At 36.9% G+C, this 65,984-nt stretch overlaps 1 protein-coding gene, 1 long non-coding RNA gene and 1 other non-coding gene across 7 annotated transcripts; all 3 read right to left on the bottom strand.

The window, feature by feature from the left end:
• Nucleotides 1–8,481: 8,481 nt before the first annotated feature.
• LOC147492899 (U1 spliceosomal RNA) lies at nucleotides 8,482–8,636 on the bottom strand. The gene has a single exon (XR_015200554.1). It is a non-coding gene; the product is annotated as a U1 spliceosomal RNA (small nuclear RNA).
• Nucleotides 8,637–8,799: 163 nt separating this feature from the next.
• On the bottom strand, nucleotides 8,800–12,638 carry LOC147492898 (transcription initiation factor TFIID subunit 14b-like). 3 transcript variants are annotated; one of them, XM_086568548.1, is made up of 7 exons: nucleotides 12,348–12,638; nucleotides 12,172–12,260; nucleotides 11,850–12,071; nucleotides 11,582–11,769; nucleotides 11,379–11,500; nucleotides 9,176–9,254; nucleotides 8,800–9,065 (listed from the first exon to the last, which is right to left on the bottom strand). In XM_086568548.1, the coding sequence occupies exons 1-7, from the start codon at nucleotides 12,453–12,455 to the stop codon at nucleotides 9,052–9,054; spliced, it is 822 nt and encodes a 273-aa protein (XP_086424674.1). In that variant the 5' UTR covers nucleotides 12,456–12,638; the 3' UTR covers nucleotides 8,800–9,051. The 3 variants fall into 3 exon arrangements, with proteins under 3 accessions (XP_086424674.1, XP_086424676.1, XP_086424675.1); XM_086568550.1 differs by having other exon boundaries at nucleotides 8,800–9,079; nucleotides 12,348–12,594; XM_086568549.1 differs by having other exon boundaries at nucleotides 8,952–9,254; nucleotides 12,348–12,594.
• A 20,684-nt stretch (nucleotides 12,639–33,322) lies between these two features.
• On the bottom strand, nucleotides 33,323–52,105 carry LOC147492897 (uncharacterized). Of its 3 annotated transcripts, XR_015198083.1 has the most exons (6): nucleotides 51,946–52,105; nucleotides 42,595–51,861; nucleotides 42,361–42,500; nucleotides 41,161–41,598; nucleotides 40,183–40,861; nucleotides 33,323–33,962 (listed from the first exon to the last, which is right to left on the bottom strand). It is a non-coding gene; the product is annotated as an uncharacterized LOC147492897 (long non-coding RNA). The 3 variants fall into 3 exon arrangements; XR_015198084.1 differs by lacking the exons at nucleotides 33,323–33,962; nucleotides 41,161–41,598 and having other exon boundaries at nucleotides 40,199–40,861; XR_015198085.1 differs by lacking the exons at nucleotides 33,323–33,962; nucleotides 40,183–40,861; nucleotides 41,161–41,598 and adding an exon at nucleotides 41,605–41,888.
• Nucleotides 52,106–65,984: the final 13,879 nt, after the last annotated feature.

The raw sequence follows: 65,984 nt of genomic DNA, 5'->3' as shown, positions 1-65,984 counted from the left end.
CCGGAATGGGTGGTCGTTCAGTCAATTTTCTCTCATTTTTCTTCCTCCTTTGTCTTCATCTTCTTTGTTTAGACTAAACTTGATAAATTTGGTAATTTCAAATTCGATGTCTAAATTTGGGGGGTTTATACAAACCCCAACAATTATTTTGTAAGGACAATATTGGTATTATGTAAAATACCAACAAATTTTTTAAAGAGTGGGGGGTTAAGTAAAATAACCCCAAAAAACAAAAAGAAATAAATAAATACTAAAAGGAGCAAGTTCACAAGGAATAACTGGTGTTACATATTGTACAACAAAGCAGTTTATAAATTATAGATCTTAAGGAAAATTTATAAATTATAATGTTGTATACCTTCAAAGAGCTAGTAGATAAATCTATCTTTCATACTTATTACTGTAGTAAATAAGTATTTACTATTTAATTATAAAGTACCAGCTCAACAGGAACAGTAGGACTTTATCAACCACAAATAGCACCAAATAATGACAAGAATTTATATTAGAAATGAAATCAAGCGATTCAGACACACATGAAACAAAGTTAGTACCACGTCAACGAGATGCATGTAGGCAATCCATTGTCAATAAAAGAAAATGAAAGACAGGCAATAATTTAAACGATCAATCATCAGTTCATGTCTGGTCAATAACATATCTTGTAGTTGAACTACGCTAAAAACCAGAAGAAACAGAGACAAGGGTTTCATTTTCACCTAGAACCAAAATCATAACTAATGGAAACTAAATCTAGTATGTCGTATTTCCATAAGGTTCTTGTTACTCATGCTATGCAGATTTGGATCATTGTCATTAAACTTTTGAACATGTTACCACTTGCACCATATCCCACCACTGTAGAGATAACTTCCTAAAATGACTGGGCATCCTAGTATACCACTCCATATACTAGTACCATACACCACAGTAGGGAAACAGAAGTACAATCACAGACAATATTATCTAAATGGATGATTTTCCTCAGTATCCTGAACAAAGCAATTCATCACATTAAAATCTGCTAAGCAGTATTTATCACAATAATCACATCAAAATTTCTACCTTACCTTTTTTTTTTTGCTCGGTAAAAGTTAAATTGTATTATATCAAAGGAACAGTAGGTCAAGATGACCTACCATTACAAAGGACATATAAAAACAACCCAAAAAGTAAACCAACCATTGCAGAAGGAAACATCTATTCCACTAAGAAGAGTAAAACTGCTTCAACTCAAACCTCCCTAAACCCTAACTCATCATTGATTTTAACACGTCTACTCCAAATAAACAAAAACTCCAGAGTTCTGATCTCTAACAAACACAACATTGATTTTAACACCTCTACTCCAAATACCGAGAACTTATAGGAATACAAAACAATGTGTCTCAAAGGAACTGCAACTCCAACATGGTGCAAGCACATACCAAAGAAAACCAAAGGGCATAGCTCGTAGGTGCTTCACAACACCTCCCCTCCCGACAGACTATATACTTGACCGCTTAACTTCTTACTATCTCAGTCTCTACCACCATACTAATATATATAACACTTACAATAATACCATTTGCAACTATAATAAACTAATGATGTTATTCAAAAACAATAGAAAGGGTGCAAGTCAAAAACAAGAAGGCATAAGAAGGCAGGCACTTCACAACAACGCAAAAAATGACAATTAAGACACGAGACTTGTAAACTGGGAAGTATCTTCATTAGAAGGGACACTTTTCCACTCAGGCTAGTCTTCTCCAAACCCTCGACAAGTTTCAAAAGAAATATTCTTTCTAACATAATTAAATCTCAAAGGATGGGATTACCTACTTTCACACACCATACCTATATACCGGTAAAATCATCCAGTATCTCACATCCCAAGACAGTAGAAAGCAACACATGGAACTTCAGCTAGTTAATGAAGCCCTCCAATTGCTACGCACATCCGAAACACTTCAAAGTAGAGAACTAAAACAATGGACCAGAAGGGCCTTCCATGAAGTTTCATGTCTTGCTTTTGATATCGTCAGAGTACTAATCACTCATAATGAACAAGATGCAGGATGATAGCCTCTGTTAAGCTTCGAAAAATATACTACTGAAACCCACTAACAAAGAAAAAAATGAATGAAAAGGCAAATTAAACAAAGATGATAGCAAAGTGATTTAGCTCCAGAGCCCAACTTCCGTTTTTAGTAGAGCTCAACCCTCCGACGAGACATATTCATCAGCCCTTTCAGTATCTATTTAAGAATGAAGTCAACCCTTACCTACATTATTTCTCTTAACTCTCCTCTCAAGACTCATTCTAGTAGAGGAATCTTCCACACTTTTTTCCTTCATAAAAGTTGGTCAATATTAAGCAAAAGAGTGTAAATTTGAAGCTTGCTTACACGAGTTTGTCCACAATTTTTGAATAAAAAAAGGCACTGGAATGTAGGTTCTGCTCATCATAATCTCCTCATACAGACTCTTATAAAACTCTACAATCTCTTTACCCATATCTTGAAACTCTTCCATAACCCTATCTCCCACCAATAGCTTGGACATAATTCTCATTTCGTCTGGCATTCGCCATACACTGGAAGTATTTTGTGTTCTCTTCCCATCCACCACCTCTCAACTGTGTTTTCGCCCTTTTGTCTCCAATATGCTGCTTCACATCTCAATACTCTCCTGAGATCACCATAAAACTCTCCTCTCCTTAACAGTTCATTCGGTTTAAACCTCTACTTTCTTCCTCCCTCTAAAAAGTTGCTAATTCCTCATTGCATGCTTGGATTTTAAGCTCAAATTTCCCAAACATTGTCTTATTTTGGTCTTTTAGTTTCCTTTTGAGATGCTTCAGTTTATGAAAAGTTCAAATCCAGCTTTGGAGTTAAAATGGACTTCAGTCTTCATTCCAACATTTTTTCCATTTTTTGAACCAATTCCAAGCATTCAAACCACATTACCACAAATCCGAACGGCCTCAAACCCGCTGACAATTTCTTACCTTCAAGAATGCCAATAGACAACATAATATGCTTATTTGGAATATGAAACATACCTTAGTCCCATGCGGAAGAAACCCGAATGTAATAAAGAATGATCACCACGTTTGTTGTTACTAGCCTCTTGAGTGTATTATGCCCGTAGGATTGGTTACTATAATCAATCCTTGCTTCCACACCTCAAACCCTACTCCTTAGGTGAATGGAGAAGAAAAGAGTAATTGATATGAGACAGTTGTGTTTCCTTTTTCTTGTATGTTTGTGTTACCTACGTAAGGTATTTAACGAAACAAGAAATAGCTAACTCTCCTATTCTTGTGCAACAAGAAATCTTGATAGATACTATTCTATCTTATAGGATAACTCATAGTGTATTATCATATGATCTAGGGAGTAGCTAACTAGAGATGGATCCTTGATTCATGTGGGCGGAATTAAGTGACCCGACCCACTTACATGATGAACTCATTGGAGAATGTGAGACTTTCTCCACAGCTAAGGACATGTGGGATCAACTGAAATTTGCTTTTGGTGGAACATCTACTACTAGACTTAGGAGTCTGCTTCTAAAGTTTGAGATGTTCAGGAAAGATCCCAAGGCAAGCATGCATGAGCACCTAAGGGTGATGGCAAGCATGATTCATGAGTTAATGGCCGCTGGAAATGTCCTTACTGATGAGCAGGTCCAAGTTGTGACCAAATCTCTCCCTGATTCTTGAATGCATATGAAGTAAATCATGACTTATAATGAGAGTATTAAGAATTTTTCTGATATTTCATGACATTGTGAGCTTGAGGCAAAGCGCTAGGAGGCAAACCATAATGCTTATGCTCTTATTGCATCTGGCGAGCATAAGACAAAAGCGCAAGGTTAATAACAGACCTAAGAAAAGGGAAAGAGTGTGGGGGGGCGGCTTAAGCAGGCACAACCAAGCGCCTCAGAAGCAAGCGTGGTGGAAAAAAAGAAATTTATATAACCAAGGTGAAATGCTACAACTGTAAATAGATGGGACACTTAGCTCGTGATTGCATTGTGCCGAAGCAGGTATCCATTTCCATTACATAAGTGTATGTATACATGTTTTAGTTGCTCATTCTCTCCTTGAATAGATTGTAGACACAGGAGCAGCAGCCAGGCATATAGCTTGAGAGCAACCATGATTTGTAGATTTTCTGCTCAATGGATACCTGCTTCGGCTCGTGCAATCATGAGCGAAGTGCCCCATCTGCTTACAGTTGTAGCATTTCACCTTGGTTATATAAATTTTTTTCTTTCCACCACATTTGCCTTTGCAACGCTTGGTTATGCCTGCCTAAGGAGCCAACTAATTAGTCCCTCCTTGCTTCTTGGGTTTGCTATTACCCTTGCGCTCACCAGATGCGATTAGGGCAAAAGCATTCCGGTTCGCCTCTTGGCGCTCCGCCTCAAGCTCACAATGTCGTGAAATATCAGAAAAAATCTTGATACTCTCATTACGAGTCATGATTTGCATCATATGCATCCAAGAATCAGGGAGAGATCTGATCACAACTTGGACCTGCTGCTTATCAGTAAGGACATTTTCAGCTGCCATTAACTAGCGAATCATGCTTGACATCACCCTTAGGTGCTCAGGCATGCTTGCCTTGGGATCTTTCCTGAGCATCTCAAACTTTAGAACCAGACTCCTAAGTCCGTAGTAAATGTTCCACCGAAAGCAAATTTCAGTTGATCCCACATGTCCTTAGCTATGGAGAAAGTCTCTTATTCTCCAATGAGTTTATCATGTAAATAGGTCGGGTCACTTAATTCTACCCACATGGACCAAGGATCTATCTCTAATTAGTTACTCCTTATATCATAGGAAAATACACTATAAGTTATCCTATAAGATAGAATAATATCTATCAAGATTTCTTGTTGCACAAGAATAGGAGAGCTAGCTATTTATTGTTTCGTTAAATACCTTGCGTAGGTAACACAAACATACAAGAAAAAGGATACACAACTATCTCATATCAATTACTCTCTTCTTCTCCATTCACCTAAGGAGTAGGGTTTGAGGCGTGGATACAAGGATTGATTATAGTAACCAATCCTACGAGCATAATACACTCAAGAGGCTAGTAACAACAAACGCGGTGATCATTCTTTATTATATTCGGGTTTCTTCCACATAGGACTAAGGTATGTTCTATAATCCAAATAAGCATATTACATTGTCAATTTACAAAGAAGAATTATTTGATGATCTGAGAAGAAACAACCCAATGCTCTCTCCATCCTCAAACCCCTACCACAATGATGAAGCCAAGAACCGATCAATTCTGCTCATTCTAACCCTTTCTTGTCCGTTAAAGCAGGTGAGCATCGATCCTCTTGGCCGAAAATCTTCTAATCCCCAATAATTGATACATTGATTAATATTATGCATCTCTTTTGTTATTCGACGTCCTCTTCTTTCTCTCTACTGAATCTAATCTGATTAAAATCTCCTCCCAAGTACCAAGGTGCCTGCCAATACCCCCTATATCAGCTAATTCAGTAAGAAATTGACCGTTATATTCATCTGTTGCTGCCCCATATATATTGCTGAAAACCCACTCAAAACCAACACCATTAGTGACAAATCTTGCGAAGAGAGAATATGCTCTCTAATCTCTCTACACTCCATCACTTGAGTGTCCCAAATTAGAATTAAACCACCAGACCTTCCCTCCGAAGATAAATACTCTCATCTATGCTCCCATATACCCCAAATATTACTAATAAAGGCTTAAAGTACTTCTTGCCTTTTTGTTTCTAACAGCACCACCACAATTGGCCTCAATTTCCTCACAGCTCTCCTTAAACTTCTAATTTTATCTTGCAGCAGGATCCCCTCATATTTCATGTTAAAATACTAAAATTCATTAGATAAAAACAGCACTGAACTCCACACACTCCTACTTGTAGTATCAGAAAAAAGGAATGTTCTCCATCCTCATCCATTGATATCTATATGAAGAGTAACAGTCTCAGGTCTGTTACGTTCTTGATTTCAACCAAAATTTATCCCCATACCTATCACTTTATCATTAACCCATCTGTCTTCTTCAAGGTTCTATTTATCATAAAACCATCGTCACAAACAAAGAATCCTTCCTGCTGATTACATTCTGATTGCCTTCCCTATGAACCACATGAGTATGCTCCATCGCCTGTAAAAACTGATTTTTACGAACTCCTTCCTACTGGTCAAGTGAGTCTCCGATCACACAATTGAAAGAATTAGATTCCGATCCAACACTTAGTCCTAAAATGGGGTTTGCAACCCTGTCTGCATTATCCCCACTTACCAGATGTTGAAGAAAATCCATGCGCAAGAATCATTAATTGGGCTAGTTCTGGGTGCCAAATCAGACCCACAAGGACATCAGAAGTTCTCCCCTCACACACCACAATCGATCTTAAATTAGAATTTTGAATTAGTTCACCTCTTTCAGTTACTTCCTGAATTGATCCCATTGTCCCAACCCCAATTTCATTATAAGTGCCCCTCCTCACCAAGTCAGCAAATAAGTTAACTCTCCTAGCCTCCTGTCTTAACTCTCCAGATGCACCGGCACTCCTAAAAATTTGACCCATATCCTCCTTTTCTTCAACCAATCAGGCTTAATGGTTAAGAATCAAATTCCCACTTCTGAAATCATAATCTCAGGCCATCGATAGACATATCATGGATCTTGAGCATCCTCTCTCCCTCCTCACTCCTGTGCATCTCCAAGATTGCTTTTTTTTTTATCCGTAAAAGTTAAATTTCATTCCCTATAATAATAAGAGTGTTACAAACAAGAAAGCTAACCCTTAGTGAGAAATTAAGAGTAGCTAACCACATGCCCACAAGACTCCCAAAAACAAAATTACAACACTAGTGCATCCCAATTACAAATAAAATCAAGAAAACTCAACTCCCTAAAGATGGACACATTCCTTGACCAATTATACAATTTCCTTAATATCCACCAAAATCTTGTGCATATCCTTTTCCTTGTTCTCAAATACTCTCCTATTGCGTTCCAACCAAATCCCCCACACTATTGCCTTGAGAATATGTTCCGCTAGCCACTTGGCTTTCAAAGAAAGATCCACCGCGAATATGTCGTCATCAAGAGCCTCTCTAATATCACCCGGACGCCTCCATGGTTTATTAAACGAAGAAAAGAACAATTCCGAAAGTCGCTTAGCCACCGGACAAAGAATAAATAAGTGGTCCACATCCTCTTCAACCCCCTTACAAAGAGAGCATACATTTTCAATACCCATACCTCTTTTATTTAGTTCGTCAATGGTTTGAATGCGCCTAAGATATGCCATCCAAGTAAAGAAAGCCACTCGAAACAGGATAGAATTCACTCATATCTCCAAGATTGTTTTCGCAGAGTTTATTTGAATAAACAGAGGGGTTTTCACAGACCATGTATTTCACCCAACATGACAGTCACCTCCTCCCAACGGCACATCCCATTTTTATTGTCAATCACTAAGGCTCGTGTTTTCATTGTCTCCACCTGACTATCTAGTCCATTCCTTACCAACACCCTGGTTGTGCCCCCGACACGATCGGCAATAACCCTCCTCTGTTGATGCTCCATATCATTTTTCTACTGCTATGTCATACCTCCGTCAAACACCCGCTGAAAGTTTTCCACCCACCACCTTTCTCTATTTCAGAGCAACAAATCATCAATTTGCCTCTCTTAACCCTCCACCCCAAGAAAGTCAGAAAAACAAATCTACCGACATGATTCCCCTTAACTTCAAGAAGAACCACCAGATCCCCAAACTCTCTTCTTCCAAGCGCCAAATCAGCAGCCTTATTTCCACACCATTGGGCCGCTTCAAGAGGCGTACTAGAAGACAAAGAGAAACCGCTTCCTTTCTCAGTAACCATCACTTTCCATTGAATGACTCTCTGTGTGTGTGTGTGTGTGCAATAGCTGCAATACCAATTACAATCTACAGACGGATGTTTAAACTTACATAATAAATTAAAACCATCATGGTGTAAAGAACGAAAGCAAAAGAAGCATGCCTATGTGTTGGAGATGAGACTTCATCAAAAAAGGAAGTAGCATCCAAAGCATCATTGGATGCAGTACAGATGTCATAAAGTTTGGCAAAAAAAAAATATAACTCTTAGTCTAAAATTGGTATTTTGGACACTTGCTGAGATGTTTTATGCGAGTAGTGACAAAATCTAAAGTTTAAACTCAAAAATTTTGGTTGCTAGAGTTCGTGTGGCATCAAAGGTAATGAAGCGCTTTACATTGTCCAAAACTATTTGCATGACTAGGAGGGCCGTAGGCAGAACAGCATATCTTATAATTAGTTTGCATGGGTTAAAAGATGAAGACTCCCGTGTGATGGTATAATGTGTATACTTGGTGTCAATATGGACCAACAATTCTATTTCTGAGGGAGCAAAAAGTAAATCACATGATCTTTTTATTTTAATTTATTCTTTTCAAGCAGGGGCCACGCAAACTCGTTCCCCCCTTCCAAAATTAATGATGAACACTCTCCCAAGGGAGACGTTAGGCGGGAACTCCTCCAAAGTGCCATGAGGCTCCCAACCAAGGCCACAGACCTTCTTGATAGCCCATAGACCCCACCCAGGTAAGTAACGCACACGCACACACGCACACTTAATATGTATAACGCATAACCATGTACATGACATAATTTTACTGATAATAAGTCAACAAATCCTTCTCTAATTTTAGCGCACCCTACAACAAAATGCAACACATTTCATATTGGAATTTTTGGAAATTGTACCCCAAAAAAAAAACTCGTGGAAACACACTTATAAACAAGCAAACTAGTCAAACGAAATAAAGACTCGTTGTGGATCAGAGATCAACTAATAGATCCTCTTCCATTTGTAATTTGATACAAAACCAAACTGACATTCAGCTCTTCCACAATGGAGATAGACATAAATCATATGAACATTTTGGAAATTAACATCAACATCACAATCTTTACAATATTGTCTGTGTTCGTACCTAATCAGGTCTGCACCCAGGATTCTGTGGTTCAAAATGATTCACCTGCACTCAAATGCCTGGATCATTCCATTGTAGCCCTTTGTTGTTTCGGGCTATATACAAATTTAAAGAAAGAAACCTTCTAACATAGGAAGTAAATTGTATTCACTGACCAGATATTGGCTTTGATTGTTGTGGTTGTGCATCCAGTAAGCTCAATTGTCTCCTCAGCTTCACAATATGAGTTTGAATCTATAGAATCAAAAACATATATTATTACTTTCATTCTTCAAAAAAAATAGATCATATTGGACAAAGTATTTAGATCCGAAGAACCATTCCCTAGATTAAATTTGTCATTTGGTCAAGTAGAAAAGGACCAAGACATGTGACTCATGGACACGAGTTCGAACATTGGCGCAATCAAATTTTTGTGGATACTATTTCTCAAATATTAAAGCATCCAACTCAATACCAATGAGCAATGAGTGGAGCGACCCCAGATACTATATACTATTACGCAAGGCTTTAATTATCCCATATTCCCATGTGGGACTATACTAACATCTCAAGACTATCGTATAAACTTCTCCGAGTGTAGATTAAAATTGTTGTTTCAAGTAATACAAGCTAAGAAGCACGGATACCGATACGCGACACGGATACGTGTACACGGCATTTTTCAAAAATATAAGACACGAATACGTCATGGACACGTTTGAATAATATATAAATAAATATTATATAATTGAGCATTTTTCACCAAATTCAAATTAAAATGGCAATTCTACTTCATAAAATTACCAATTCAACCACATTAAGCAGCAACTTACATGTATAACTTGGATTCACTTCATCTTTCTTCTTTTGCATCTCTTCTTAACTTGGATTTTATTTCACTTGTTTTTTTTTGTTGAAGTTCCAAAAAAAATTCTGTATGTGTGAGATTACTATCCCCCGTGTATCCCCCGTGTGTTGGAAATTAAAAAATTAATTATAAAATCAGATACTCCAAATCGCATATTTGACACGTATCGGTCGCGTATTGGGGCGTATCCGTGTCGGACACGTATCGGACACGGATACTTCACCCTTAGGGATATATCGGTGCTTCATAGAATACAAGTTCATGACCATTCAAATACAAAATACTGTCATGAAACCATAATATAATACATACACAATTACATGTACCCAGTTGAACTAAGAAATGAAACATCAACATTAAATAAAAACAAATGGTGCATCAGCAGGAAGACAATATTCAAGGATTCACATCCTAGCATAGATGATAAATACAAAGTCGTTACCAATCTAACTTGACCATTCACCTCCTTCCTTAAAGTCAGTATAAACTGTAGAAAGACGGTTACCTTTCTCTTTAGCAGAAGTTAGATTGGTTCTTCTTTTACTCCAAACCTTTTCTGTAACTTTATTTGCTTCGAAAATCATCATCCCCCACATTTTGTTAAGCTTGTGGCTAATTGCATTTTATTGAAGTGAGTTAACTGTGTCTAGGGAAAAACCCTTTTGTTCAAACATTTTAATTGTGAATTTTCAACCATTTCTCAACACTTTCAGTATAAATGGGAAGAAATAAAAAGGAACGGGTTCACTGGATGAGCAAGAAGAAGCTGAAGAGGGTCTATGCCTGATATGATATTTAACACCCTTGAGCTGTGTTCCAGTTTCGTACTCAAAACTAATAATCAACCTTTTAACTTGCTTTTGGTAACCGGACCGCCTATTGCAATAACTCTTGCCCTCCCTGTTAGAAATTTTGATCTGGGAGAGAGAGAGAGAGAGGTGTGAAGGAAGGCAAACTAAAGTAGAGAGGCTTTACTAAACTCACCCTATGTTTACTTTCTCAACTAACAGCTAGCTCAACCCTTTCTATATAACTACTTGATGAAAAAATTTACCATACACCGGAAAAACTGTGACATATTGCATTAGTATGTCACTGAGTAAACACAATGGTAGACAAATATAACTACAAGAATTAAGTTGGAGCGTATCTTACAATACAACAAAACAATAATCGGTCCATTAAAAGTGTAAATATTATGTGATACGGTACCCAGTCTAACGGTAACTGTATTATGATATTATCAACCCAATTCGTATAAAATAGCATTTCTATTTGGGTCTGGTGAATGGTGACTACATGTGTCTTCTCACTGTTTTGAATACCTAGGTTCTTAAGCTATATACAATCCTAATAAATCCATACCAGAATCTTAACCGCCCCAAGGGCTCAGCTGCTCACACACATATGTCATGTCTGTTTGCATGTTATTCGGGTGCATACACTATACAGCATAACAGGAAGTGGCATGATATCTATGCAAGGATTAGATTAGAATCCAAACTGACCTGCTGACGAGCTGCAGCAAGTTTTAATAGCTCGTCCGCCTCTGAGAAATTCATGAACCACTGACCTAGTGGATGATCCTTGGTGTCACCTCTCCTCCTATCATTGACATTGTCAATTAATCCTACATAAAACCCAAAATATTAACTCCTGGGATCATTAAAAGGAGCCAAAAGCCAGAAAATACAAGATATAAGTAACCAACCTTGAGGAAGTAAGCTAAAAGTAGCAGGCAATCTAGGAACATTAACTGCCGGGTGATTCTGAACACGAGCAAAGAAACCTTCTGATGGCTCCGAGAATACAATCTCATCATACGACTCAACCACAACAGGTTTCTTCGTTGTTTGAGGGCCAGATTCTTCTTCAGGGTACAACTTCAAATGGTGATATCTATAATAATAAACCAAATATCAACAACCCAAACCTCAAAACTGAAACAACAAAATAACCCAAAAACCAAAATAACTCACAAGTCCAACTGCTTATCACAGACGTCGTTATGAAAAAACAAGCTAATAGCAATCTCAAATTCTCCCCAACCAGACTCTGATAACTCAAACGGAGGCGACTCAACAACTCTAGTCGGATTATTAAAACTCGGATGCAACTGAAATACAGCACGCTTAATTACCACACCAAGATCCTCATTCGTCGCACTTCGTACATAAACAGTCCACTTATGTGAATGATACCTAAAATTTAACACAACACAACAAAAAACAAAATCATCCAATGCACCATTAAAAAAAAAAAAACTACATTCCTACACACCATTAACAAAATTAGACTTACTCGCTCGCCTTTTTACCAAGCCAAAACGATATAGTCCCGTAAACAATAGGCACGCTAATTTCCACATCTTTCATTTTCCTGTTCACAATCTACACCAAAACAAATAAAACTAGATTATAACAAATGTGGTTGTTTTAAATTAGTGTTTAAGAATCAAGAAAGTGTAAAGTTTTGACCTTTTTTTCATACTCTTCATTTGGTCTAGTTGATTTGGTGCGTTGTAATTTCGAAACACTTCCATCTGATAGATCACTACCATGTTTTCTTCCTGCTGTTAAAGGCATTGTTGTTGTTAGGGTTTTTATGATTGAATTTGAAATCAATTTTGAGAGAAAAATGAACTAGGGTTTTTACTTTTTAGGGTTTGGAATAATATTTGGATTTCGCGCGTAATATTTTTGTAACGACTCGAATTTTGTGTTTTTGGAAGTTCGGGGCTGAGAGATTGGTGTAAAGTTTCGTGGAATGTTGTGAAATTGCTTGAGATGTTTCGATATATGTATGGAAATTTTAGTCTAAAAAACATATTGTTTACGGGAAAATGAACAGGATATAGTCCCGATAGTGTTTATTGTATGGAAATTTTAGTCTCCAAAAACACTTTCTTTCTTGATTTTTCTTTTGAAGGAAACACTTTTTGGTCTTTAAAGGCAAATGAACTCAGGATGTTTTAGACTTTAGTGATTTCATCACCAAAATTCATAATAAATAATAAAATGTTTTTAAGAAAAAAATAATTTTTGAAAAAAATGTAAGTGTAATTTCATATATTTTTTTCTTGGTCTACTCCTACTCCTTAAACCAAATCATCGAAGAAAACTATTAAAATTACTACTAAATTATTAACCCATTTCAATAATAAGAAGAACAACTAGGTGGTGTTTGAATGAGATTTATTTATTATTCTCAAACGTACTAGTTTTTGAAATTTTGTATTTGGCCATAGGTGGAGGTGGCGAGAAGAGGGATCTTAGTAGAACTGTATGTATAAACTTAAAAGGAAGTGAGGAGATTAGTTGTGGAAATGGGATAGTAGTGAAGCTGGTGGTGGGGAGATGCCTAATGTTTAGGGTGCTTCAACACTTCTATTCGAACTGTCTATATCCATAAACAATATCCTAACTAAATCACAATACCAATTCTCATTGTATTGTGTCCCTGTCCCCTACCCAATGTCACTTCCTTCCAGCCGTAATGTAATTAGAAGTCATAGAGTTCAACGTATTTATTGAATACTTATTTATAGAAAGATACATAAGCCCCCTCAGAGATTTCAAATTAGTTTAATCCAGTATCTCAATAAGCTACATAATGTCTCTATATTTATTTATTTTTGCTGACCTTCTCTAAAGCAAAGTTCAAAAATATATCTATTTATTTATATGAAAAACATTGTTTTTTTTTTAATTTTGTTTTGGGCTTTTAAAAATAATAATGACCCGCCAATATTAATTAGTTCGACTACGTACATTTTGAAAATACTATTACAACAATTTTCATCTATTGGAAAATGAGACTTCACTGATGAAAAATGTTGATTTTAATATCATACAAAAACAGTTTTAATATTTAACCATAGGTATAGACTCATCAGTCTTAAATTTAAGTTTAGAAAACCGTGGATGGCAAACCTACTGACATACAAATCAATAAAAAAAAATGATACAAAGTGCAAGAAAAGTTTTAAGTAAATGTAAAATTGTTGGAGAGCTCAACACTCTCAAATACGTACTAATCTTCTTCATTTGAAAAAGTTATTTTTACATTTTCATCTATTGAAGAAATTAAAGTTTGCTGACTGAAAAATATTGTTTTAAAGGCATGCAGAACAATGAATATAGAAGAGTTTAAATGGTTAAAATCAGTATATATAAATGATTCATCAGATTTTACTATACGTACGTCGAGCACGTTTATGCAAATAGTGCACGTTATGAATATTGTGTAATGTTATAAAAAATAATATAGTAATTCTACAATAAAAATAGAAATAGAAAAAACAAATAAAAAAGATCGCGGGCTTTGCTTTATCGGTTTAATTTGTATGTAGCTTACTTTAAGGGAACTTCTCCCATAACATAACTGATGGAAAAACGATAATACTAACATTTTTTTTAATGTCACGCTTAATGTAAATGTTATTGTTTTCATAGTTTAAACGTAAAATAATTTAATTCTAACAGAATACGCCTATATAATTGTTCATAATTAGTGGAAGTATACTGGGTAGAAACATAGTATTTGTATTTTAATATTAAAATTAAAAAAAATGTTTTATACTATAAATGTTTTTATACAAAATTTGTATATTTTTTGTTGTTTTATGAACAAAGTATATATTCGGTGTTATAGATGAGATTTTAAATTTAATTGTCAATAGTGAGGCATTTGTTACCGACGATAAGCATAAATAACATTCTCAATATTATTTGAACTACCTGATGTACCTGATGCGATTGCACGAAGCCAATGGCTTAGTGTTTTCAATGTTATAGTCTTATTATCAAGTATTTTTATTTATTATTTATTTATTTGTATAAGTATTAGTTGAGTTTAAATATGAGATTGTAGATGTTTACGAATATTACACGGTATTGCAGATACTTCGTATTGATTATTTGCACGAGACTATGGAGAAGTCAAAGTCATTCAGGGACTTACCCTACACTTATGGAGATGAGCACATGACTTCGGTGGTATTTAAATTTATTTGTCTTACTCATGTAAATTAATTTCAAATTTTTCTTGGTTTATCGTGAAATTAATAGATTCCATTTTCATTCTCTATGTCGGAATCTAGGAGACGACTGCAGCAAACTGTTGAATATTTGTTTCAACTAAATGCAGAATCGTATGACAACAACAAAATCACCCACAAAGGTGTGACATTTAACCAAGACAAATATTCTAATAATAACCCAAGTACAACCCAAATAACTATATCAACTAGCAAAATATTTTGAAAATATTATTACAACAATTTTTATCTATTGGAAAATGGGACTTCATTGATGAAAATGGTTGATTTTAATAGCATACAAAAATAGTTAGAATATTTAACCATAGGTATAGACTCATCAGTCTTAAATTTTAGTTTAGAAAACGTAGATGGCAAAGCTAGCTACTGACATACAAATCAATAAAAAAATAATGATACAAAGCGCAAGAAAAGTTTTAAGTAAATATAAAATTGTTGGAGAGCTCAACACTTTCAAATACGAACTAATCTTTTGCATTTGAAAAAATTATTTTTACATTTTTATCTATTGAAGAAATTAAAGTTTGCTGACTGAAAAATATTGTTTTAAAGGCATGCAGAACAATGAATATAGAAGAGTTTAAATGGTTAAAATCAGTATATATAAATGGTTCATCATATTTTACTATACATACGTCAAACACTTTTATGCAAATAGTGCACGTTGTGAATATTGTGTAATGCTATAAAAAGCAATATAATAATTCTACAATAAAAATAAAAATAAAAACAAATAAAAAATACTGCGGGCTTTGCTTTATCAGTTTTGTAGTTTACTTTTAGGGAACTACTCCCACAACATAACTGATGGAAAAAACGATAATACTAACATTTTTTTAATGTCACGCTCGATGTAAATGTTATTGTTTTCATAGTTTAAATGTAAAATAATTTTATTCTAACGGAATACACCTATATAATTGTTCATAATTAGTGGAAGTATATTGGGTAGAAACATAGTATTTGTATTATAATATTAAAAAAATGTTTCATACTATAAATGTTTTTATACAAATTTGTATCTTTTTTGTTGTTTTATGAACAAAGTATATATTCAGTGTTATAGATGTGATTTTAAATCTAATTGTCAATAGTGAGGCATTTGTTATCGACAATAAGCATAAAGAATTGAACATTCTCAATATTATTTGAACTACTTGATGCGATTGCACGAAGTCGATGGCTTAGTGTTTTCAATGTTACAGTCTTCTTATCAAGTATTTTTATTTATTATTTATTTATTTGTATAAGTATTAGTTGAGTTTAAATATGAGATTGTAGATGTTTACGAATATTACACAGTATTGCAGATACTTCGTACTGATTATTTGCACGAGACTAAGGAGAAGTGAATGAGGACTAAGGAGAAGTCAAAGTCATTCAGGGACTTACCCTACACTTATGGAGATGAGCACATGACTTCAATGGCATTTAAATTTATTTGTCTTACTCATGTAAATTAATTTCAAATTTTCCTTAGTTTATCGTGAAATTAATAGATTCCATTTTCATTCTCTATGTAGGAATCTAGGAGACGATTGCAGCAAACTGTTGAATATTTGTTTTGACTAAATGCGGAAGCATGTGACAACAACGAAATCAACTACAAAGGTGTGACCTTTAATCAAGACAAGTGTTATAACAATAACCCAAATATAACCCAAATAACTATATCAACTAGCAAAACAGAAAACAAGTAAATAACACACCATACACAATGACACACATTACTAAAAAAAGGGGTTTTATCTTGGTTCTAAAATTAGCCTTATCTCAGTTCAAGTGATAAGCGAGATAATATATATCCCATAAACGAGATAATATGCCCCATAACTTAGTTACTACCTCTAAGTATAAGTATTTTATCTCGCATCATACTTAACCGAGATAATACATATAGATTTTACAGCGGGTAGTGTGGAACTGATATAATATGAAATTTCATTTATCTCGCACTCAACTGATATAATTGAAATTATACCAAATATCTTGGCATTCAATTGATATAATTCTTATTATACAAAATATCTCGAAATAGATATGAAAAAAAAACAGAAAACACGAAAAAGAGGGTCACAATCAAGTAAGGATCTCGGCTTTCTCCATAGTACTCTCCCATGACTAGCCACGAACTCACGATGGGCAACTGCGCCTGCTCCAAACTATCTCGCCCTTTCCACTCTCTCTTCATCTATATATATTTCCCTTAATCTCCTTCATCTATATTGCCCTCTCCACTGTCTCTCCACCTCGCACCAACTTAGTAACAATTCCCACTACCCATTTCAACTCCACAGTAGTTCAACACCTTCTCTAGTTTTCAGGTATGAAAATTTAATTTATACTTGGCTTATATTGGGTTTTCTTGTTAAATGTGGTGAATACATGTGTCAGAACTACCATCGGTTTTCCTCAATTTGGGGTGGCAGTGGTTTTTACATAATAGGTAAAAATAAAAAACCATCGGTCTTTTAGATATAAAATCGATGCAAGATATATGTTTGTTGAAATGCTTCATAGAATTCATATTTGGTAAAATAAAATTTTCCATCAACAAATTTCAAAAATTAAACTGAAGTTATCTAATTTGTGTTGAATTCAATTTCTTTGTTGTGCTTTGCTAAAGAACTATATTCTTATTGTCATTACGAATTTAGAGCTTGAACTTAGATGTGTCAACTTTTTTTGCCTAGGCATTTTGTCTTCTTTTCAATTGCATATATTAGTAAATGGGCACGCGTGGCGCCTGTTTGTAGGAAACATAATATATAATTCAATCCCGCGCAAGTCATAGTTAGTTCAGTTACTCCTGAAAGCAAGTGTGATCAGTTGTCGAGTAGGCTGTTTTGGCATAGACTGTTGCATGCTATATATTTTTGTGCATTTGTCTTAGGAGGAATTCCGGAATATTTGATGACAAAATGTCTTTTGGATTGAGTTATTTCATCACTTTCAATATTATGTATTGTCTGTGGGAATGGGTCCACTTAGATATTACATATAAGAATGAGGGTGTGTTTTGATCAGTTAATGTTTGGTCGGGAAAGTTAATTAGGATCTGATGTAAGTTGTGGGAGGGAACTGACTTAAATCCTTACTAAGTCAGGTTTTCACTTTGTCCTTTTCATTACCATTAATAAATTTGTTTGACCAAAAAAAGAAAGTATTGTATTGTAGTTATTGCTATACCTCTTGCCTTCATTCTCTCAGACATAGTTCTATTCAGTGGAGTAGTTAGATGTTTTCTTCTTTTGTGTGCAATTTCAAAAATAGGTTTGCAACAATTTTCGTAATTAGGTGTGTGCATGCTTACGTGATTTGATGTGTGCATGCTATTTGCTTGACCTGCTTGACCTTGCTGAGTTTGTCTACCCACCCCGACACCTTGTGTTTGTTTGTATGTGTGATCTATGACCACTTTGATTTACACCGTTGGTGTACCTGTGTACAAGCTCAAAGTTGTAGGGTAATTGATTATATAGCACAGGTCAGATTGTAGTAAATATTAAGTGCTACTTACAGCTGCCTTAGGAAGTCAATAGATCCTCTTCTCCTAATTTAAATAGAGAGATTATTGCATATTCGTAAAACAAACTTTCTCTAATTCTTGGAGATACTATACGTAAGATTGCATAAAAACCTTTATCTTTGCCAAAATTCTATTTAAAATTTACATAAGTTGGATGTCATTTGTCTAGGTTTGGTGAGGATCCTTGCAAAATGAATGAACATAATCCAGGCTATGTAACTCAGAGATGAGAGTGCATCCCCTAAATCCAGGCTATGTAATATGAAGTAGTCCTCGTTCCTTTTGAAACTGGGTTTCACTGCTCTTCTCTTCTATTTTCTATGAGCTTGCATTGAGAGAAACCTATCATCAATTAAGGTTATAAGATACGACAATTTGAGATGCCTTTGCGTGTTTTTGAACCAAAAGACATTGATAACTAAACTTGTAAGAAAGTAGAAAAAGACGTCATAGATGTCATAGATGGAAGTCATAGATGTCTTAACTTTTAACAATTAAATCTTTGAGACATCAGTTTTTTTTTTTTTTTTAAATGTCAATATGGATATGGACTGAAGTAGCAGAAAAGTTAGATGGCATTTTGAATACATGTTTTAATCCAATCTCCTTGTAATTAGGCTGGGTGCCTTCTATTAAAATGGTTCACTTATTCATGTTACATAATACAGCTGATAAATCTTTTTCCCTATTATAACATTTATTTTTTCATGAGCAAACCCTCCTGTTGAATAACTGAAAAATGAATAATACAAATTAGATTTGTCATTTGTCTAATATATATAACCAACCGTACTCTCAGCCTCAACGGCTCTTTGATCTCCCAAGCATCAACGACTATTTTCTCCACCACTAGTCGGACTACAACCGGAGTCTAATCTCCATCACCAGGAGGAGTAATATCTCCACTCAAAGTTTGATCTCATTGAGCTAATCCGCAACCAATCCTCTCCAAAAAAATTTCCAACCAAAAAAAAAAAAAAAAATCTTATCTTTCCTCCTTTCCTTTCTCCAAACTCCAAGTCTCTAACTCCTATTCATCACTCACATTACTCAACTGGTACTCACCAAAGTTTTTAGTCGAGAGCAGTTTATGCTTATCTATACGCGAACATTTGTTCGCAAAACTCATTCAACGACTCTTTAAACACAGCTACTTGGAACATCACCAGAGTTCACCTCTTCTTTTTCGCATATAAGGAGAATCATATCCACCTATGCCCTCTTTTATATCTTGATTGCACACGTTATCTTGAGCAACAGATCTCCAACGGCTCCTTTAAAACAACCTCAACAACCTGTCGTCGGGCTGCTGCCAGAGTTGCCACTCCACCTTAGCTAACTAGTCTTCTTTGAGTTCTCTTGGATTTCACAAGAACTCAATCTCACATCTTTGGATCTGTTGGGCTTTTCTATCTCCGATTGAATTTTGACGGGTTTTGTCGATTCCGACTCACATTTCGAATTGGTTTATGCTCAACTATCTTTATTTGCAATCTATTTACGTGGTGATCTAGAGCCTACCTCGCTCATTTTTCGAGTCAATCCAGTCTTATATTGAATTGGTTTACAGTTAAAAATCGTAGCTTTCTGAGTATCTTGGTGCTCCAGATAAGAGCTAAACCCCATTATATTATCTTTCATTTTTGTTTTGTTAGTAAACTTAGTATTGCCGCTTCTACATTGTTGTTGCTATATTGCATTCTCTTTTTGCAAATTCATATACTACAACATCTTTTTCGCATTCTCTTTGTTTTGTTGTTTTTAGTTTTGCATGCTGATTGTGTTTGATCTATGTGTGATACTAGCATCCTTTGATAATCTTCCAGGCGTGATTGTTGTGACTGTTTGAGCAAGTTTTGGTTTTGGCTTATAGTTTTTGGTTGCCTTTTTAAGCACCACTTGTCGTAGTGCCGGTCGCCCTGGGCTCTCAGCTCCATCATCTTTATTGTCTTTAATCTATGTTTTCTTGGTAGTATTTTTAGGTTTTTTAGTTGGGTTTTACCCTCTCCTCCTAGGTTCTCGGTGGGTGTCCTCTTACAACCGCCTCTCTCCATGATAACATGGAATTGCCGTGGAATAGGAACTTCCATGGTGGTTCAGAATCTAAGGGACCTAATCCGGCAACATCAACCATATATTATATGTCTTTTAGAAACTAAGGCTAAGGAGAAAAGGATAGAAAAAGTAGGTAATGCGATTAATTATAAGGGTAGATTCTGTTTTTCCAGCTGTTGGGGCTAGTGGTGGCTTAGCAATCTTTTGGAAAGATGGAGTGCCACACTGCCACTGGATATCTGGGGAGCAACACAAAATCATGTAACAGGTAAGATCACAAACTACATTGATTTACATTCTTGGTGTTTTACTTTAGTGTATGGTGAACCCGTTTCAAGTAATAGACTTAGAGTCTGGAATGAGCTTAGGGATTTGGCACCAAGGATCCCTGGGCCTTGGGTTCTTCTGGGAGATTTCAATGCCATAACATCTTTGCACGAAAATGTTGGTGGTAGATATTTTTTTACTAAATGCATGCTTGATTTCAATGCTTTTATTAATGATTTGGGCTTGATTGATTTGGGTTTCTCTAGGCCTAAATTTACCTGGTCTAATAATCGTAGATTTAAAGATCACGTAATGGAAAGATTGGATATAGTTCTGGTTAACCCTAATTGGCTTGAATTGTTTCCACATGTTTCTGTGAAATTTGTTGTTTGTGCTTCTTCTGATCATCTGGCTTTGAACATCAACCTGAAAGGTAACATTTCTAAAGTATATAGACCCTTTAGATTTTTAAATATGTTGGTTTAAAGATTCTTCTTGTATTCCTACCATTGAGGAAGCCTGGAATGCTGCTAATCATAATAAACCTGATTGTAATGTTTTAACTAAACTTACAAAAATGAGAATAAAACTAAAAAAATAGAATAAAGATGTGTTTGGGATTGTTTTTTTTAATATTAGAAATATTCAAAATCGGCTTGAGGAGCTTATGAAAAATACTCTCTCTGAGGTCATATGTGAAGAGATTAGATCTCTTAAAAGCTAACTTAATGAGTGGCTTGATAAGGAAGAAGACCTTTGGGGCCAAAAATCTGGGGCTCTATGGCTGAAAGAATAGGGTGGGAATACAAAGTTTTTTCATACTTCTACAATCTATAGAAAAAGGAAAAATTGTATTGATAAGTTGAAAGATGATAATGGCAACTGGCTGGAAGATAGGGACACGATTGGTAAGAACATAAATTCTTTCTTTCAAGACTTATTTAAATCTGATATGCTTCTAAATAATACTGATATAGATTCTCTTTTTATGCCATGTATTACTGATTTTGAAAATGATATGCTTGTTAAAATTCCTTATGGTGAGGATATATGGTTGGTGGTAAAAAACATGGGTTTCCAGGGGGTTTTCTTCCAAACTGCCTGGGATGTGGTTGGACCAGCAGTTATTGACTGTGTCTAGGATTTTTTTCCTGTAATGGTGTTTTAAACCCCAAATTCAATGAAACTTTTATTTCTTTAATTCCTAAAATTTCTTCTCCTGAACATATCTCAAATTTTAGACCCATCAGTTTTTGCAATTTTGTTTATAAAATTATTTCAAAACTTTGCTAATAAACTAAAATGTCATATTCATAAAATAGTGTCATCGTTTCAAGGGGATTTTGTTAAGGGTAGGAATATATGGGATAATATAGGCCTTGCTAGTGAAGTGTTTCACAACATGAAGAACATGTATAAGAAGAAGGAAGGCTGGGTAGCTTTAAAACTGGATATAGCTAAGGCTTATGATAGAGTGGAGTAATATTTTCTAAATAATATTTTTGAAAAGCTTGATTTCTGTGAAAAATGGAGAGTTTTTATTAATCAATGTTTATCTTCTGTTTTTTTTAAAGTGCTCCTTAATGGCTCTCCCTTGAAACAGTGGGATTGAGACAAGGTGATCCGTTATCTCCTTATCTCTTTATTCGTATCTCTGAAGCTCTCTCTCGCATGATTAATAAAGTTGAAAATGATCATGCTATACATGGTATTAAAATTAGAAAGTATGCTCCTCCCATTGCTCATCTAATGTATGTTAATGATTTACTGCTTTTCACAAAAGCTTCCTTAAGTGAAGCAAGTGTTCTTAATGATATTCTGTATAAGTATTGTTTGGCCTCTGGCCAAAAGATCAATTTTGATAAATCTAGTATCTATTTTAGTAGGAATGTACATGCTAAACATAGGAAAATTTTGAGAAAATACTGGAATATGAGAGAATTTTCAAGTAAAGATAGGTACCTAGGAGTTCCTATTTTACACACTGACAGTAAGAAAGCTGATTTTGATTACTTGGTGGATATTGTACATAATAAAATAAAAGGTTGGAAAGCCAGGCTATTATCTCAAGCTGGAAGAACAGTTTTGATTCAAGTTGTAACTTAAGCTACACCCCTGTATGCCATGACATCCTATTCCCTCCTTATATCTGTATGTGACAATATGGATAAAGTGTGTAGGGAGTTTTGGTGGCATGGACATGATGATTCCAAGAGCATCCATACTATTGAGTGGGATAAACTTTGTAAGTCTAAGTCCCTGTGGAGGACTAGGATTCAGGAAATTTTTTGATATGAACAAAGCTCTGCTGGCCAAACAGAGTTGGAGAGCTTTAAAAGATAAGAATTCCATGGTCTATATGGTTGGAACGCAATCGTCGAACTTTCGATGATGAGTCTAAGGATGTCCAACAACTTATTGTAAAATGTAAAACTCTTATGTGGGCATGGGTGTCTTTCTTACCTAGTGTTAGAAGTTTGAAATTGGAAGACCTCATTTTTAGATGGGAGTCTGTGATTGAGGGGTAGCATTTATATGTACTTCTTGTAATGTGAATCTCTCACACTACATCTTAATTATTATTAATATAAAATATTGTTTTGTTGATAAAAAAAAAAGAGGTGTGGAGACATAATAATGAAGGTGTGGGGACATAAAAAAAAATTAATATATGTTTAAAACTTTTCATGTTGCTTATTATGGAAAAAAGGGTATGGGGACATAACAAAAGTTACTATCTAATGCCTCTTACTTCTGGAGAGGGGTTAACAAAAGTTTTGATCTTGTGCATAAAGGATCTATATGGGCCATTGGGGATGGTGCTCATACCTCTGTTTTCAATGATCCTTGGCTTATGTTCCATGATCATCCTATACTGATAAAGGATTTGCACCCACTAATGGGGATCCAGAAACATTGGAAAGTGAAAAATCTCATGAATCAGGAATGATCAGCTTATTGATGAAGTTTTTGATCATATAGTAGCAGGGCTTATCAAAGGAACACACATCAGACCACAAGATGGAAGGGAGGATGAGTTAACCTGGTGGCCTGATACTAAAGGAAAATTCTCGGTCAAATCTGTTTTTCATATGCTCAAAGCGAAGGATTGGGAGGACTGTGACTCTACCAAGCAAAAACTATCAAAAGAATTTGGAGAGCTAGGGTGGCAGCTAGAGAACAAATGTTCATGTGAAAATTATATATGGACATACTGCCAATTGGAGAAAAGATATAGAAAAGGATAAAAAATAATGATACCATGTGTGGCTTTTGCTTCAGGAATAAGGAAATTGTGGAACACATTTTTTTTTAATGTGATTGGGCAAAATCTTTGTGGTTTGCTTCACCTCTTGGTTTAAGAAGAAAGGTCAATAGTGGATGGTCCATTAGAAGATGGATGGATGAGATCATGGAATGGTGTGAAAGCAAGGTCCCTGACATAGCAAACTTGGGTATGTCCAAATGGGTACCCGAACCTGATTTTTCGGGTTTTGAACGGGTATTGGGTTACCCAAACTCAAACCGGTTTTCAGCGGGTCGGGTTCGGAGTAGGGTATTTTGTTGAGAAGTGTGACCAAACCCTACCCTAACCCTATATTTTGGGTACCCATTGGGCTCGGGTTCGGATTTCGGGTAGGATAAAGCCCGGTATAAATGAAGAAAAAAGACAATAAGAAACTTTATTTGAAATATATATCTACATTTTATTTCTTCTTCGGCTATCTACCAATCCTTCAAACAAAATAAAATTTCTAATGAACTTGGAAGTAATTATCACCTATACTCGGACATAATTATTTGATATGATTTAAAAATAGACGGACTCGGAATGAACTATAGACACATGATCACGTGCAATTACTGAAAAAATTGAAAATCTTGACATAAATTTTTTCATAATCCAATATATTAAATAACTCATCATTGTAAACATGAATGAGATCATAATCCAAATATTTATCTAACTCATTCTTTTATATGAGATTAGTAGTATGCAATTGAAACCGGATTTGGGGTTTGGTTTCGAGTTTTTTAGCCCTTTTAACGGGTTTAGGGCTAAATTATCGGGTCAGGCTCGAGTCGGCCTGGGTTTAGAGAGTGTGACCAAACCCTACCCTATGTATTTTGGTTTGGGTTCGGGTTTGGGTTTTGTCGGGTTCGGGCAGGGTTCGGTGCGGGTATTTTGTTCGGGTTTTGGGCGGGTTTCTGGCAAGATGGACATCCCTATGTATGTATGCATGCACCCTAATGCAAACTATGTGGGGTAATAGGAATTTGGAAAAGTTTGACAAAGGAGCAGCTGATAGGGGGTATATACTAACAGCTACAATGATTCAATGGAAAAGAAGACTCAATGTTTTTGATAGGGAGAATCTAAACCCTGCTTCTTCTATTCACTCAAACACTACACTTAGGAATGCAAACACTAACCAAAGCACTCATGCTTCTACATCAACAAGTAATACTAGTAATATATCCATTATTAACATCTCTCACAATGTAAATGTTAGGCGATTCTATGAGTGACGTATTGGAAGGGAAAAATAGTAATCAGGTAAACTTTTTACTTTTTTTAGCGAATTTCATCCTGTCAAATAGATAAGAGTACGAAAAAGAAGCCAGAAACTTCCCCTTTTGGGGGGGTTTTCTTCCTGTTTGTATCGGATTAACTCCACCACTAATGATGGATATATCGGAATTTGAGAGAACATTGCTCGCAAGAGTGAGAATAGTTGAAGAAAGAGTCCTAGCAGAAGCAAGACTAGCTCTTTCGGCTCCGAATCAAGTCAAGAACCAAGCTCAAAGAAGAATGGTTTCTTTTGTTGACAAAGTAAGAGGTGACCAACCTCAACATCTGGATGTCGAGGACCTACCTATACCGAAAATTAAAGGCAACATGCCATCTACCAAGCTCCCCAAGAAAGCAATAGAAATGGGTCAAATTTACTGCAAGTACTGTTTGGTGGGTCGGTTAGATTTGCATAAAATCCAACTGGAAGAAGGACGCTCAATAGTGGCAGATAAATGGAATCCTCAAGGTGACTGGAAGATTATTCCTTAGGGAAAAGGCTTCTTTATAATTTGGCTTACTAGTGAAACTGATTGGAGGAAAATTTGGGGAGGGGGTCCGTGGAGGTTTGGGGAACAAACTCTAAGGCTCTCAAAATGGACACCAGACTTTGATCCTGATGTTCGTACCAAAACCAAAGCTCTCCTCTGGATTAAATTCCCTAAGTTAGGCCAACAATACTGGGATTATGAAATCCTGATGTCAATAGGTAAAACTATCGGTTACCCAATTGGGGTGGATAAACACACACTAGAAAGAGACTTTGGTTTCTATGCCAGTGTTCTTGTGGATGTCGACATCTCTAAATCTATCCCAAATCAGATATGGGTGGAAGAGGAGGAAGGAATTTCTTTTGTGCAAGATATTGAAGTAGTAAAAATGCCAAAGTATTGTGGACACTGCAAGTCAGTGGGTCATCTGGTAACAGAATGTAGGGTGCTCCAGAAGAACACAAGAATGGAATAAACCACAAAGGAAGCTGTTATTCCATAACCAACTCCTGAAGCAAGGAAACTTAACAAGAAGAGAAGGAGAAACAAGAATAAGCAAAATGTAGGAACAAGTGGTACTAAGGACTCAACTGGTGACTACATCTCTACTCCTCCAATAGCAACACAACCAACTGCTATTGATGTAAAGGCTGTAAATACATAGGAAAATGCTACTGTAAATGATGAGAATAATGTTGGGGAACAAGTCTTGCAAGAGGCTCAAGCAACTCACATGACTGGTGAGTTTGCTCGAGGTACTGAACAGAATGAGGTCGAGGTTGAGACTGGGACTGGTATGGCTGTGAAAGTCGTGGAGCAAGTAATGCAAGAGGCCTAAGCAACTCACATGGCTGGTGAGTCTGTTAGAGGTACATATTATAATGAGGTAGATGTGGAGATTGGGATTGGCTTAGCTGTGACTCGGTCTTAGGAAAGAAATGAGACTCTCTTAGTTGGTGAAACTAAGGCGGTATCTCCTGGCATGATAACCCCAGCAGCTTTGGTTGTTGAGACCCCATCCCTTTTTTAGGAGATGGAAACAGGCTTAAATTATTAAATGAGTGTAATTCTCTACTGAGATTGGTCAACTGGGCTGATGAGACTGCTGAGGACGGTGAAGAACCATGGTAGATGATGGCAAAGAAAAAGTATAAGCCAGAATGGATGTTGCAGAAGCACTCTCCTCCATCTACAAGGGCAAGGAAAACAACTCTGCATAATCAAAGATGAATGTCCTAACACCAAGACCTTATTTTGTATCCAAAATCGAGAGTCCAGTTCAGTTGTACTTTAGATTTCTAGAGTACGCTCGCTACTTTTGCTTTATGGTGGGAACCTATCCTGTAACTTGAAGACTTTGTCTTATCGTGTAACCTTATATTTATATTAATATATTCACATTTTGCCTGCAAAAAAAAAGTAAATGTTAGGTTTGATGGTGCATTTAATAAGATTGAGATCTCTATCAGGAGCCGCTGTTGCTATGGCTTGGAATGAAGAAGGAGTTTTAATTGCTACTGCAATGACGAGATTCACAGAGCAATGTCAGCAGAGGAGAGTGAACTTCTTGTAGCCGAGATAGCAGTGCAGCTGGCAAAACACTTAGGAGGAGGAAATTTTCTTTTCGAAGGTGACAACATCAATGTCATCAATAGTTTGAGTTCCCGGGAGTCTAGTACGGCTTGGTCTTTACAAAGCATTACTAAAGCAATTATCAGTACTGCTAGTAAATTTAATTTTTCATGTTTTAGATGGTTAAGAAGATGTTTTAATGGTGAGGTTCATGATCTAGCTAAATGGGCTTATAGCTCGTCTGACATGAGTACTCTACCAAAATGTTGCACAGACTTTAAGTGTATCCCTTTAATTCTATATATATATATATGTGTATGTGCTGTAGCAAAAATAAATAAATAAATAATTGAAAAATGGTCACCGATTTTATACACAATGTAAGGTCCCCAAAAAAGCTATGAGAAATTAAGCTGGTAACTGGAGATGTCCCTATAGAAATCAAGCTACAAACAACCCTCCTATTCTTCTAGCTATGAAAGTAGTAATAGAATAAGTCCCTATAAATAAGTTAGCTGCTAAATTTTATAAATTGATTTGCAGATCTTGCATCAGCTATTCATTCCTTGATAGAATAAATTGGATATGAGGAGGTTTTGGTCATTCTGCCTCAACTTGATTTGCTTTAGAGTAAGTACTATATTTTAGATAAGGCCTTCTTGTAGCAAGCTTTTTTTACTTGTATGTATGACTATATCAAGTTGCTTTCACATGCATTGAGAAGGCATGCTTTTTGTCATGAAATATTGTATTCGGGTAGTATAACCATTTCATATGCTTCCTCAATTGTAAATGGGTTATGCCAGGCATTTTCCCTATTCAGATTAAGTTTTTCTATGACTAATACCAGTTCAAAGCATTGTAAGTAATGGTTTAACAAGTCAGGCCTGATCATATGGCCTCTCACATCACAAATTTGTCATCAACCATACAGGAGAACATCGCAGCAAAGACTAGAGGTTCAATTTATTCTAAATTTCTTTTAAATTATTTTTTCATAGCTTTATATACATGGTTAGAAAATTTTGTTTAGGTTTGAATCTAGAGTCTTGACAAATTTGACGCGAACAAAATTGTCGCTTCGGAAGGTGGCCTAGGCTACTAGAGTTTGATCAGTGTCGATTTCCAGAATAAATTGACCAATAACTATCTTAGTTTCTTGTTGAGCCCATCAGCTAGCAAGACGGAGTGAATTTGATGATCAAAGAATCAATCTCTCGCAGATGGTTGAGCCATAGTAGGAGGAGGAAAGGATCCTTCACATAGACAGATAGGACCGATACAGATGGTTCGCAGAACTTTCTCCATTATAGTAGAGCTAACTGAATAATATACCCCCTTTTCTTACGCTTCTTCTTGCAGATTCCACTCTCCAATTGATTGAAAGCAGATCGAAAGAAAGATATGAACCATTTTTGCCCACTCATTCCAAGGCCCAACTACGCTTGCACGGCGAGAAGGCAACGGACTGAAAAGGAAGTTGTTTCTTTATGGCTATGAACCTTTGAATGTCATGTGTACACCCCTAGCTAGTGGTCATCAGATTCTAGAATTTCAGGAAGTACATAAACGGCTTAAGCTCTGGTAGTGAGTGGAGTGGCTACACTTGCTGGATCAATTGTGTTGCTCCTAACATTACTTTGGGGAACATGTGATGTTGTTGCTAAGGTTGATCTCTCAATGGAGCTCGATCAGTTCATCAGACAAAGCTACAAAACCATTGAACTTTATTGGTTCGTCCATCTGTCTCCTTTTCTGAATATATAGAGAGAAAGGTTAAAAAAAATGTCTTATTATAGTTCGAAGATTAGTTGATACAATATTTGAGTTTCTATAAATGACTGATCATTAGTACACTTTGAAAGTTAAGTTCATGTTCGACATTGTTCGTTCTTATCTTAATGAAATCAGATTCTTCAAAGAATTTACTTATGTTGGGTTGCTTTTGTTAATTGGTGTTGATGTTTATAAATATGAAAGGGAATGTGGTGGTTTGGGATGGGTTTTTATTTGCTGGTTAATTGTCATGAGCAATACTAGCAAAAAATGACAAACTATGTCGGCTAAATAAATGGTGAGATAAAAGGTTGTCCAAGAATCTCCCTTCCCAAAAGAATTTATCACGGTTATTTTTTTTTTTTTATATTATCTCGGTTTCAATAAAAAACATCTCAGTTTTCTTCTATACTAATTGGTTTCAATCAACAATTCATCTCAGTTTTATTCTATATAATATCGGTTTGATTTAAAAAACTGAGATAATATATTTAGATAAGATATTAGACTTTGGAGATAATTTAGTTGCATAATTATTATCCCGGTTTTATAGAACTCTATTATCTCGGTGGATGATGTTATCTCGGTTTTTTTGTCCTAAAAAACCGAGGTAAAAACTCTAACATCTCACCTTTTAGTTGAGCTTATAAACCCTTTTTTTAGTAGTGACACGATATTTAAGGTGGTTCGGCAAGATGCATACGTCCACACACGATGAGATCGTTGGTTTCACTAGATGAACAAGAAGATTACAAGAGGAGCTCTCAACCACTCACAAAGAATGGATCTCTCAACACATACAAAGAATGCTCTCACAAATAAACCCTAGAAAAAGTTATCTAACTCTCTCACAAAGAAAAAGTTTTTTTTTCACTCTCTCTCAATAATATCTTATATAGTGGATACAACTTACGTGTAGATATGACCTTATAAATGTCATACTTAAATGTTATATCACTTCTTACAGCATACGTTTGTAGACTACTCAAAATCTTTTATTCGGGGCCATAGAGACGAACAATTTCATTTATGTATATGCCACAATAAGTTACATATCCCTGGTAATGGTTTTGGTTGCCTCAATGGTGAGGGACAACCCCAACATTCTCCACCTCAGTGAGGTTTTAACACATAAAATCGAGTCGCACACAATCATACTATCCACTAAGAATCACTAGTCTTCAAACCACATCTCGAACTCACCGCCAAACTGCCCCGAAGGGGCCCACAAAGAGCCATACCCATAAAGAGTCTTGCCCACGAAGAGCCACCCACAAAGAGTCATGCCCACAAAGAGCCACACAATGCTCACAAAGACCTATATCCACAAAGAGTCATGCTCACAAAAAGCAATAATAATGCCCACAAAGGGCCATACCTACGAAAGGCATCAATCAACAATGCAAGAAGTGGAGTACCTACAACCAATGTTGGAACTCAACTCCATAGAGAACCTTCTATAAGCAATATCTCTCTTGCCCTTAGGCAATGAAACAAATTCCTAGGTATAAAACTTGTCATGAGTCTCCACCATTTCCTGCCTATCCACCGACCAATCTTTGCAATGGCAAATTCTAACAACTTCCTTGAAGTTATTTGGCTCATCACCCTCGATATTTAGTGCGTATACAACCGGGTACGGTTGACCATAATGCTTAACTAGCTTATCATGTCCATACTTCATAACTTGTTTCACACTTCTATTTGGCTTTGATCTAGCCAAAGCTTGCTACTTAGGTTGTTGTAGCTTTACTTCTTGTTGAATAGTTCTTTCATTAAGAACTCCGCTCTCTACAACATCCTTTGATGCTTCCATCTCAATCACTTGAGATTCTATAGAATCACCACTATTTCTAGCCTTCTCCGGCCTACTAGAATGTAGCACTGAAGTCTCATCAAAGGTAACCTCATTGCTGATCAGGAACTTATGGTTCTCAAGACACCATAATCTGTATCCCGTTCCTCCCTTTGCATAGCCCAATAATATATCTTTCTTAGCTTTAGAATCAAGCTTACTATCCTTCATGTGGTAGTAAGCACTAGTTCCAAACACATGCAAATATCATAATCAATTGGCTCCCCTGTCCACATCTCATAAGGTGTATTGTAGTCTATCGTCGGAATTGGTGATCTATTGTACAAGTAACACGTCATGGCCACTACATCTGCGACAAACTCTTTGTCAAGATTGACATTGGAAAGCAAACACCTAGCTTTCTTAAGCAATGTGTGATTTATTTACCCATGCTGGCCCTCACTGTCCAGTGTCTAGCAATACCCTATTGCGCACATAATTCCTTGAAAGGACCATAGGTATACTAAGTACCATTATCAGATTTCAAAGTATTCACCTTCCTTTCTGTGTGATTCTCAACCATTGCTTTCTATATAGCGTGTATAATCCACACATACATAGCGTGTATAATCATAATCCGCACATACGTGTAGATATGGCACTATAAATGTCATACTTAAATGTTATATCACTTCTTACAACATACGTTTATAGACTACTTAGAATCTTCTATTCAGCGCCATAGAGATGAACAGTTCCATTTTTGTATATGTCACAATAAGTTATATACCTCCGGTGATGGTCTTGGTTGCTTCATGGTGAAGGACAACCTCAACATCCCCAACAATATTGGAATTAGTCATATCGAATCAAAAGCTACTGGGGGATATTGGAGTTGCAGAAGTCATGCTGGAGATGTTTTTGAAAAGAAATTCAGTATGATGGCTTTTTCATAAAACTATAGGGGGAGAGTTAGTGATATAGCACCATTGAGACATATCGGAGGCTTACCTTCAATATGAACAACAATGCCAACAAAGATATAAGTGAAGAATAGCTTACCTATTTTAACTTGTCTACTTACCTATCCAGCAAATACGTTAAAAGGATGAAGTACAAAATATAGACATAGTTTTGTTGAAGGAAGTGTATAAAAACATGATTCATAAGTTGCATCATAGACATTGTGATGATCGATTAGACTTAATCTTTTCAAATTCAAGAGTCATGTAAGGGACTACCTCCAGTGAGAAACTAATCTATGTATGCATTTTAGATAACAAAACCTCATGGTTACTTAATTTGGATGTCAAATGTCCAAAATTTTTGTGTTATATAGGCATTTGTACTTTTTGTGAATATTTCATTATGAAGACCTGAAAGTATGTTCAAGCCATGTATTTGTTTTCATGTGGCTCTACAGGTGTAATTTTCAAGTAAAAGATTGCTGCATCACATATTCCTAACTACCCAAATCTTCTATCTCGGTTAATGTGCCAAGTTCACAATGTTACGTACACTACAAGTACGTTGATAATATGTAAAATGATAGTTTTACCTACGAATAAGCAACGAGACTCAACCACAAGTAAAACTAAAACTATTTTGTGCTTATGTTATCAAAGTTTTCTACACTCTCGATGCTATTGCAATAAGTGGAGTAGAGAATTCGTTCCACTTCTAATTCTTTAGAATTCAATGTTAACTACGATCATCAGTCTTATATCAAAGTCAATAAGAGTACGGATTATCTAATTATGTTAACAACGATGGGAAATAACGTAATCGAAATGTTATAAATAATATGATGGAAATTTAAATACTAAGGTTCAAATCTAGATAAAGAATTAGGAGAATTTGATTCCACCTTAACTCGACTTAATTTACTAACGAAGAATTGTCGTAATCCGAATTGTAATGCTTCCGCATAACAATTTGGTGTTTCTAATCCCTAAGTGTTCATGGTAATCTCTACCAACTAACAACTAGCATGTGAAGCAATCAAACCCATTCTCATGGTGAAATAATTATTTTCTAGAATGGAATAGAATATTACAAATTATTCTATGCTAACAACAATCAAGTTTTCATCAAGGCTTATTCAAACCCTTCTAATGGAGGTTTTAGCCGTGAATCATTATACTATCATTTCTTAAACAAGAACAAATATAACAACTCATTATTGAATAAATGATTAAACTTTATAATCTAATTTAACAATAGTCTAAGATTCAAAATGAATTAAAACAAGATTTAAAACTAATTTAGAACTAAGATGATGATTAACTATTTATCAATGAAGACAACTAATTATGGATTTAAGACAACTAAACTAAATAAGAATTGAATCAATAAACTAAATTGAAATGAAAAACTAATATTTTATTATAAAACTAAATCTGATTCTAAATAATAATCTACTTTGTTCTAAAACTAATTAATTGAATGTAAAAACTAGATCTAAAAACAAGTTCTTGGATTAATGACTAACTAAAAAACTAGATGCTTAAGAGCTAAGTCTTATGTCTTCAAAATGGAGGAGACCAGATCCATTTTTTCGTGCATGGGCTGAGGAGCCATGTTTTGGGCCGAAAAATCGAGCCCAAAACCCAATTTCTTCAGTTCACATAGGCCTTTTTAGCTGGATTTGACTTAAACAGCCTTTTCATCTACTTCTGCTCCTTTGATTGGGTCAAGACTTGGACCATTAGAAATCTCTTTCCGATCCAGTCGTTTTGACATAAGGTAGGCCCAATTTCGAGGTCTGAGTCCAAAAAATACAACCTTCGGAAGTTCTGTTGACTTTTGTGCGCTGTTTCTGCTGCGTTGACTTTGACTTTTTAGCTTTGATCGGGCTTTAAATGGGCTTTTTCTCCTTAGATCTTGGCTTTTAATCATAGAACTTCTTAACAACCAACCCTTGCTCCATTATCCAGCAAAAAGGGCGCATTTCTGCACATATTCGACTCCAATGCCTGAAATACACAAGAACACAATAACAGTAGTAACTCTTACTTATTAATCACATAATTGGTCAAAAGCGATATTGTTAAAGGGGTTAAAACTACAGTTTTGGGCTCTTATCATACGTGCTAACACTCATCTTCATTTGTGTGTGTGGAGTGGAAAGCGAGGATGGTTGTTGTTTTCTTAAGTCACTCATATCAATTGATTTTGTTACAGGCTGAGAAAGACCCAGATGAAATGCATGCTTAAATAACTCTTCATCCAGTAAATTCTGTAAGCTTAATCACTGCTACATTTTGATGGAAACTTCCTTACATAACATACTGCAGATTTATTTTGTGTTGCTAAGCTATCTCTGTGAAAAACCAGTTCCCCCAATTTGATTTGTCGAAATATTTTGAAAACAATGTGGTTTTTGAATTTTCATCATTTCTTCCATCTGGTTATATATAAACTGATTTGGTCTCCTAACCGCTAGCTAGGCTTATTTATCATTTCTTCCATCTGGTTATATAGAATGGAAAGGTGACTGGTTTCTTCTCAAGACAAGGGTATACTTTTGCATTTTTCAGTCATTTTAAACTGCTAACCAGAATCTCTGTGTAAAGGTTATGTTTTGTTAACCTCACAAATGTAGGCAATTTATGGGGAAGATGGTGTTTGGGGTTGGATTTGACCGAGTTCGTGTGGACGAACTACCTACGTATCAAGTTCTCTCTCTGGGGGGTAAACTTGAATAAGGTCAGATATAGTTCCTCCTCCTCTTTATATAGGTAAGATGCCCGCGCCTCGTGCTTTCCCGAGTCAGGTCAGATCCAGGTCTGCAGGTCACTCACGAGCCATGATGGCGAGTTAAGGCCATTTATTGTGATGTGTGCCTGAAGCTCCGATCTTGGTGGCTATAGTAAAGACATGTGTTACGAGCTGTTATGAGAGGAATGAGTGCTATTGAGGTCGCTCCTGGGCGAGATCGTCTATTCAACTCGAGTGTCTATGAAGCGAGCTCGCAGGTCGAATGCTAGAGGGAACATCGAATTGGTGGTGAGTTGATTAGGTCGCTTGCCTGTCTTGAGTCACTATGAAGCGAACTAGGAGGATGAGGACTGTGATTCTCTTCCGTAGGAAATGAATATTCATTCTAGCGTGGCGATTTTCTTCCCGTAGTAAATGGTGTATGGTGACTTTTTTGAAAGAAGGCAATAATTGATTTACAATTTGAAGGTACTTAGAAAGGTTACCTTCATTGGTGGTATACTCATGGGCGACCTGGAGGACGACCAGTTATGAATCGCTAAAGACCTTGAGCTCCTGAGCTTCGAGCTCTAACGTCATACGGAGTCCCATGATTAGGGCTTCGTACTCCGCTTCATTGTTGGAGTCACTAGGACTACTCCGACTCCGCTGCCACCTGGATTGCTAGCTCCATCCACGAAGAGTGACCATACTGCGGGGTCATATTGTTTAGAGGTCGGGGGGTTGTTTTCTGGTTCCCAGTTCAAGTCGTCAACTGGGAAATCTGGTAAGAATCAACGACGACCTGACCCTTCTGAGAGGTTCTTGGGGTGAACTCAATGTGGTGTTCACCGAGTTCTTTTGCCCATACTGCCATGCGAGTTGTTTTGTTGGCTTTGAGAAGGATCTTCTTTAGTGGCAGGTCGGTGAACACTTTGATTGGATGTGCTTGGAAGTAGGGCATGAATTTCCTTACTGAATAAAGTAGTGTCAGTACTGCCTTTTCAATGTGGGAGTAGTTCTTCTCATCTGGCAACAATGTCTTGCTTGTGAAGTAGATCGGTTTCTTTGCGTTCTGTTCCTTTGAAGAAGGCCGCCCGATAAGCAAAGTCGGACCACGACTAAATCTGATGGCGTTTCACCATCAATTGGTTTTGCCAGCACAGGTGGTGTTGTCAAATAATCCTTGAGAGTAGAGAACGCTTGGTGGCATTACTCGTTCTATGAGAACTGTTCGCCCTTTTTGAGAATTTGTAGAAAAGGTCAGCATTTGTCTAATGCTCTCGATATGAATCGGTTTAGAGCTACCACCATTCCTAACAATTTCTGTATATGCTTCTTTGTTTTTGGGTCGGGCATGTCCAAGAACACTCAAATTTGATCTGGGTTTGCTTCTATCCCATGTTATGAGACCTGATATCCTAGAAACTTCCCAGAGGACGCTCCAAAGAGGCATTTCTCAGGGTTAAGTTTCATCTGAGTTCACCGAAATCTGGAGAATGCTTGTGTGAGGTGATCTAAGTGATCTCCATTGCTTTTGACAACCATGTTGTCTATGTAGACTTCCATGGTGTCACTTAACATGTCTTGGAACATATCGGTGATGAGTCGCTGGTAGGTCGCTCCAGCATTCTTAATCGAATGGGAGGACGTTGCAACAGTAAATCCCTTGCTATGTTACGAATGAAGTTTTCTCTTGGTCTTCTTCTGCTAGTGGGATTTGGTTGTAGCCACTGTAGGCATCCATGAATGACAAGAGCTCGTGGCCACGGGTCTGGTCCACAAGTTGGTCGATTCTTGATAAGGGGAAGTTATCCTTAGGAGTTTCCTGATTTAGGTTGGTAAAGTCCACGCAAAGGCGAATTGTACCGTTCTTTTTTGGGACTGCTACTATGTTATCGACCCATTCGGGGTAATTGACCTTCCTAATGAAGCCAACTTTTTTTGGATTTTCGACCTCTTCATTGATTGTTTTTTGAAATCTAAGGGATAACTTTCGAGGTCGTTGGCAAACTGGTTTAGCATTTGGGTTAATGTTTAACTTATGACATGCAACATTAGGATCAATTCCAGACACATCGATGTACACGACCAAGCAAAAACATCTTTATTTAATGATAAAAAGCTTACAAGTTGTGCCTTGAGAGTAGGATCAAAGTTAGTTCCTACATACACGAACTTAGGGTCCTCTTCAGTTCCTAGGCTGACATTTTCCTTCAGCTCAATCTGAGTAGCCACCTCAGTCGGTTGAGCGGCCTCTGGGGTCTTGGCTTGAAGCGGTGGGGCGACCTCTGGGGTCATAGTCTTTGAAGCGACTTCCTTGACCAAGCCCCCAGTGTTCTCCTTTGGCAGATTGTTTGAGGGGTCTTGGCTAGGGTTTTGACTTCAGAGATGAAGTCTTCTACGAGCTTGGTTTTGGCGATCTCTCCCTTGTTTTTGAGTGAAGCCCCAGCAGACTTGTTGACTGAGAGGATTTGGTTGCAATTGTGGGCATTGAGCTGGTTGCTTCTGAGCTCCAACATGCCTCTGGGGCCAGGGAAGCATAAAACCTGATGGAGTGTTGATGGAACTGCTTGCATCTTATGGATCCAACAACATCCTAAAATAGCAGTTTAGGACGAGTTGACATCCAGAACGCTGAAGCGTGTTGATGCTGACCTTGTCTTCGTGCGACCCAACTGAGACAAGTAGAATGATGTCTCCTATTGGGTCAGCTCGTGATCCGTTGAAGCCATAGAGGGGGGCTATTGGATCGATCATGACTGACCTGGGCATGTTCATCTCCTTAAGGGTGCGGTAGAATAGGATATTGCACGAACTGCTTAGGTCGATCAGGTTGCACTTGATAGTCTAGTCGCTAATTTTGACGTTGACCACCAAGGCGTCATTGTGTGGGACACCTTGTTGAGGTCGGCCTCAGTGAAAGTGATATCTCCAGAGTTGCAAGTAGTTGTGTGTGGGGCAGGAGCCGCTTGTGATGAGAACTGGTAGACTTCTTGGAGGGTGCCTACTCGTCTCCTTTTCTCCCTCGTGGACGTGACAGAGTTGTCCTGGAAGGTAATCATGTTGATCGTTCTGTTGTTATCTCTGTCAGATGAATGTTGGCGACGATCATGACGAGATCGGTCCATAGATCATCCTCGAGGGCGAGAGCGATCTCGGTTGTGGTTGCGTGGAGGAGTTCGGCTTCGCTCTTTGCGAGCCATGAGCTTATGGCGCAGGTCGCCATCGGCAATATCAGTATATTGCTTGATATGGTCTGCCTTAATGAGGTCTTGGAGGTAGTGCTTGAGTCCGCGGCATTCGTTGGTCTCATGGCACTTTGCTTTGTGGAAAGTGCAGTATGGATTTTCTGGTGTGTCTTCTGGCCGCTTTACCTCAGGTCGGTAATAGGCTGCTATTTTTATTTTCTCCAGTATGTAGCTTGGAGATCTTGTCGGACAAATGAACTTCGCTAACCGTGTAGCGTCCTGGTACCAAATTTCTTTCCTTGTGGTCTGGGTCGCTTTTTTTAGGACGGGGCAGTGTCTGAGATTGCTACGACTTCTTCTTGTTCACCGTCGTGATCTAAAGCTTCCTATAGCTTTATGTATTTGTACACGCGAGTGTACAAGTCTTCCAGTTTTTCAGGATGCTCCTTCATGAGCGACCTGTATAGCCAGGTGTTTTTCCGGATTGCCTTGGTGAATGCCAAGGTTGCAAAGGACTCTTGGAGGTCACTTTCTATAGACAACAAGTCTATCTTGAATCATCCTAAGAAGGAGCGGATTGACTCGTCTTTCTTCTGAGACAACATGAAGAGTGAGTTGACGTCATTTTTCTTACGTCTGTTGTGGACGTAATGATTAGCGAACTGGTCGGTTAGCTTCTCGAAGTGATCGATGGAGTTTGGCTCCAGTGAGTAGAACCAGTCGGGGCTCCTTTCAGACTTACAGGAAACAAGCGGCATTGCAAGCAGTTGAACTCTTGCGCACTGTAGAGTGCGAGGCTCTGGATGTAGCGAGCTACATGTTGACCGAGACACGTACTGCCATCATACATGGCAAAGCGTGGCTGAATGAAATCGTGCGGGGAGGGCTTATTGATTACCTCTGGTGTGAATGGGGATGCTCGATAAGTTTTCAGCATCTTCTGGACGATCTGAGTTGTGTCTTTTCACAGTACTCTGGTCAATTCACTGGGATAGCTCGTTGATTTGCTGGTTCACTTCGTTAATACCATTCTCAGCAATGACTCCGTTGGGGTTCTGGGCTGCCACCTGACTTTTGAGTGCGACATTTTCCTGTTGTAAGAGGGTGATGCTGTTGTTCATGGTTCCTATCTGGGCGGCCATATTCTTCATTTGTTCTTGTAGGCTGTCCATGCTTCGTGAGCTTGAGATTTGTTTGAAGGTTTTCTGATTGAATGGTTGTGAACTCAAGAAATCGAGCCACAGACGGCGCCAATGTAAATGTTATGTTTGGTTAACCTCACAAATGTAGGCAATTTATGGTGAAGATGATGTTTGGGGTTGGATTTGACCGAGTTCGTATGGACAAACTGCCTACGTATCAAGTTCTCTCTTTGGGGAGAACTTGAATTTGATCAGACATAGTTCCTCCTCCTTCCTCTTTATATAGGTAAGATGCCCGTGCCTCGTGCTTTCCTGTGTCAGGTTAGATCCAGGTCTTCAGGTCACTCGCGAGCCGTGATGGCAAATTAAGGCTATTTATTGTGATGCGTGCCTGAAGCTCCTGTCTTGATGGCTATAGTAAAGACATGCGTTACAAGCTGTTATGAGAGGAGTGAGCGCTATTAAGGTCGCTCCTGGGCGACATCGTCTATTCGACTCAAGTCACTATGAAGCGAGCTCACATGTCGAATGCTAGAGGGGACATCGAACTGGTGGTGAACTGATTCGGTCGCTTGCCTGTCTTGAGTCACTATGAAGTGAACTAGGAGGATGAGGACTTCAAGTTGGTTGTTAATTCTATTGTGCTGGACATGTGTATGATATTCATTAGATGTGAATATTATTCTCTCACGCTCTGGTTTGCCACTAGACACCAATCCTAAGTTAATAGGTGAGAAGCACAATGTTCTAAATGGAAATATGTACAATAATTGTATGTAGGTCTTTTATGTCATTCTTAGTTAGACAATTATCTAGTTACTATCTAGTTAATATATTATAGTTACCTCCTAGTTATTTCTTAGTTATATCCTTGAACAGTGTTTCGAATGTTTTTAATATATTAATTCTTAGTTAGACTGTAATGAGATTAATTTATGTCCTTGAACAGTTACTGCAGTACATTATTACAGATCAATAGCAATTCTTTAATAGTTGTTTGAGCTTTAATATTTTCTTATTTGCTTGGTTCGGTTCTTTTCAGGCAAAGGTTGATACGAGGGGAACTGGAGGAAGAGTTGCGTGAATTGAACATAACTCTTCTTGTGAAAAAGGACTTGCTCATGAGTGAACTGGTAAAAAAACGTGGAAGGAGCAATTCTTACAATAGGAACACTGGAATCGAGAAAAAGGGTTGCTAAACAATTTAAACTTGACAACAAACTTGTTCCAAAAGCAAGTTATGACAGCTGATAAAGCCGTGGCATCGTCAACCACTAGAACACCAAAGTATTCCTACAGAGGGCGATAGAATTATAATGCTACGGACAAAAAAAAACGATTTAATCAAAGAATCGAGACAGCACTTTAAGACCGCTAACCAAAGTGGATGATCTTACACGTGCTTAACTGCTGTTTTCAACTAACAAAAAAAGCTACAGGTGAACCTATATGGAGTTTAGGTTCTGTTGTCTGTCTAATATACTGCAATAACTCAGCCCGTATTACCTCTATTTTGTTTGAAATCAATTCCCATCAGGAGGGTTCTAGATTAATAATTCTTTTCACTATAATTAAGAGCACTGCAAGCCTGCTATATGATTGTAATGATGGCTATTGCCTTCATTATTAATATGAGGAAATAGAGACTTACTCCCATGGATCATCCCCTACAATAAGAACATCATACTCATAATCCACATAAACAAGTTTCTATTCAGAGCCTCTTGGAGCATCAAGCAGTCCTTCAAGACCGAACATGCAGGCAATTGCAGATCGTAGCTCCTCATAGCTGTTATATCGGGTAACATCGATCTACCTCCCAACTGACCCAGTTTTTTGTACCTGTGAATTGATAATACTAGTAGTTAATGTCAATTTATCAAAGGACGAGTACAGGACCCAGAATCAGAATCAATTTAAGCTCTTCTGCTGTGCCACGGACAATGGAGTAGAAAAGGGGCGAAGAGGGGAGAGAAAGAGAGAGGTGTTTGTGTGTGTGTGTGAGTGGGTGAGTTGGGGTGGGGGGCGGTGTGGCGGTGTTGCCCTAAATGATTATTAGGAATATTCTAATGCATGAAATACATCATCATGCATTACTAACTTACTAAATATATAAATTTATTAGTCAGTCTCAATCACACCTTGGGATATGTTCTTAGAGGTGGAGAATGGAGATACTTGTTTCCATGGTGCACCTTGATGGAAAAGGCTGGACTCATCAAAATCCACATTGCTTGAAGAAGTACCACCAGAGTTGTCTTGAAACTCTCGCAGATAGAAACCATGAGAATCAGCAAGGCTAACTGTCGTGATTTGAGACTGAATATCCTGGCTAGAACTGAACCCCACAAAAAAAATTTGATTCTTAAACTGGCATTTCCCAGTGAACCAAATCTATCTAAGAGAGTGCTTGAAACAGAAGGATCAATAATTGTTCCTTCATCTTTCGTTGATCCAAAAGGAAGACCGTCATATATCTCGCTACGTTCCTTACTGTCCTCGGAGAGATCTCTCAACCCACATGAGTTAGTTGCACTGTAAGGCACTTGTATCTTGCCAGGGAAATTGAGTAAGTTCTTCTACTTGAGAAAAGAAATAGGGTTGTTGGCCTACCATTTTCATTGAGAGACACCAACTATAATAGCTAAGCAACAAATATATATCTGGTTTTGATGGTGACCATGCCTTAGGTATAGCACATGAAAGCCATGTTACTCTTGCCTCCCAGAGTCCTTATAAGGACAACAATGTAAGGTCCTGTGAGATCATTCCAACTGCTTTAAACGGCTAGACTACTAAACCATTTCCAAGAACTCCAACTACCCCTTGGTATCTTTTATTAGGCCCTCCTTTTTAACCTGCCTACTGGCTACAGCAGTGGTTACTGATTACTTAAAACTCAATGATGCAGAATTAAAAAGTAACAGTATACACTTATGTGCTAATAAAGCCCAGGGACCATATGACACTGAAGACAAATATAACAACCGAATGATGCAATATGTATAAACAAAAACAATAGGCTCTGCTAAGGGATGAAAAGTGAATCACAATAGATTACCAGAAAATCGGTTGCTTCTTCACTACGAAACCATAAAAATTAAAGGAGAATATCAGTTGCTTGCAGCGAAACTTCTAAGATACCAGAAAAAGCTAAACATCCATCACGTACACCCGATCATGGAAAAGTTTCACATCATAAACTTGAAAAAGAATGCAGATATTTTCCTATATCTCCCCCAATTTGGTAAAATTTCGCACATCTTTTATTTAGACAAAGGGATTATCATTTACACCAAAACAGAAACCCAAGGCAAGAGACATAGCTAATCTGGAATTACCTTTGACAAGACACTGACAGCTCATATCTACTCAAATATAAGAATGCTGGACCCGTTGCATATCAATTCCAAAATTTAAAGCATCAAAGGACTTGCAGATATGATCCACAGCTATGTCCACATGTACTGCACAAGACACCCTACAACCATTGACATTAGATGAAACATAATGTAGCATCCCACTAATTCCAGTAATTGGCTTGCAATGATGCATTGAAATCATAGTCAACCCACCAGAATGGGCGGTCGTTCAGTCAGTTTTCTCTCATTTTTCTTCCTCCTTTGTCTTCATCTTCTTCATTTAGACTAAACTTGATAAATTTGGTAATTTCAAATTCGATGTCTAAATTTGGGGGGTTTATACAAACCCCAACAATTATTTTATAAGGGCAATATTGGTATTATGCAAAATACCAACAAAAAATTGTAAGAGTGGGGGGTTAAGTAAAAAAACCCCAAAAAACAAAAATAAATAAATAGATACTAAAAGGAGCAAGTTCACAAGGAATAACTGGTGTTACATATTGTACAACAAAGCAGTTTATAAATTATAGATCTTAACGAAAATTTATAAATTATAATGTTGTATACCTTCAAAGAGCTAGTAGATAAATCTATCTTTCATACTTATTACTGTAGTAAATAAGTATTTACTATTTAATTATACAGGTCCAGCTCAACAGGAACAGTTGGACTTTATCAACCACAAATAGAACCAAATAATGACAAGAATTTATATTAGAAATGAAATCAAGCGGTTCAGACGCACTTGAAACAACGGTAGTACCACGTCAACAAGATGCATGTAGACAATCCATTGCCAATAAAAGAAAATGAAAGACACAGGCAATAATTTAAACGATCAATCATCACTTCGTGTCTGGTCAATAACATATCTTGTAGTTGAACTACGCTAAAAACCAGTAGAAACAGAGACAAGGGTTTCATTTTCACCTAGAACCAAAATCATAACTAATGAAAAGTAAAATCTAGTATGCTGTACTTCCATAAGGTTTTTGTTACTCATGCTATGCAGGTTTGGATCATTGTTGTTAAATTTTTTAACATGTTACCACTTGCACCACAACCCACTGTAGAGATAACTTCCTAAAATGACCAGGCATTCTAGTATACCACTCCATATACTAGTACCATACACCACAGTAGGGAAACAGAAGTACAATCACAGACAATATTATTTAAATGGATGATTTGCCTCAGTATCCTGAACAAAGCAATTCATCACATTAGAATCTGCTAAGTAGTATTTATCACATCAAAATTTCTACCTTGACCTTTTTATTTTTTGCTCGGTAAAAGTTTAATTGAATTATATCAAAGGAACCGTAGGTCGAGATAACCTACCATTACAAAGGACATATAAAAACAACCCAAAAAGTAAACCAACCATTGCAGAAGGAAACATCTATTCCACTAAGAAGAGTAAAACTGCTTCAACTCAAACCTCCCTAAACCCTAACTCATCGTTGATTTTAACACGTCTACTCCAAATAAACAAAAACTCCAGAGTTTTGATCTCTAACAAACGCAACATTGATTTTAACACCTCTACTCCAAATACCGAGAACTTATAGGAATACAAAACAATGTGTCTCAAAGGAACTGCAACTCCAACATGGTGCAAGCGCATACCTAAGAAAACCAAAGGGCATAGCTCGTAGGTGCTTCACAACACCTCCCCTCCCGACAGACTATATACTTGACCGCTTAACTTCTCTCTATCTCAGTCTCTACCACCAAACTAATATATATAACACTTCAGTTTAAAAGCCTACAATAATACCATTTGCAACTATACTAAACTAATGATGTTATTCTAAAACAATAGAAAGGGTGCGCACTTCACAACAACGCAAAAAAGGACAATTAAGACACGAGATTCGTAAACTGGCAAGTATCTTCATTAGAAGGGACACTTTTCCACTCAGGCTAGTCTTCTCCAAACTCTCGACAAGTTTCAAAAGAAATCTTCTTTCTAACATAATTAAATCCCAAAGGATGGGATTACCTACTTTCACACACCATACCTATATACCGGTAAAATCAACCAGTATCTCACATCCCAAGACAGTAGGAAGCAACACGTGGACCTTCAGCTAAGCTAGGTTAATGAAGCCCTCCAATTGCTACGCACATCCGAAACACTTCAAAGTAGAGAACTAAAACAGTGGACCAGAAGGGCCTTCCATGAAGTTTCATGTCTTGCTTTTGATATCGTCAGAGTACTAATCTCTCATAATGAACAAGATGCAGGATAATAGCCTCTGTTAAGCTTCGGAAAATATACTACTGAAACCCACTAACAAAGAAAAAAAAGAATGAAAAGGCAAATTAAACAATGATGATAGCAAAGTGATTTAGCTCCAGAGCCCAACTTCCTTTTTTAGTAGAGCTCAACCCTCCGGCGAGACATATTCATCTACCCTTTCAGTATCTATTTAAGAATGAAGTCAACCCTTACCTACATTATTTCTCTTAACTCTCAAGACTCATTCTAGTAGAGGTATCTTCCACACTTTTTCCTTTATAAAAGTTGGTCATTGGTCAATATTAAGCAAAAGAGTGTAAACTTGAAGCTTGCTTGCACGAGTTTGTCCACAATTTTCCAATAAAAAAAAGGCAATGTAATGTAAGGCTCTGTTCATCATATTCTCCTCATACAGACTCTTATAATACTCTACAATATCTTTACCCATATCTTGAAACTCTTCCATAACCCTATCTCCCACCAATAACTTGGACATATAATTCTCATTTTGTCTGCCATTCGCCATGCACTGGAAGTATTTTGTGTTCTCTTCCCATCCACCACCTCTCAACTGTGTTTTCGCCCTTTTGTCTCCAATATGTTGCTTCACATCTCAATAGTCTCCTGAGATCGCCATAAAACTCTCCTCTCCTTAACAGTTCATTCAGTTTAAACCTCTACTTTCTTCCTCCCTCTAAAAAGTTGCTAATTCCTCATTGCATGCTTGGATTTTAAACTCAAATTTCCCAAACATTGTCTTATTTTGGTCTTTTAGTTTCCCTTACGAGATGCTTCAGTTTATGAAAAAGTTCAAATCCAGCTTTGGAGTTAAAATGGACTTCATTCTTCATTCCAACATTTTTTCCATTTTTTGAACCAATTCCAAGCATTCAAACCACATTACCTCAAATCCGAACGGCTTCAAACCCGCTGACAATTTCTTACCTTCAAGAATGTAAATAGACAACATAATATGCTTATTCGAATTATATAACATACCTCAATCCCACGCGGAAGAAACCCGAATGTAATAAAGAATGATCCCCACGTTTGTTGTTACTAGCCTCTTGAGTGTATTATGCTCGTAGAATTGGTTACTATAATGAATCCTTGCATCCATGCCTCCTCCTTAGGTGAATGGAGAAGAAAAGAGTAATTGATATGAGATAGTTGTGTTTCCTTTTTCTTGTATGTTTGTAGGTAGTTGTGTTTCCTTTTTCTTATATGTTTGTGTTACCTACGTAAGGTATTTAACGAAACAAGAAATAGCCAACTCTCCTATTCTTGTGCAACAAGAAATCTTGATAGATACTATTCTATCTTATAGGATAACTTAGTGTATTATTTTATAATCTAGGGAGTAGCTAATTAGAGATGGATCCTTGATCCATGTGGGCGGAATTAAGTGACCTGACCACTTACATGATGAACTCACTCATTGGAGAATGTGAGACTTTCTCCACAACTAAGGACATGTGGGATCAACTGAAATTTGCTTTCAATGGAACATCTACTACTAGACTTAGGCGTCTGATTCTAAAGTTTGAGATGTTCAGGAAAGATCCCAAGGCAAGCATGCCTGAGCACGTAAATGTGATGTCAATCATGATTCGCGAGTTAAAGGCCGCTAGAAATGTCTTTAATTATGAGCAGCAAGTCCAAGCTGTGACCAAATCTCTCCCTGATTCTTGGATGCATATGAAAAGCAAATCATGACTCATAATGAGAGTATTAAGAATTTTTCTGATATTTCATGACATTGTGATCTTGAGGCGAAGCGCCAGGAGGCAAACCATAATGTTTATGCTCTAATTGCATTTGGTGAGCACAAGACAAAAGCGCAAGGGTAATAACAAACTCGATAAAAGGGGGGAGGGGGTTAATAAGTTGGCTCAAGGCAGGCACAGCCAAGCGCCCCAGAGGCAAGCGTGGTGGAAAAAGAAATTTATATAACCAAGGTGAAATGCTACAACTGTAAGTATATGGGACACTTAGCTCGTGATTGCACTGAGCTGAAGCAGGTATCCACTTCCATTACATAAGTGTATGTACACATGTTTTAGTTGCTCATTCTCTCCCTGAATGGATTGTAGACACAGGAGCAACCAGGCATGTAGCTCAAGGGCAAGTATGATTTGTAGATATTTTGCTAAATGGATACCTGCTTCGGCTCGTGCAATCACGAGCGAAGTGCCCCATCTGCTTACACTTGTAGCATTTCACCTTGGTTATATAAATTTCTTTCTTTCCACCACATTTGCCTCTACAGCGCTTGGCTATGCCTGCTTTAGGAGCCAACTTATTAGTCCCTCCTTGCTTCTTGGGTTTGCTATTACCCTTGCGCTTGCCAGATGCGATTAGGGCAGAAGCATTCCGGTTCGCCTCCTGGCGCTCCGCCTCAAGCTCACAATGTCGTGAAATATCAGAAAAAATCTTGATACTCTCATTATGAGTCATGATTTGCATCATATGCATCCAAGAATCAGGGATAGATCTGATTATAGCTTGGACCTGCTACTCATCAATAAGGACATTTCCAGCGGCTTTTAACTCGCGAATCATGCTTGACATCACCTTTAGGTGCTCAAGCATGTTTGCCTTGGGATCTTTCCTAAGCATCTCAAACTTTAGAACTAGACTCCTAAGTCTAGTAGTAAATGTTCCACCGAAAACAAATTTAAGTTGATCCCACATGTCCTTAGCTATGGAGAAAGTCTCTTATTCTCCAATGAATTTATCATGTAAATAGGTCGGGTCACTTAATTCTGCCCACATGGATCAAGGATCTATCTCTAATTAGCTACTCTTCAGATCATAGGATAATACACTATGAGTTATCTTATAAGATAGAATAGTATCTATCAAGATTTCTTGTTGCACAAGAATAGGGGAGTTAGCTATTTCTTGTTTCGTTAAATACCGTAGGTTACACAAACATACAAGAAAAAGGAAACACAACTATCTCATATCAATTAATCTCTTCTTCTCCATTCACCTAAAGAGTAGGGTTTGAGCACGGATACAAAGATTGATTATAGTAACCAATCATATGAGCATAATACACTCAAGAGGCTAGTAATAACAAACGCGGTGATCATTCTTTATTATATTCGGGTTTCTTCCACGTAGGACTAAGGTATGTTCTATAATCCGAATAAGCATATTACATTGTCAATTTACAAAGAAGAATTATTTGATGATCTGAGAAGAAACAACCCAATGCTCTCTCCATCCTCAAACCCCTACCACGATGATGAAGCCAAGAACCGATCAATTCTGCTCATTCTAACCCTTTCTTGTCCGTTAAAGCAGGTGAGCATCGATCCTCTTGGCTGAAAATCTTCTAATCCCTATTAATTGATACATTGATTAATATTACATGTCTCTTTTGTTATTTGGCATCCTCTTCTCTCTCTCTGCTGAACCTAATCTGATTAAAATCTCCTCCCAAGCACCAAGGTGCCTGCCAATACCCCCTATATCAGCTAATTCAGCAAGAAATTGATCGTTATATTCATTTGTTGCTGCCCCATATATATTGCTGAAAACCCACTCAAAACCATCACCATTAGTGACAAATCTTGCGAAGAGAGAATATGCTCTCTAATCTCTCTGCACTCCATCACTTGAGTGTCCCAAATTAGAATTGAACCACCAGACTCTCATCTATGCTCCCATATACCCCAAATATTACTAATAAAGGCTTAAAGTACTTCTTCCCTTTTTGTTTCTTACAGCACCACCACAATTTCCTCACAGCTCTCCAGAAACTACTAATTTTTATCTTGCAGCAGGAACCCCTCATATTTCATGTTAAAATACCAAAATTCATTAGATAAAAACAGCACTGAACTCCACACACTCCTACTTGTAGTATCAGAAAAAAGGAATGTTCTCCATCTTCATCCATTGATATCTATATGAAGAGTAACAGTCTCAGGTCTGTTACGTTCTTGATTTAAAACAAAATTTATCCCCATACCTATCACTTTATCATTAACCCATCTGTCTTCTTCAAGGTTCTCTTTATCATAAAACCATCGCCACAAACAAAGAATCCTTCCTACTGATTAGATTCTGATCGCCTTCCCTATGAACCACATGAGTATGCTCCATCGCCTCTAAAAACTGATTTTTACGAACTCCTTCCTACTGGTCTAGTGAGTCTCCGATCACACAATTGAAAGAATTAGATTCCGATCCAACACTTGGTCCTAAAATGGGGTTTGCAACCCTGTCTGCATTATCCCCACTTACCAGATGTTGAAGAAAATCCATGCACAAGAATATCATTAATTGGGCTAATTATGGGTGCCAAATCAGACCCACAAGGACATCAGAAGTTCTCCCCTCACACACCACAATCGATCTTAAATTAGAATTTTGAATTAGTCCGCCTCTTTCAGTTATTTCCTGAATTGATCCCATGGTCCCAACCCCGATTTCATTATAAGTGCCCCTCCTCACCACGTCAGCAAACTAGTTAACTCTCCTAGCCTCCTGTCTTAACTCTCCACATTTCATAGATGCACCGGCACTCCTAAAAATTTGACCCATCTCCTCCTTTTCTTCAACCAATCAGGTTTAATGGTTAAGAATCAAATTCCCACTTCTGAAATCATAATCTCAAGCCATCGATAGACATATCATGGATCTTGAGCATCCTCTCTGCCTCCTCACTCCTGTGCATCTCCAAGATTGTTTTTTTTTTAATCCGTAAAAGTTAAATTTCATTCCCAATAATAATAAGAGTGTTACAAACAAGATAGCTAACCCGTAGCGAGAAATTAAGAGTAGCTAACCACATCTCCACAAGACTCCCAAAAACAAAATTACAACACTAGTGTATCCCAATTACAAATAAAATCAAGAAAACTCAACTCCCTATAAAGATGGATGGACACATTCCTTGACCAATTAAACAAGTTTCTTAATATCCACCAAAATCTTGTGCATATCCTTTTCCTTGTTCTCAAATACTCTCCTATTGCGTTCCAACCAAATCCCCCACACTATTGCCTTGGGAATATGTTCCGCTAGCCATTTGACTTTCAAAGAAAGATCCACCGCGAATATGTCGTCATCAAGAGCCTTTCTAATATCACCTGGACGCCTCCATGGTTTATTAAACAAAGAGAAGAACAATTCCCAAAGTCGCTTAGCCACCAAACAAAGAATAAATAAGTGGTCCACATCCTCTTCAACCTCCTTACAAAGAGAGCATACATTTTCAATACCCATACCTCTTTTGTTTCGTTTGTCAATGGTTTGAATGCGCCTAAGATATGCCATCCAAGTAAAGAAGGCCACTCGAAACGGGATAGAATTCACTCGTATCTTCAAGATTGCTTTCACTATGTTTATTTGAATAAACAAAGGAGTTTTCACAAACCAAGTATTTCACCCAACATGACAGTCACCTCCTCCCAATGGCGCATCCCATTTTTATTGTCAATCACTACGGCTCGTGTTTTCATCGTCTGCACCTGCCTATCTAGTCTATTCCTTACCAACACCCTGGTTGTGCCCCCAACACGATCAGCAATAACCCTCCTCTGTTGATGCTCCATATCATTGTTTCTACTGCCATGTCATACCTCCTGCAAACACCCGCTGAAAGTCTTCCACCCACCACCTTTCTCTATTTCAGAGCAACAAATCATCGATTTGCCTCTCTTAACCCTCCTCCCCAAGAAGTCAGAAAAACAAATCTACCGACATGATTTCCCTTAACTTCAAGAAAACCACCAGATCCCCAAACCTCTTGCTTGCAACCAACCCAAACTCTCTTCTTCCAAGCGCTAAATCAGCAGCCTTATTTTCACACCATTGGGCCGCTTCAAGAGGTGTACTAGAAGACAAAGAGAAACCTCTTCCTTTCTCAGTAACCATCACTTTCCATTGGACAACTCTCTCTCTCTCTCTCTCTCTCTGTGCAATAGCTGCAATACCAATTACAATCCACAGACGGATGTTTAAACTTACATAATAAATTAAAACCTTTATGGTGTAAAGACCGAAAGCAAAAAGAAGCAAGCCTATGTGTTGGAGATGAGACTTCATCAAAAAAGGAAGTAGCATCCAAAGCATCATTGGATGCAGTAAAGATGTCATAAAGTTTGGCCGAAAAAAATATAACTCAAGTCTAAAATTGGTATTTTGGACACTTGCTGAGATGTTTTATGCGAGCAGTGACAAAATCTAAAGTTCAAACTCAAAAATTTTGGTTGCTAGAGTTCGTGTGGCATCGAAGGTAAGGAAGCGCTTTACATTGTCCAAAACTATTTGCATGACTGGGAGGGCCGTAGGCAGAACAACATATCTTATAATTAGTTTGCATGGGTTAAAAGATGAAGACTCCTGTGTGAGGGTATAATGTGTATACATGGTGCCAATATGGACCAACAATTCTATTTCTGAGGGAGCAAAAAGTAAATCACATAATATTTTATTTTAATTTATTCTTTTCAAGCAAGGGTCATGCAAACTCGTTCCCCCCTTCCAAATATTAATGGCGTACACTCTCCCAAGGGAGACGTTAGGCGGGCACTCCGCCAAAGTGCCATGAGGCTCCCAACCAAGGCCACAGACCTTCTTGATAGCCCATATAGACCACACCCAGGTAAGTAAAGCACACGCATACTTAATATGTATAACGCATAGCCATGTACATGACATAATTTTACTGATAATAAGTCAACAAATCCTTCTCTAATTTTAGCGCACCCTACAACAAAATGCAACACATTTCATATTGGAATTTTTGGAAATAGTACCCAAAAACAAAACACACGCTTATAAACAAGCAAACTAGTCAAACGAAATAAAGACTCATTGTGGATCAGAGATCAACCAATAGATCCTCTTCCATTTGTAATTTGATACAAAACCAAATTGACAGTCAGCTCTTCCACAATGGAGATAGACATATATCATATGAACATTTTGGAAATTAACATCAACATCACAATCTTTACAATATTGTCTGTGTTCGTACCTAATCAGGTCTGCACCCCAGAATTCTGTGGTTCAAAATGATTCACCTGCACTCAACTGCCTGGATCATTCCGTTGTAGCCCCTTGTTGTTTCGGGCTATATACAAATTTAAAGAAAGAAACCTTCTAACATAGGAAGTAAACTGTATTCACTAACCAGATATTGGATTTGATTGTTGTGGTTGTGCATCCAGTAAGCTCAATTGTCTCCTCAGCTTCACAATATGAGTTTGAATCTATAGAATCAAAAACATATATTATTACTTTCATTCTTCAAAAAAATTAAATCATATTGGACAAAGTATTTAGATCCGAAGTACCATTCCCTAGATTAAATTTGTCATTTGGTCCAGTAGAAAAAGACCAAGACATGTGACTCATGGACACGAGTTCGAACATTGGCGCAATCAAATTTTGTGGATACTATTTCTCAAATATTAGAGCATCCAACTCAATACCAATGAGCACCAGATACTATATACTATTACGCAACGCTTTAATTATCCCATATTTCCATGTAGGACCATAGTACAAAATATCGCGATATAGCGCAATATATCGCGATATATATCGAGAAATTAAAAATGGGCACAGAAATATCGTGATATTCAATTGGATAAATACTAGTGTAAATATCAACGATATTTGTGGATATATCGTGATATTTCAACGATATAACAAATTTTTTATTCTATCCACGATATTTGGGCAGATATAATTGTGCTTCGGTGGTAGTTGGTGGTGGCGGTGATTTGAAAGAAAGAAAGTGGAAAGAAAAGGCTAGAAAAAGGTGTTCATCTCCTTTTCTCATATTTGATCTGTCTACTTGTTGAAGGGTTTCGACTGAAATTATGCTTGAGCAAACCTTCTGATTTTGTCAAAAGTTTTCCTTTGGCTGATAAGTCTATTTCAGATAAACCCTTCCTTGACTTGTAAAACACTACGTTATCTATGACCAAGTTATGTACTTATGTCTGAAATGAATTCCAAGTTTTAGTATCAAGTGCAATTGTTGGAACTATTGAATTGAAGCATGCTTCTATAGAAACGTTCACGTTATATATGTTGTAATATTTGTTTATTAAAAGGATCTGATTCAAATCCAATTAATTGTGACTTAAGGTATCTGACAAGGATTAGAAGAACATTGTTATGTGATATATGATTCAACTAGAGGAAAACTGGGGTTTACAAGAATTTACATACTTCAAGAAACATCCCATAGAGCCGGTTTAAACTTCCCTTTTATACCAATTGTTTGTTTGTTCTGTCTTTCATTCATTGCAGTTGAGATTGCAAGATGGAGTTTCACAAATAGAACCAAAGCCTGAGACCAAGAAACAAATTAAAAAAAAAAATGATGCCATGGCTGCTTGGTCCACGCTTTTAAAGAATGTATGTGTATCTTTTACCCCTTTTTATTCTCACAAGAATTGATTATGTTTGAGGTGAGTCTTCAAATTTGTTACTTTCATTATAGGAAGACAATGTTATATATTGTCGTTGGTTGATCTTCTCCCTCTGTTTGGTAGAAATTTTGATATGGTGGCTTAGCTCACACAATAAAATTTGAATATTTGTGAGATGTAATAGGTTGGTCTTGGGATCATAACATAAGTTTATTTTTCTGAGTTCATATTAACTTATGATTGGGTCGACTTCTTGGTAGTCTAGTGGTTTATATAGTGGCTTTGTATGTTTTTGGTCAAGGGCTATCGGTTGTGTTCATGCTTGAACTTCCCTGGCGTAGAGCTTATTTCTTGAGTTGGGAAAGTTTTATTTTAGACCTTGTTAGGTCTGCTTTTTCTTACAAGAATTCTTTCTTTATTTGATTACGAGTGTGAAAAGTTAGGCAGTCGATAAGATACATCGTTAAAAACCTGTCTTCTTAAAATCAGGATCTGCACCAGTTTTGGAGCCACGTTTTCACATAGTTTGGTCAAGATTCGAACCCATGCTAAAACATGAAAAAGTAAGACCTGTGTATTAGCTTTCCAACCCAATTGGCCTTGGCACATTGCGAGTCCTGTGGAGATAGATACGGTATCACAAAGTTTGGTTGGCAGAAAACAGTGCGTCAGAAATCAGTTTCTGTGCACTGTGTTCAAGTCTAGTTTTAGTATATTTAGAATGAGATTGAGAATTTTTGTAAAACATAAAGAAGTAAGGTCTGTGTGTTATCTTTACAACGCAAAAAGCCTCGTTGTTTTTGGATATCTGTGGAAAGAGTTGTGCTATCCCAAAAAAAGCCCGTCAGAAATCTAGTTTGTTGAAATTTAGGATTTTTACTGTTTTCAACCTAAGTTTTCTTCTAGATGGGCTGAGGTTGGGACTTCGAGTTCTACATGTGAGTAGTGTGAAGTTGTGGTGTATATAGTTGACAGAGGAAAGGGGAGAAGCATTGGGTACTTACCTATAAAACAGAGGAGAGGAACTACGTCTGACTTGATTCAAGTTCATCACAAAACTTGATCACGTGGCGGCTTTGTCCCAAAGCGAGCTTAGTCAAAACTCGACCCATCACAATCTTCCCCATTATTCACACTTGTAAGGACTAATCAAATTCAACTTTTATAATGACCACATTCAAAGAAAATATAGTTGATTTGTGGATATTTATCGATATTTGTCGATATATCACGATATATCCTGATATATCAACGATATTTGCAGTCAGAAATACCCACACATAGTCTGTGGATATTTGTCGATATTTGTTGATATTTATCGATATATCTCAATATATCTATGATATTTGCAAATGCCCCAATGTAATATATCCCCACACATGGGGATATATCCACGATACATATCTATAAATCAGAGGTCGATATTTTGCCATATCCCGATATTTTGTACTATGTGTGGGACTATACTAACATCTCAAGACTATTGTATAAACTTCTCCGAGTGTATATTAAAATTATTGTTTCAAGTAATACAAGCTAAGAAGCATGGATACCGATACGCGACACGGATACGCGTACACGACATTTTTCAAAAATATAGGACACGGATACATCATGGACACGTTTGAATAATATATATATATATATATAAATATTATATAATTGAGCATTTTTCACCAAATTCAAATTAAAATGGCAATTCTACTTCATAAAATTACCAATTCAAACACATTAAGCAGCAACTTACATGTATAACTTGGATTCACTTCATCTTTCTTCTCTTGCATCTCTTCTTAACTTGGATTTTATTTCACTTGTTTTTTTTTGTTGAAGTTCCAAAAAAATTTATATATGTGTGAGATTACTATCCCCCGTGTGTTGGAAATTAAAAAATTAATTATAAAATCGAATACTCCAAATCGCGTATCCGACACGAATCGGTCGCGTATCGGGGCGTATCCATGTCGAACACGTATCGAACACGGATACTTCACCCTTAGGGACGTATCGGTGCTTCATAGAATACAAGTCCATGACCACTCAAATACAAAATACTGTCATGAAACCATAATATAATACATACACAATTACATGTACCCAGTTGAACTAAGAAATGAAACATCAACATTAAATAAAAACAAATGGTGCATCAGCAGGAAGACAATATTCAAGGATTCACATCCTAGCATAGATGATAAATACAAAGTCGTTACCAATCTAACTTGACCATTCACCTCCTTCCTTAAAGTCAGTATAAACTGTAGAAAGACGGTTACCTTTCTCTTTAGCAGAAGTTAGATTGGTTCTTCTTTTACTCCAAACCTTCCTCTGTAACTTTATTTGCTTCGAAAATCATCATCCCCCACATTTTGTTAAGCTTGTGGCTAATTGCATTTTATTGAAGTGAGTTAACTGTGTCTAGGGAAAAACCCTTTTGTTCAAACATTTTAATTGTGAATTTTCAACCATTTCTCAACACTTTCAGTATAAATGGGAAGAAATAAAAAGGAATTGGTTCCTTTGGATGAGCAAGAAGAAATTTGAAGAGGGTCTATGCGATATGATATTTAACACCCTTGAGTACGTGTTCGGTTTCAGTACTCAAAACTAATAATCAACCTTTTAACTTGCTTTTGGTAACTGGACCGCCTATTGCAATAACTCTTGCCCTCCCTGTTAGAAATTTTGATCTGGGAGAGAGAGAGAGAGAGGTGTGACATATTGCATTAGTATGTCACTGAGTAAGCACAATGGTAGACAAATATAACTACAAGAATTAAGTTGGAGCGCTGGATGAGAGATTGGTGTAAAGTTTCGTGGAATGTTGTGAAATTGCTTGAGATGCTTCGATATATGTATGAAAATTTTAGTCTAAGTCTTTCGAGATCATCATAAATTATTTTTTTGGTAAGTGATCTTTATTAGAGCAAGTCCAATGGAGAGATGCTAAATAGGGCTGCTAAAAGGTGCCACATAGGCTTTTTAGCTTGCCCAGCCAAATTTGGCACCCCAAAATAAAAAACCAATCCAATCGCGTTTTTTGTTTTGAAGTGCTAAATGATACGGACGGCATAGTTTCTGCCGTTCGTCCATTATTTTGTAAGTTGAGTTGAATTTTTTTTGGACGGACGGCACAGTTTCCGCTGTTCATCGAAATTTAACACATGGACGGCAGAAACTATGTCGTCCGTCTCCCAAACTTATTGTAGCAGCTGCTAACGAAGATCTTAACTTTGGCTGGGTTTTTTACTCAAAAATTTAAGACCGTTTTAGCAGCCCCATTGGAATAACATTTTTGTGGTTGGGGTGCTATATTTGCCTTTAGCAGCCCATATAGCCCCTATTGGACTTGTTTGTGCATAGCACAAAAGATACAAAAGAAAACAAAAATGTAAAACAGTGAGTGAGTACCTCACTTGTTTACACATAAAAAAACAGAACAAACTAACTACCCTCCAAAGACCCCAACATCACTCTCCTGTTAAGAAAGACATGTGACCAGTCTAAAACAAGGTCTTTGAACTTGTAATTCCTTCTTTGATATGTAGTGGACATCCAATGCCACAGTAGCCCTTTAACCTCTAGCACAGTACTCCGAACTGCTAACATTGTACCCCTGAATATATGATTGTTTCTTGTTTTCCACATACGCGGACGCGGACGTAGACACGGCGACTAAACTATATCTCAAAAAATAGGGCGCTTGGACGCTTGATTTTTGGAAATTAAATAATATTATATATATATATATATATATATATATATATATATATATATATATATATATATATATATAAACTAATTTAACAAAACAATATAATATTAAAAATTATTTATGTATTAAAACAATATAAACTAATTTATTTATGTATTAAAAATTCATGACTATTAAAAATAAATATCCACAAAATTAACTTTAACAAAATTTCACGTGTCTTAAATCTTAAAAACCAATAAACTCCACAAAGAAAAAACAAAGTAGTGAAAAAGCCTAAAAATGTACAACTCAAAGTCTCAAAACTAAATTGACTTGATGACAAGTCAAACACGTTCCTAAGTAAACTTACAGAAAAAGAGAAACATGAATTCTAGTTTCTCGTCATCTTCTACAACAGTTTACTTTCGTATGAGCTCACCTTCTTCTACAACAGTTTCTCGTCAATGGAATCTAAAGCTCTATTTGAATTACTACATCTAAACAACATATTGATTCTCTATATTAAGATGAAGACGCGTCTGATCAAGAAAGTGTAGCAAAAACTATAAAGAAATATGAGAAGTTGTCTCCAATTCTCCATATTAAGATGAAGAAACCTCTAATCAAGGAAGTGCATCATGAATTCTTGATTTAGTTCTATTTTCTTTTTCTTTGTCTTAACTATTTAGATCGAGAATTCCCGATTTCCAGGTTCAATTTTAGTTCGTTGTTGTTTGTTTTTTTTTTTTTGTCGACTTTGCGTCCTGACCTTGGTTGACCCGCATCCAACATGCGTCCTGACCTGCGTCCATTGCAGTTGACTGCGTCCTGACCATGTTAACTGCATCAGACACGCGCCCATGCCGCGTCCGCGTCCGCGTCCGCGTCCGACGCGGACACAGTCCTTTAGCAGGTGCGTTCGTGTATTAGAGTAGCATACGGTAAAAGACGCCATATCTTGTCCCCAAAGCATCCATATCTTTTCCTAGGCCATAGTGATAGAAAATCTTGTAACGACTCAGCTTGAGCAAGAAGTGGAAAAGCTATTACCCTTGGTTGTGTCAACTCTGCCCACACCTCTAAAGCAAAAGAGCAGTGTGGAAAAGATGACCAATATCCTTATCAAAAGTGTCACACATTGTACACACTGGAGACACCATAGTTCCCCTATGTCTAAGTATATCAGCACTGAGAATGCAACTCGAAACGGCCTCCCAAAAGAAAATTTTCACCTTCAAAGATATGGGAACCCACCACACCAACTTAGTGGGAAAAGAGGGGGGTTGGTATTCTTGGTCTCTACCTTTAGCAGTGTAGCGCCCCGATTTTCCAGACAAATGAATATTTAGATAAAAGAGCTTGATCCAAATATTCAACCATCTAATAAACCAAGACGTGAGCGGTTTTTACTCCCATGAGTCCAACTAAAACTAAAATAAAAAACACCCCTTTGAACATCACGTTCAAAGAAATTTCAACAAAGTTTCCTCTATATTTCCAATATTTCATAAATTTACAACTTGTCATAACCTAAAAAGCAAATAATATACTTCCATTTAATATATTAAAACCTCAGCCATAAACCCAACTACTAATAGATATTGATTCGTGGCACCGGCTACTTAACCATCTCGACAAATACTAGTTAAATCAAGTAGCTGCAGCGCCCCAAAACCGATCTTTACCTAATTATCGTCATAACTTCTAATTAATGAATTCATAACTAAAGACAATTAACATTATACTAAATTATTACAAAATCACTTAAGGGGAATAAATTTAGAACAAGAAAGAGTTAAAAGAACCGCCTTAGCTAATCAGAGTACACTTCACGTTAAATTTTCTTAGTGAGCACCGAAGCCTTTTCTTGTCTTCTGGAAGCCTGTTTGTCCCTGTCAATTAACACTTCTAACACGCAACGCTAGATGGTTAGCCGATATATAATAATCAACGTGAATTAAATTTATTATCAGCTGACAAGATTTACTTAACGGCTTACCTTTCAGCTACATCGCAATGCTTGGCTTACCGTTTTTCTTATAAAAGTCCCTGCGTTCTTAATTAATAAACAAATATTTAAAAAAACACTTAAACGATCAACGTCAATAACTATTATTAGATATTACGTACTACGAGATTAAGATCATGCTTAACACGTAGAATCATATGTTGAACCGAAATTAAACATTTAATAACCTATATAGAATAACCGATTTCCTTGTTACAAGGGGTGGGGGTTTTCCTATGGAAGTGGCTGAGCTGGGTGGTTACCTACGTACCCATTTAGGGCCGGATCAAGCCAATCGTAGTTCTCCTATTGCGGTGTAAGGTACTATGGGAAGGAATTAAAGCCATTTCCGATGAGGAAGGCGGTATGGGTTCCTCACTTATGTTCTAATTATGTAACGTCCCCTAATTAACCAATTCCCAACTTTGAATCGGTATTCATGCTATGCACTTTGTATCCCAAAAGATCTATCAGGCAAGTCCTTAAGCTTCCAAGGTTTCACCTTCATTAACTAGAGTGAATTAACCTTTGCTGATCTCTATAGGGAACCTATTTGTTATTTCTCCTTTGATTAAACCTTTCCGTACTGTACCCGGCAAAATTCTCGAAAATGTATTGGTCAGAAATATAGAAAGTAAATCTCATTCCATTCGATATAGGTGTTAATAATAATACCAATATTCTCAATGTTAATAAACATAGAACTAGATCCCCACAAATTAAATACCACTCGCATTATTTCAACAGAGCTATAACAATTGACCCTCCATAAATAAAAAGAATATAATACATTTTAATCAATTTGACGTACTAAGAATAATATGCCGCAACAATAAAATTTATATTTAGTGGACATAGCTACTAGTACCGTTCACAAGGCAGACCAGTTAAATGGAAACACAAACACTTACTTGGTGTTGAGGAATGCTTGCTAATATCCTTAATTAGCTTTCTTCCAAAATTGCAGCTGGATCACATAGAGTTTTGGCTGCCAAGTTTAATTTAGAAATGTTACAGAGAGATAGAGACTCCACATGTAAGCTCTTAAATATATACTCTTTGCCGCCACCAAGTTAAAGGCCAAATATAAGGTCTTCGCGCTTCTTGGCAGTGATTGTACAGCACAGAGACAAAAATAAACAACCACGCCCTGAATCATCATAGCCACACCGTGAGACATACACCACTAGACACTAGCGATTTTCGACTTCAAGAACAAGGACAGTGCCAGCTTCGATCTTCCCGTTAATGTATTTCGGCCATCAAAATATTCTCATGAATCCAAGCAATCCCATTCTTCTTAGTATCTAGAGGTGTTATTCGTGTGATTGTTTAACTCAGAAGTGATAATTGACCTAAGGTAAGGTGATGGGTAAAAATCAGACGTCCATTTCCCTCCGCTCCTCTTTCCTTCCCCGTAAGTAATAGGGTCAAGTTCTAACAAATTCCATCCTTATCCTCTCTCCCTTTTAACCATGCGTGGTTAAAGTAAAACATATCCCCATAATATTAGAGCAGGCCCAACATAAAATAGGCCCACTAAAAGAACAAGCCCCATATTCTAAAGCAAACCCAAATATAAAACAAGCCCAATATAATAGCACATGCATATTGATATTTCTACTCAAGCCCACACAATCAAGCCCAATTCAGTTCTAAGCCCCCATAATTTAAACTAGTAATATAAATAAAGGCCCAAAATACAGTAAGCCCAACATAAAATGAACCATTAATGAAAAACCCACATCAATTAATCCAGCCCGCCAAATGATAAATGTTAAGACTTTGCCATATAGTATGTAATTACTTTGAGTTACACTGAACTAACACATAAAATGACTGGTTTATCCGTAGGTAAAATTCCAGGTCATTACATTCTACCCTCCTTAGAGAAATTTCGTCCGCAAAATTAAAAATTATATAAGTCCAAGACCATATATAATGCAAATACTAGTATTCAGGTATTTAAAAGATGCACTAGTACAACACAACTAATTAATGGAATCTCAAAGATCAACCAATATCAAATATAGGATATACAAGCAAACACGTCATTACTGGAATGGATTATCAAATTCGCAAGGCACCCACCAAATGAAAAGCTAGAATCACATACTGAACAAAACCCCACGTCCCAATAATATTTAAAGACTGAAGAACTGAAAATCTCACGAAAAGGATATTCACATAAAACCCAAGACAACCAAATACTATAACGAGAAGGAGCCCTCAAAGAGATGGACTCACAATTACCAAACAACCACACAACAATATTATCAAGCAGCTAAGCACAAAACCCTAATCACTTGGCCAAAATCAAATCAAAAGAAATTACAACCAACACCCAGCAAGACTAGAATGAGATAAAATATTCCATTTTACACAATAACAATGAGAAGTTGCATGGCATTATGCATACAATTTAAACACTCAAGGGAAATAAATAAAATTGAACATAATAAATCTCATCACTGGAGTAAAATGCCAAACTCATGAAGTACAGTAACTCGCACATATGTAACTTGCATTTTGTTGCTCTAGACATAAAATATAAGTAACGTATACAATAACACAACTATATTTCCTTTCAAATAAAAACAAAACGAACACATTTACTGACAAGTAAAGGTTAGAGTTACTAACCTCGATGTCTAATTTGTTTCATGTCCAATATATAAAGCTTAAGAAAAATTCCATTTGATGATATATTCACCCCCGAGAACCGTGAGGAATGATAGCGGTCATTAACACATAGTGCTGCTCCAATAATGCCAGAGCCCAGAGATCAATCAAGATGCATTAATACTAAGGTCTTCCGTGTATTAGATAGACGATATGATATAATGTATATATTGAGCTCCAGTAATATTGCCAAGAAATGGACCATATATTGCCACCTCAATAGTGCCAATAAGTTCCCTATGAAAATAGTATAGACTAGAAGTCATATAAACTCCAAGAACGATAGGGTGCTGACACATGTATACTAGCAATGCCAAACACCTCCAACTTGCACGAAAAGAAAGATAACGATGATGGATCTCGCAAAATTCCAATGAAAAAATATTAGTCTTTGCCGAATAAAAGAAAAATGAGATCAAGATAATACGCCAAATGATAGCCATCGTCATATAGTCCAAGAATCCAGTTCAATATGAAATCCAACGTCCGAGATACCGAAACCAATAACCAAATATACGACACAAAGAAATAACCAGATAATAAAAGACCCAATCAGAATATTGCAGCTGATAAATCAACACTATCCAACCATACACAAAGACGGAACCCCCCAATAAATAGAAGCCATCAGCACCGTATCCGGAGAATAAAAGTCCCACCACAACTCGGAGCAAGAAAACCAACTTTACCACTTAACAAAAATATTGGCATCCACCATATAGAAAACCAATCATCCTCACAATACAAGAGGTTCACGAACACCGACTATCGAAACAATACTTTATACACATCTTGTCACATGCAACATGCAACATGAAATATGCATATACTATATAACTATAATAATTACCTAATACAATCATCATACCAATATTGTGGCCGCTGCATCCTATTAGAGAAGTGAGGATACGGTGAATTTTCGAACCCCAATCGAGGCAATATCTCGGTTCGATTCTTTTCGGTGTGAACTAAACCATGCCTTTGTTATTTTTCGATTTTACCGAAACCATAGAAATGCTTTGTTGTTATGATCTTACACACAAAACCCAAATCTTTTAGGGCTCTATTTAGGTGGGCCCTATCAAAACTCTCCGAAACAAGGCAAAAAATTAATTAATGAAAACGCTGATGATGAAATTGGTGGGTTTGATGGTCTTTTACCACGATTCCCACGGTCTGTCACAAACCCCTAAACGGGTCGAAACTAAATTTCACGATTGGTCAACCGTTTTAAACGATTCTGTGGTTTAAATTGCCCGGTACCTAAAGCCAAATCCAGGAGTGAATCTATATAACCACCCCATTATCTTATTCTTCAAAACCTCATCGAGGTAGCATGTATCCTCCACCAAACTAAGCACCGGTCCAAGCGTGCCAAATTACAAAAAAGCGATGGGGTCATCTAGAAAAGTAAAAAAGGAATTCTGGACTACATTCCCCGTGATGCATTTAATATTTTAAATTTGGCTCATTCACCTCTGAAAGGTGTACACCACAGTTGTAACTCCTAGAATGAACTGCCATCGCCGACATATGACAATAACTCATTCTTTATAGGAATTCACAAATCCTTTTCTAAATCACCATGTGATAAGAATAGTAGTATATTATTGTATTTGCGGTTATTCCAAAATAATTACATATATATAGTTTTATACCAATGGTTCTGTTCACTAACTATGCCGTAAGTTACTTTATCAGACATGCGTTCATTACAATATCATCTATGACTCCCTTTGCTCGGACATCGCGTTCATCATTACAATATCATCTAGGGCCGGTCATAATATATTAATCCAACCATGTCCAGATCAAAGAAACTTACGCAGCCAACTATATAGATTTTAAGAAAACGGTTTTGTTCATTAACTGTGCCGCAAGTTACTTTACCTAACATACGTTCATTATGATATCATCTATGACTCCCTCTGTCGGGCTCGGTCATCATGTACTAATCCAACCGTGTCCAGATCAAAGAAACTTAAGCACACAAATCATACAACCAGAATTTCTCCTTCCGCACACAAAATCAATCTCATTTCTGTCACAAGAAATGGGATAATGAACCCCATGAACATGCTCTGAATAATTTAAATTCACCCAATACTAGACCCCACTTTTTGTGAAAATCTGTTTTCACACACAAACTTTTTGTTTTTAAATGAATAAACAATTATAATATGTTGAAGAAATAAATAGGGAAGTGAGGCATACCTTTTGCATGCTTTCGTTAGTTACCTCATACTATGGACGAGCAATATCCAAGATGATTCCAACACGAATATCCAGCTTCCTCGTATTGTCAAGTACTTTAGCAAAACCTGGCTGATCAAGAATCTGAGAACACCTAAAAATATCAAAAAAATTAAACAAATTAATATTAAAAGAAAATCCTTACTGGTACCCTGCTCAATTCGGATTTAAAGTCATGCTCTGATACCATTTGTAGTGCCCTGATTTTTCAAACAATTGAATATTCAGATAAAATAGCTCAATCTGAATATTCAACCATCTAATAAACCAAGACGTGAGCGGTTTTTACTTCCATGAGTCCAACTAGAACTAAAATAAAAAAACACCCCTTTGAACATCACGTTCAAAGAAATTTTGATAGAGTTTCTTTTGTATTTCCAACATTTCATAAATTTAGAACCTGTCCTAACCTGAAAAGCAAATAATATACTTCCATTTAATATATTAAAACCTCAGCCGTAAACCCAACTACTAATAGATATTGATTCGTGGCACCAACTACTTAACCATCTCGACAAATGCCAGTTAAATCAAGTAGCTACAATGCCCCAAAACTGATCTTTACCCAATTATCGTCATAACTTCTAATTAATGAATTCATAACTAAAGACAAATAACATTATACTAAATTATTACAAAATCACTTAAGGGGAATAAATTTAGAACAAGAAAGAGCTAAAAGAACTGCCTTAGCCAATCAGAGTACGCTTCACGTTAAAATTTCTTAGTGAGCACCGATGCCTTTTCCTGTTTTATGGAAACCTGTTTGTCCCTGTCAATTAACACTTCTAACACGCAACGCTAGATGGTTAGCCGGTATATAATAATCAACGTGAATTAAATTTATTACCAGCTGACAAGATTTACTTAACGGCTTACCTTTAAACTACATCGCAATGCTTGGCTTACCGTTTTTCTTATAAAAGTCTCTACGTGCTTAATTAATAAACAAATATTTAAGAAAACACTTAAACGATCAACATCAATAACTATTGTTAGATATTACGTACTACGAGATTAAGATCATGCTTAACAAGTAGAATCATATGTTGAACCCAAATTAAACATTTAATAACCTATATAGAATAACCAATTTCCTTGTTACAAGGGGTGGGGTTTTCCTATGGAAGCGGCTGAGCCGGGTGGCTACCTACGTACCCATTTAGGGATAAAGCCAATCGTAGTTCTCCTATTGCGGTGTAAGGTACTATGGGAAGGAATTAAAGACATTTCCGATGAGGAAGGCGGTATGGGTTCCTCACTTATGTTCTAATTATGTAACGTCCCCTAATTAACCAATTCCCAACTTTGAATCAGTATTCATGCTATCACATCATACCGCGTTATGCACTTTGTATCCCAGAAGATCTACCAGGCAAGTCCTTAAGCTTCCAAGGTTTCACCTTCATTAACTAGAGTGAATTAACCTTTGCTGATCTCTATAGGGAGGGACCTATTTGTTCCTTCTCCTTTGATTAAACCTTTCCGTACTGTACCCGACAAAATTCTTGAAAATGTATTGGTCAGAAATATAGAAAGTAAATCTCATTCCATTCGATATAGGTGTTAATAATAATAATACCAATATTCTCAATGTTAATAAAAATAGAACTAGATCACCACAAATTAAATGCCACTCACATTATTTCAACAGAGCTATAACAGTTGACCCGCCATAAATAAAAAGAATATAATACATTTTAATCAATTTGAAGTACTAAGAATAATATGCCGCAACAATAAAATTTATATTTAGTGGACATAGCTACTAGTACCGTTCACAAGGCAGACCAGTTAAATGGAAACACAAACACTTACCTGGTGTTGAGGAATGCTTGCTAATATCCTTAATTAGCTTTCTTCCAAAATTGCAGCTGGATCACATAGAGTTTTGGCTGCCAAGTTTAATTTAGAAATGTTACAGAGAGATAGAGACTCTCCACCTGTAAGCTCTTAAATATATACTCTTTGCCGCCACCAAGTTAAAGGCCAAATATAAGGTCTTCGCGCTTCTTGGCAGTGATTGTACAGCACAGAGACAAAAATAAACAACCACGCCCCGAATCATCATAGCCACACCGTGAGACATACACCACTAGACACTAGTGATTTTCGACTTCAAGAACAAGGATAGTGCCAGCTTCGATCTTCCCGTTAATGTATTTCGGCCATCAAAATACTCTAATGAATCCAAGCAATCTCATTCTTCTTAGTATATATCTAGAGGTGTTATTCGTGTGATTGTTTAACTCAGAAGTGATAATTGACCTAAGGTAAGGTGATGGGCAAAAATCAGACGTCCATTTCCCT

The sequence above is a fragment of the Coptis chinensis genome, chromosome 6 (assembly GCF_015680905.1).
Source record: "Coptis chinensis isolate HL-2020 chromosome 6, ASM1568090v1, whole genome shotgun sequence".
NCBI lineage: Eukaryota > Viridiplantae > Streptophyta > Magnoliopsida > Ranunculales > Ranunculaceae > Coptis > Coptis chinensis.
Note: the sequence above shows the minus strand (reverse complement) of the source record. Positions and strands in the feature narration are given on the sequence as shown.

Coding starts and splice junctions, on each gene's coding strand:
- LOC147492898 (XM_086568548.1), bottom strand. CDS start 12,455: ATGCCTTTAACAGCAGGAAGAAAACATGGTAGTGATCTATCAGATGGA. Junction 11,770..11,849: donor TGTGATAAGCAGTTGGACTT/GTGAGTTATTTT, acceptor TTATTATTATAG/ATATCACCATTTGAAGTTGT. Junction 11,501..11,581: donor TTTTAGCTTACTTCCTCAAG/GTTGGTTACTTA, acceptor GGTTTTATGTAG/GATTAATTGACAATGTCAAT.